At 38.9% G+C, this 72,089-nt stretch overlaps 1 protein-coding gene across 1 annotated transcript; it reads left to right on the forward strand.

Moving 5' to 3' along the window:
- Positions 1-12,367: 12,367 nt before the first annotated feature.
- LOC128869941 (uncharacterized) lies at positions 12,368-38,730 on the forward strand. Its single transcript, XM_054112539.1, has 6 exons — positions 12,368-12,743; positions 13,275-14,144; positions 14,274-14,901; positions 26,504-26,712; positions 26,764-26,796; positions 38,669-38,730. The coding sequence occupies exons 1-6, from the start codon at positions 12,512-12,514 to the stop codon at positions 38,728-38,730; spliced, it is 2,034 nt and encodes a 677-aa protein (XP_053968514.1). The 5' UTR covers positions 12,368-12,511.
- The last annotated feature ends 33,359 nt before the right edge of the window (positions 38,731-72,089 follow it).

Genomic DNA, 72,089 nt, shown 5'->3' on the forward strand with positions numbered 1-72,089 from the left:
CCAAATGATGGACAAAGTTTTTTCTATTAGCGGTTTTTCGAATGAATTTTGCTATGAAAAAGGTTCTTACAAAGGTCCATCAACACCACAATTACTAGGAGGAGCTCCGCAAAAAACCTAACAAAGGGTGTAAGCAGCAATTTTATCTAAAAGAATGTTTATGTTGAAAATTAAACATAGCTTATATATAAATAAGTACATACATTGTGTAAAATAAGTACCCGGAATTTATAATTTAAACTCTCCCGGGAATACCTGACACTTCAAATTTGGGTTTTTCATGTTGGTACACATGTCCTTGAATGCACAAGCCTTATTAGAACGGGATCTATTACTTAGTGTGTTTTATTCTGCAGTCAAAGTGAGTTGATCTTTTGTTTACTTGGCGAATTTTACTATGGATAAACTTGTGGAGCAGAGGGTTTGCATTAAATTTTGCGTTGCGAACAAAATTACGTGTGCCAATACATTAAATATGTTGCGGGAAGCCTATGGTGACTCGTGTTTATCCAAAACACAAACCTACGAGTGGTACAAGACGTTCAAAGAGGGCCGTGAAGTGGTAGAAGATTTGCCTCGCTCCGGATGACCATCGATCGTTACGACCGACGAAAACGTCGAAGAAATTAAGAAAATTATATTTGAAAATCGTCGTTTGAGTACCAGAGAGATCGGTCGTGAGCTTAACATCTCTCACATGACCGCTCAGAACATTTTGACTGGTGTGTTGGGCATGCGCCGCGTCGCCGCTCGGCTTGTTCCGAAAGAGCTCAATTGTTTGCAAAAAGAGCATCGGAAGGAGGTCTCTGAAGACATGGTTTCCCGAGCTAATACGGACCCTACGTTCATGAAACGCATAATAACTGGTGATGAGACATGGGTCTACGAGTACGATATGCAAACCAGTCAGCAATCGTCTTCGGGGAAGGCGTTTTGAGTCGATTGAAGACATTAAAAAAAATTCGCTAAAGGAGCTGAAGGCCATCCCGGCGCCGGCCTACCAGCGGGCCATGGATGACTGGGTTGTTCGTTGGAATATTTGTATCGGCTCAAAAGGAGCCTATTTTGAAGGCGATCCAACAAATAATGATGAATAATATGAAAAAATGTGTTTTTTTTTTAAATTCCGGGTACTTATTTTACACAATGTATGTAGGTATGTGTACCAAGCTTAAATAGCGATCAACAAATTTGCATTTGATGTGTATTGTTCAACAGTAACCCATTACCGTTACAAAAGGTCTACCACACAATCAATTATAAATTTCTTTTTTAAAACTCCATGCATTAAAAGTCAACTGAATAGCAATCTTGTATAGCCTATTATAAAATATCATTTACTTTTGGTTTAATTTTTCTAAATGTAAGTGTTCGATCAAAAAGTTTTGATTTACCAGGTTTGTATCCTCCATAGCGAAAAAGGTAACATTCTTTTGAGGTTTTGACATTTCCCTTCGTGAATTCATTTTCTTAGATATATGTATAATATATAAATATATATGTATACAGATAATTGGCGCGTACACCCTTCTTGGGTGTTTGGCCGAGCTCCTCCTGCTATTTGTGGTGTGCGTCTTGATGTTGTTCCACAAATGGAGGTACCTACAGTTTCAAGCCGACTCCGAGCGGCAGATATTTTTTATGAGCTTTTTTCATGGCAGAAATACACTCGGAGCTTTGCCTTTGCCTGCCGGAGGCGACCTCTATTAGAAAAAACTGTTTCTTAATTTTTTGATCTTTCACCGAGATTCGAACCGACGTTCTCTTTCTGAATTCCGAATGGTAGTCACGTACCAACCCATTCGGCCACGCCGTATGTATGTATATTAATACAAATAGTTTTAATAGAATGTTTCAGAAACAATTAGCGTAAGTCTAATTTTATCTATATATATAAAAATTCAGCCGTTTTTCGTGTTGTGATGAACTTTACGGAGAATGGCATAACCGATTTTAACCAAACTTTGCCACATTGAAGAGACACATGTGGAGAAGGTTTGTGTTTTAAAATTTTAAGAATCGGATACCAGGGTCTTGAGAAATGGGCCAAAACGTGGACCCGGGTAACCCTAGGATGTGTTTGAACAATATGGGTAGCAAATGGAAGCTGCTGATGATTGCTATAGTATATAGTAGTTTTCATACCGTTCCGTAACTAGGGTCTCGAGATATAGACCAAAACGTGGACCTGGATGACCCTACGATGTGTTTGAACCACATGAGTATCCATTGTAAGTTGTTGATAAATGCTAATGAAAAGAGGACTTTTCTTTTCGCTGGGTAACTAAGGACTCCAGATATAGACTAATTGGGAACTCGCCTTCAGGTTAAGAGATTACATTCTTATGTACTACAACCAGTTAAAATGGTCCACGAACAGGTAAATAATATTTTCAGTGTGTTGATCTTTCATCATTTGTAGAAATTTCTTAAGTCACATTTTCCACTTATTTTCAGGTCGACATGTACAAAAAAAAGTTAGTGCCATGAATTTTTATTCTTATCGATTGATGGTTCGTCCACAAGAACAAAATTATATTTTGAGATGTCGTAAACTATATCATCACTACATCGCTTATATGTATGCCAAAATAGAAACAGAACGTCTAATTTTATTCGTTTCAACCAAGCAAAATTAAGATCTGAACAATATATTCATTTGCAATCTATATATATAAAAATACAGCCGTTTTTCGCGTTGTGATGAACTTTACGGAGAATGGCTCTACCGATTTTAACCAAACTTTGCCACATTGAAGAGACACATGTGGAGAAGGTTTGTAACTATGTTTGGTTAGAATCTCCTTTACTTCTTCGTCAACACACAGTAAACACGAGGCAGCGTTCTTTTTACGCATGTGGTTGTTATTGTAAACGGTTGCATGGAGCGTACATTTTACTCACATATGTACAAGTTAACGCAGCAGTATTTATGCCTAAATTTTCATTCCATTACATACATTTCAATGGAATGCAAACATAAATACATATACATATATTTATACAGCAGTGGCTGCACGCCTGCATTCGCATAGAATAGAAACACACAAATTAGCAGGCACAGCTGTAGCTGACCGCCTGCAATAATTAATCGTAACACAATGCTGCTCTGACTAACTTAACACTTTGCTTGAATACTTCTTCTTTACACCTACACTTCGGGATAACCGAAGCAAAACCATTAGCTCAACGAACCTGAACAGGTCGTCGCTAAAAAAGTACTTAAGCAAGGCCGTTGCCTTAGAAGATTACCAAAGGTTATCAGTACTAGTGCATAGTGAAAGTAAGTGTTAAAACTAACAAGAAAGTGTTTTATTTGGTAAAGTGTTCAAGTGAAGCAGTTTCCATTCATCAACCAAAGAGATAAAAAAAAGTGCGTCAGAAATATTTAAGAGAAGAGATTGTGTTCACATTTTCCAACGATATTTTCACGAAAAATTTACAAAATATATATTAATTTTGCAAATGATTGATAACAAGTGAAACAGTGAATAAATGGTGTGAAAAATACACACAACAGAAATCGGCAAAAATAATTAATATTTTACAAGTTTTTACTTAAGATATTTAAGAAAAGAGATTGTTTTCATACTTTCCGTAGATATTTTCAAGAAAAATTTTCAAAAATATATATTATTTTTGCTGATCATTTCCCATTTCTGTTCTGTGTAATATTCATTTCAACGCGTGCTCACAGTTGAATTATATTTTTAAAAGATGGTGCTAACAGTATGTTATTTTAATTCCAGTTTAAAAACAAGAAAAGTAGCATTCAAGAGCTCAGAGTGACATAAAAAAGACCACTTTGATTCGGTAAAAGAAATGCCAAGAGGTAGAAGACATGCTAACATCGGACGTAATACACGTCACAATAGAACTGTGCAAAATCACAGACAAAATGAAAGTGAAGAAAATCATGCTGATAGATTAAGTCAACAAAGAGATCGTACTAGGTCACGTTCTCAAAATCGGCCAATAAATATCAATTCTGTAAATTTGAATGGTGCAGCATTTCAATATAATCCACAACTTGATTATTCATCTCACAAATACGTTGTCATTGGAAGTATGGATAAAATTTGCGGATTTTGTCAAGCATTGAAACTCAAAACTGAAACACCAGGCATGTATTGCGCAGCAGGAAAAGTTCGTTTACCAGACATACAATATCCACCCGAACCATTAGCTACATTATTATCGGGAACATCACCCGATTCCAAACATTTTCTTGAAAAAATTTCCAATTTTCAAATGACATCTTTTGGTGCTGGAAAAATCAAAACCGATAACTTCATGCCAACGTTCAAGGTAATACATACACAAATTATGGCTTTTTTCAGATTCAAGGGCAAGTATATCACTTAATAGGTTCATTACTACCACTACCCGATCAAGAGTCAACATTTTTGCAAATTTATTTCATTAATGACAACGATGATGAACTTGAAGCACGGTGTGCATTTTCTGGAAATATAAACAGAGTCATTTTGAGAGAGTTACAAGATTTATTACACACACACAATGTTTTGGTGCAAAGATTTAAAACAATAATCGAAAGATTGTCATCTGATAATCATAAAATTAAAATTGATGCAAATAAAAAGGCTGCCGACGAACATCGTGGAATATACAATCAACAAACTTCAAGCAACGAGGTTGCAATTGTTATATCTGGAGATGAATTTCAACCAAGAGATATTGTTTTGTAAAGAAGAAATGATACACTACAACGTGTTAATGAAACGCATCGAAAATATGATGCATCACAATATCCTCTTATGTTCTGTCGTGGTGAAGATGGTTATTCGATTGATATAAAACAAATAAATCCAGCAAATGGTCAAGAAACAAATAAAACTGTAAGCGCAATGAATTATTATGCATACAGAATCATGATAAGAGAAAATCAAGAGAATCACATTTTAAAAAGTCGTAAATTATTTCATAAGTATATTGTTGACACGTATGCGAAAATAGAAACAGAACGATTGAATTACATTAGTTTCAACCAAAGAAAATTACGCTGTGACGAATACATACATTTACGAGATGCAATTAACAACGATACCAACGTTAATAACATTGGTCAAATGGTAATATTACCTTCATCGTATACAGGCAGTCCAAGGCATATGCATGAATACGCCCAAGATGCAATGTGTTTTGTCAGAAATTATGGTCGACCCGACTTATTCATAACTTTCACAAGCAGTCCGAAATGGGATGATATTAAGAATCATTTATATACTGGGCAATCAGCTACTGATAGGCATGACATTACTGCAAGAGTGTTTAGACGAAAGCTACAGTCTCTAATGGATTTCATTGTAAAACATAAAGTTTACGGAGATGTACAATGTTTCATGTATTCTGTGGAATGGCAAAAAGAGGCTTGCCTCATGCGCATATTTTGATTTGGTTAAAACAAAAACTAACCACAGATAAAATTGATCATATAATATTATATGTGCTGAAATTCCAGATATAAATGAAGATCCAGAATTACATACTACTGTAACCAAAAACATGATTCATGGACCGTGTGGTACGTTAAATCAAAATTCTCCATGTATGGTCGATGGTAAATGTTCAAAAAACTACCCAAGGCAATTAATTGCTGAAACAATGACTGGAAATGATGGATATCCATTGTACCGTAGAAGATAATGGAAAAGCAGTCACTGTGAAAATAAATAATCAAGATGTGGAGATCGATAACCGTTGGATAGTTCCGTATTCCAAATTATTATCGAAAACATTTAACGCACATATAAATGTTGAATATTGTAACTCCGTAAAATCCATCAAATACATATGCACATATATCAATAAAGGAAGTGACACGGCAGTATTTGGAGTTGTAAATCGAAATGATGAAATTACTAATTACCAAATGGGAAGATACATTAGTAGCAACGAAGCAGTTTGGAGAATATTATCATTTCCGATTCATGATCGCCATCCAGCTGTTATTCATTTGTAAGTCCATTTAGAAAATGAACAAAGGGTTTATTTCACTGAAAATACTGCTCAACAAATGGCCGAACGACCACCAGCAACAACACTAACTGCATTTTACAACTTATGTGAAACAGATTCATTTGCAAGAACATTGCTTCATTCAAATGTTCCTAAATATTATACTTAGAATGCATCATCAAGGTCCTGGGTACGAAGGCAACGGGGAATACCTGTAGATGGATATCCAGGTGTTCTTTTGGGTGATGCAATCGGACAACTTTACACTGTGCATCCAAGTAAAGTGGAATATTTCTATTTACGTTTACTCTTAGTTGATATTCCCGGTCCAAGATCATTCGAAAGTTTGAAACGAGTTAATGGTCATCTTTGTTGTACTTATCAGCAAGCATGCAAATAATTGAATTTGCTTGAAAATGATAATCAGTGGGATGCAACTCTTATGCATGCATGTGCAACAAGTTCTCCACACCAAATAAGAACACTATTTGCCATCATTATTGCTACATGTTTCCCAGCAAACCCAAAAGAATTGTGGAGTACTTACCAAGAATACATGACAGAAGATATCCTACATCAAGTACGTCGCATTACTGCAAATCCATATTTGAATTATACAGATGAATTATATAATGAGGCATTAAATGAAATCGAAGACTTTTGCCTGATGATTGCAAATAAAACTCTGAGTGAGTTAGGTATGATCGCACCAAATCGTCCGATGCATGATGCATACAATGCAGAATTAAGACGTGAAAAAGAATATGATCGAAATGATCTGAACACATTTGTAACAACAAACCTACCAAAATTAAGCACAAAACAAAGGCAGGCATATGACACAATTATAGACAATGTTGCAAATGAAAGAGGAGGAATATTCTTCTAAGATGTACCAGGTGGGACTGGAAAAACGTTTTTGTTGTCGTTAATTTAGGCCACCATTCGATCACAGAATAATATTGCATTGGCTTTGGCATCATCTGGAATAGCGGTAACTTTATTGGACGGCGGTCGCACTGCACATTCTGCATTAAAGTTACCATTAAATATGCAAGTAAATGAAGAACCTACTTGCAACATTTCTAAAAATTCTGGAAGGGGAAAGGTTTTACAAACATGTAAAATTATTGTATGGGATGAATGTACGATGGCTCATAAAAATCACTGGAAGCCTTAAATAGAACACTGAAAGATTTTCGAAATAACACAAACATAGTTGGTGGTGCACTAATTCTATTGGCCGGTGATTTTCGACAAACTTTGCCTGTTATTCCCAAATCAACAGCAGCTGATGAATTGAGAGTGTGCCTTAAATCTTCTAATCTGTGGAGATATGTTCAAAAACTCACATTAACTACTAATATTCGTGTGCAGTTACAGAACGATCCAACAGCTCCTGAATTTTTCGAACATTTGTTGCAAATTGGAGATGGACGAAACCCAATTGATAAGAATACAGGCATGATCACACTTCCAACTAATTTTTGTACCGTAACAGAATCAAGAGTACAATTAGTGCAAAATGTATTCCCAAATATTGCACAAAACTATCGAAATCATGATTGGCTAAGCGAGATAGCTATATTAGCTGCCAAAAATGTCGATGTCAATGCCAGTATTTTGACTCAAATTCCAGGTGAAGTTGTCACCTATAAATCAATTGATTCAATCACTAATCCCGACGATGTAGTGAATTATCCAATTGAAATTTTGAATTCACTTAATTTGCCTGGCTTGCCACCACATCGTTTGCAATTGAAAGTCGGCGCAGAGATCATTATGTTGCGAAATATCAATCAGCCGAAACTATGCAATGGGACAAGATTAGCAGTGAAACGGACAATGAACAATGTAATTGAAGCAACAATTTTGAAAGGCAAATTTAAAGGTGAAGATGTTTTGATTCCACGCATTCCAATGATTTCAACAGATTTGCCTTTTGATTTTACGCGACTTCAATTTCCCATTCGCCTTGCTTTTGCTATTATAATCAATAAGTCTTAAGGTCAAACACTTCAATTATGTGGAATTGACCTAACTTATCCATGCTTTGGACATGGGCAACTGTATGTATAATGTTCTCGAGTAGGGAAACCATCGTTACTTTATATTTATACACCGCATGAAAATAAAACCAAAAATTTTGTGTATCAGAAGGCCTTAGAATAAGTTGTCAGTCATCGACTAACTCTCGCGCCGATGATACGTTTGTTTTTCGCATACGGAGTTTCGCTTGATAATTTTAATATTCTCACTTGGCCTTTCGAGTTTTGTTGTTTTTTCTCTTTCTTCTCGCGTATTCGTATTAAAGCAAAGTTTTAGTTTTCGTAAACGCAAAAGTGAACTATGGCCCCGAGGCCAGTAAACTTCGAGGCTAACCGCTTCGCACTACTCGATACCGGACCCAGAAAGAAAAAGAGACGTAAACCTTCTATAAGTGTGCCGTTAACAGATTTCCCTTTTCTTCCCGAAACCAAAGTGGATAATCCAAAATTTGTGGTTATTGATTCCACAGATTCATCTAAACCCCTTTCTTCCTTTTCATGTTTTACCATACATCGTGCTATTCAGCAAATTAGCAGCCAAGTCCACTCCATATCCTCCTTACGAGATGGAAAATTGCTCCTTCTAGTAAAGAATAGTATAATCGCCGACAAATTCAGAAATGTAAAGCAACTAGGAAATATATATGCCATATCAGCAATTCTACACGAATCACTCACCCACGTGAAAGGCACAATATTCGCTCCATTTCTAAATAACGTCCCGGAAGAGGAAAAAATAGACGGAAATGTTCGGCCCTCCGGAGTTCTATTGCTAACTTTCAATTTATATAATTTGCCCACTAAAATTGACGTTGCTTGGTGCAAACTGTTAGTCCGGCAATATATTCCACTCCCCATGCGCTGTAAATCGTGCCAACTTTTAGCGCACACAACGAAACACTGTAATCGTACTCCCCTTTGCGACAATTGCGCCCTTCCCCCCCATTCACCATCTGATTGTAGTCGCATTTTTTGGTCTAATTGCTCCCAAGAACATCCCTCTTCCTCAAAAGAATGTACTAAATTCTTACAGGCTAAAGAAAACTTCATAAACAACAGCAAACCATTATAAATTCTCCTAACAGCTCATACGCTGCCATAGCTTTCAATTCAAATGAAAGCAATAAAAATACAATATCAACGGTTTCAAATAACGGCAATAATGCTGCCTTCACTCTAACTCAAAATAACAATAACAAAGACACATCTAATAACTTACTAACTACATACAACACATCTAATAACTTCTTGGCGGAGACTTTAATGCATGGAGTCCACTCTGGGGCTCCCCAAAAGCCAACGCTAGGGGAAAAAGTATCGAAGATGCTTTACTATCTTCAAACTTAATATGTTTAAATAATGGTGCCGAAACACACTTCTCAACCCATTCCTCCTTTTCACATATAGACCTCACAATGTGTACTGATTCACTTGCTACAAAATGCGAATGGAATGTACTCAACCTTCAAATCTTCAATGGCAGTGATCATTTTCCAATCATTTTAAAACTGTGTTTAGGTAGAATTTCCGAAAATGTTAAATTTAATATGAAATTCATAACCGATCATGCCGATTGGCAGAAGTTTCAGTCTCTATGCGAAACAAATAATAACTGTAGCGCAATCGCTGATAAGCCAAACCAAGAAAGTTCACGTTTAACAAAAATTATTCGAGCTTCAGCTAACGCGAGCATACCAAAGACAAAGCCAGTAAGAAACACAAAGATTGTTCCCTGGTGGAATAAAGAAATTGCTAAGCTTCGGGAGAGAAAACAATTAGCTTGGTATCAATACAAACGTTCACGGTCACTAGCCAACCTTATCTCCTTCAAAAAAGCAAATGCTCTCTTCCGACGAAGTACAAAACAGTCAAAACGTAAGTGCTTTGAGGATTTCACAAGCAATATCAATCCATCATATAGTCCAAAAATAATTTGGATTGCTTTAAATAAACTTTCTGGAACACCTAGAAACGAAATCATCCGTTGTATGAAGGGGGCAACAGGTTCCATTATCGACCCAAAAGAAATTGCTGAGTTATTCGCAAGATACTACTCTGTAACCAGTTCAGACGATTCCTTTAGTTTACAATTTCAAACTACTAAAACCCAAATCTTGTCAAACCACGACCATCCTTCTCATTATCTTACTTCTTCTGCTAAACAAATAGAATCATGTATATCCTACACTGAACTCGAGTTGGTTACGTCCACTGTTAAAGGAAAATCACCGGGTCTAAACAAAATTTCTTACCCAATGATCAGACATATGCCCAAAAGTCTCAAGCTACGATTGGTTAATCTGTATAACAAAATATTCGATACAGGTGTCTACCCCCAATTTTGGAAAACTTCTTGTGTCATACCTCTTCTTAAACCAAACAAATCATCCGATGAAGTGGCTAACTATAGACCGATTTCTCTTCTTCCATGTATGGGCAAAATATTGGAAAAGATTATTGCCAATCGTCTAATGTGGTACGCTCAGAGAAACAAATACATATCTTTGAACCAAGTTGCCTATAAAAAAGGACAAAGTTCATCAGACGCTTTAATTAATCTCGATGATTTTATATGCAACGCTCTATCGAGCAAAAATCACATATCCGTACTATCCCTTGATTTTCACAGAGCTTTCGACAGAATAGGAGCTCATATTATAGTACGGCAGCTTATGAAATGGAAAATAGGTCCAAAAGTGTTAGGTTTCGTCACAAACTTTCTCACAAATCGCAAACTCAAAGTTATCGTAAACGGCTTTCTTTCACCTACACTTCCACTATATAATGGTACGCCGCAAGGCTCACCTCTCTCCGCCCTTTTGTTTATTATCGCCTTTGATGATATCAGTCGAATAATAGAAATATATAAAGGAATTGAGCACCAGATCTATGCAGATGATGTTTTAATGTACTCGAAAGTTTCCGACCTTCCTTTAGCTCAAACTCTATTTTCAAATATTCTTGCCGATATCGATACATGGTCGCTGGAGTCTGGTGCCTCACTTTCTTTAGAAAAAACCCATGTGCTTCACATTTGCAGGAAACACAAATGCACTGGGATAACTCTAACACATAACAACACTAACATCAAATGTGAAACACAGTTAAAAATACTAGGTTTAATCTTTGACTCTAAGTACAACTTCAACTCACATTGTAAATACATTAGAAGTTCTTTAATGACTAGGCTAAGCAATGTAAAATATATTTCATCTAAGCAATCACATATTCATCCGAATACACTCATCAATGTTGTCAGAGCTCTGCTTCTTTCGAAAATTGATTACGGTCTCCCTATATTTGGAAACTGCTCAAAATCTAATATCAAAATGTTGAATGCACCATACCATTGCGCTATACGACGGAGTCTCAGGGCATTTCCAACCTCACCTACCAACACCATTCTTGCTGTATCAGGACTACCCAGCATTCCAAAGATAATTATTGATCTCACGCGCCAACTTTTTGCGAAAGCGGTAGACAACACTAATCCACTACCAGAGAACGTAAATTCATAGAGAAGGCGCAGTCCCGGCCCGTTCCTCCTAACAAAATACGGGTAGGAAAATGAAATCAGCACAAGTTAACAGTAGGAAATTAATTAATATGGCTGCCGGAGAGAAATGAGAGGGAGAGAGTGATACGCTAATGTAAAAAAATGTAGTTTACATTAGCTTACATTTGCTTGCGTATAGAACAGAGTTGTTCATTTGATATGTCCATATGATTTGTATGCATGTTTACAGATTTGTTCTTTTTGGTTTTTTTATGAAAATTGCGCGCAATTGTATGTATGATTGTTTATATACATATATTAGCAAAGGACATATGTATATTAGCTTTACATATATGAAAATTGCGCCAAATATTGGAAAAAATGTATGATTGCATTAGATTTGATTTTGATTGGATAAATGTATATATGTACATATATGAAAATTGCGCCAAATTAATGAAAAGCTCTCATGATTGCTTGTAACCAATTGAACTTTGGTTTCAATTCTAATTCGAAAAGAAATGCATGTATGCATGCATGTTTATATACATATTATATATTAGCATAGCATATGTATTAGGTTATGAAAATTGCGCGAAATTGTATGTATGCATGTTTATATACTTATATTAGCATAGGACATACCTATGTATGTAATTAAGTTATGAAAATTGCGCGAAATATTATGTATGCATGTTTATATACGTATATTAGCAAAGGACATATGTATATTAGCTTTACATATATGAAAATTGCGCCAAATATCGGAAAAAATGTATGATTGCATTAGATTTGATTTTGATTGGATAAATGTATATATGTACATATATGAAAATTGCGCCAAATTAATGAAAAGCTCTTATGATTGCTTGTAACCAATTGAACTTTGGTTTGAATTTTAATTCGAAAAGAAAGTCAATTGGAAGTGCACGTGCGCGGTGAAGCAAACATTTTTAAATTGTTAATAAGTAATAATTAAAAGAAAAATATGCCTAAAGCTTCGAAATGTCGTGTTCGCGAGTGTTATAGTGAACAAAATGTTCGTTCGTTTGCATTTCCCAAAAATCGGGAATTATTAAATTTGTGGAAGGAGAATTTGAGGATCTCACCCTCAATGCAAATGCCAATGCATAATTCATTTGTATGCATTAAGCATTTTGAGGAGGATGCCGTGGGACCAAAATATCTCAAGAATGGAGCGGTTCCAACTTTAAACTTGGGTAAGTAAATTAATTTATTATTATGTCTCCATATATGTATGTACAGTGAAGAAAAAATAAACGGAGTTACCGTCAATATTATTATTTCTTATAAATCTGTGAATATTTTTTTAAATATTAGTGTCTCAGTTTCTTTTTGGTTCACTGTACATACATAAAGTGATAATCGTATGCTTGGATGTCGTTTTCAATACTTCGTGCCTATTGAAAAGCTTAATATACACATTCATGCATGCATGCATGAAATAGAAAGCAGAGAAGGGATTTATTTATTTAGAATGCGCACTTTCTCATTATTTTATTTACATATTTATAAAAAACTTTTGAATTTAAAAGATCGGGTTTAGGATAATGCCGTATGAGCAATTTTAGGCCAAGTATAATGATTTATTTAATGAAACTTGGTTGAGATGTTAGATGAAAACTATAAATCCCCGGAGGGTGCGGGTTCTAGTTTTATATATGTGTATGATTATACTGAATATACCTAAATTTAAATTTTGTAAAAATTAAAATAAAAATTTTAATTAGGCTATGATGATGTTCCACCGAACAAGTGGACCGAAAAAAAGAAAAAAAGGAGCTGCTGTATCGTGAGCTGCGTGCCTAAGGATAAAGTTATACTTTTTGCGTTTCCTAGGGACGAAGAGACCCGTAAGAATTGGGCCTTGGCTTGCAACGTGCAAGTGTCAAGCACTGACAGGGTTTTTCTTTGTCAACGCCATTTTGAACCCACATTGGTTGCAAAATATAAACTCTTGAAAGGGGCTTTTCCTTGCTTCAATTTAGAGCCAGTAAATAGAAGTCGCTCGCCTAGTGCTGGCTCTGATTGGGTTTGCCCGCCCGTCACTGCAACTTATAGTAAGGTAGTTAAGGAAGTAGAAGAAGATTTAACTCTGGAAGAGTTTGAGAAATATTCGATATTAGAGGAAAACAGGCAGGCTAGTTATAGTAATCAGATCTGCGTGGACTTAGAAACCACAACCACTCGCGAACGGTTTGCTCAGTCTGCTCGCTATTATCAGAGCAACGCGGTCAAATTAAATAAACGTATTGAGGAGCTTGAAAAAGAAAATAATGACCTAAACAATAAATATTCTGAGTTGTTGAAACGTGCAATAATTGCGGAAGAAAGTTGTAGCAGCGATGCTTTAACTTTTGCAAAAATGATCGTCAGTACCAAAAAAGGTTGGTATAATGAGGACGAAAAGGCATTGGCACAAAATTTGAACTATATGTCCACTAAAGCATATTCTTTTATGCGTGACGATCTAGGTTTTTGTTTACCACACAAATCATCTCTTTTGCGTTGGCGCCCCATCAGGTATGTTGTTCCAGGTTTCGAAAAGTTAAACCAAGATTGTCTAGAAAATTTCTTTTATCGGGTCCGAGCTAGTCAGGGTATTAATACTCATCCCACAGCACACGAAGTACAGTATATAGTAGCGCGATTGATATCTATGAAAATTTTACGACAGCGGTTCGAAAACAAAGGCAATAATTGCGAAGATGATGATGATATTAATTTAGACTGGAATTTAGGGACTGAGGATCATCATCTGGAGGAAGAAGTAGGAGAACCGCTAAATGAGCAACTCGTTTTAGAAAATATAGAGGTAGGAGACGAGAATTTTGCCGAAGAACAAAATATAGCTGAGGTACAGGTGCAGCGTTATTACACTGGCTATGGTATTTACCAAAAATTACTGTGTAAGCTAAAATGCGACAAATGCGCCCACATTATGATGAAAACACAAGGAGACTTAAAATTGCATTCCGAAGCCCTGATAAGGTCTAAAAATTTCACGGATGATACCGATTTGAGACTGGTGAATCCTGAAGACAGGGTATTCGAAGTGTGTCGCCTTCAGATGATGTGGTACCGGCAGCTTTTTGCAAAATATGCTCACGTAGGTAATATTCGCAATCTAATGTTGCCGGTTATAAAACAAAAAACCGAAGAAGTATTTCCCCATTGGTTCGCACTATCTGGCGAATGTCAGGATCATCGCATCAAGCTACTCGATTTTTTGATATATGTACTTCTATTCAAAAATGCGAAATGGCTTTTACGGCAAGAAAATACCCAAGTCAGGTGTCAGAAGCGCAACGATAAACTAAAAAAGTTGCCGTACGTTGTAGGTCAGGGTCCAACAAGGTGAGTTGCGCAGGTCCTTAGGGTAAGTAAAACCAGCGTTTATTTATTGTTTATTCTTATATGTATTCATTTATATTTATTTTTCCTATTTTCCAGATTTTTTTATTTTTCAGGGTTTTCTGCATCTTTCAGATTTTTCTCTATCTTTCAGGTTTTCCTTTTATCTTCTTTTTCAGGTAGCACCTGAGCCTAGATTTTTAAATCACTACAATTTTCACTTAATCACGATGGATTGAGAGTAGTGTTTTAAAAATCAGGTAAATCGCATTGACTTAATCGATGTCAATATCGAAGTCGTGTGAGAAATTGTTATAGTATGAGAACAATTTCGTAATTCGTGCTTTCACAATTTTATATAATTTTTGTTTTCATTTCAGGAAATGTAAATACCTATTATTTATAGCATTGTAATATATATACATACATATACATATAAGAGTACTTTAATTACTTGTGAATAAAAATAAAAAATTAAAATTAAAAAAACTAGTATTTCATTTTCTTAAGGATAATAATATTTATTTGGTAAGAAGAACTTAAATGACCATATACCAATAATTTAATTCGACAGGATTTCCTTACAAAATCAATATATTCGTTCAGCTAAATCAAATGAACATCTGCATATGAAAAATCGTTCATATGGACGTGCAAAAGCAAACACGCATACACATAAATACATGCCTACAAACTTCCATAGGCATATGTACATACATATGAGGTTGCGAGCACTTGCGACAGAAATCAAGAAATCCAGCGCGCATTCATAGGCGCAGCGCACATTCATTGGCACAGCATTGTACATATACACATATGTATTTACATACATATATTGATGCATACATATATACGGAGCCGCGGCCACTCGACTTGACAAAAATTCAAGATTTACCAAATATTGGCAAATAATTCAACGCGAAATATTCCAATATTGACTATTTTCGAATGGTCGTGAAAATTGGCATATGGACGGCTCGTTTTATGAATGAAAGTACTTTGCTCGTAGAAATATGAGCTCGAACTTATCAATGAATTTGTTTTTGTTGTGCTTTTTAATATTTGAAACTGTTCAGCGCCGTCGCGGCTAAATAATCATGGCCGCAGCAGCTACTCCTAGGAATGCATTTTGTTCTTGTAGTCGCTAGGCTTAGAATTTTAGTTTTGGAAGCATACACATGTAGAGGCATAAAGTAAGTATGTGCGGTTATATGTAGGTATATACGAATATTCATTGTTTTGCTTAGAATAGAAACCTTTACGTACATATATTATGTACGTTGTCCCAACATATGTATTCATATGTATATGCATACATACATACATATGTATATGTACGCGAATACCGTTTAGATGAGTTTTTTGCATATGTTAGGAATATGTTTGCATACGTTTGTCTATTTGCTTTTAAATTTTTATATGTAGATACATATGAGCTATGTTTTGAGGCAGGTCAAGATTTTTTTCTGCCCACATGAATATGGATGGTAGATGTTATATCTATTTAGTATATGAATATACATATATATGGATATAAAAATTTAAAAAGGACACATATTGTTGAATAATAACCTTTGATGCAAATGAATGGTTTACAAAGCCAATTTTTTATGTGGATATTTTGAAATTATTTTGATAATGCACTTAATATCAATACAATTAAGTTAATTAGATACTTAAAATTTCACATTCATTCATGCATATGCTTAGAATTAATTTATTCATCTCACAAGAAATACATAGACATGCAAAATGCCTACGGGAAATAAGCATGAAAAAGAAATGTGATTTTTGCATACATACATACATACATATGTATATTAGAAATATGTTTGCATACGTTTGTCTATTTGCTTTGAATTCTTTATATGTAGATCTGTATGAGAGGTGTATGAGCTGGGTTTTGAGGCAAGTCATGTTTTTTTCTGCCCACATGAATATGGATGGTAGATGTTATATTAATTCAACACTTTGCTGAATAATAAACCTTGATGTAAATGAATGGTTTACAAAGTTATTTTTTGTGTTATGATATTTGAATAATTTTGATAATAGACCTAAATTCAATACAATTTAGTCAATGAGATACTTAAAATTTCATATTCGTGCATGCATATACTTAGAATTATTATTATTATTATTTATTAGAGAAATATGAAATATAACACTAACTGATAGAGCACTCTAGCTACTTAGGCCTACGGTGCTATTGCGTTACTTAGAATTAATTTATTCATCTCACAAGAAATAATCCATTTGCGCATGCAAAATGCCGACGGCAAATAAGCATGAAAGAAAAATGTACAAGTCTTCTGTTATTTTCTTTTTCCTAACATCAAATCATGGCATTTTACATTTCAATGCAAACGCTATATTTATTTCTGTTGACTACGCTCCGCTATGTTGACTACGCTCCGCTATGTTAACTCTCTTATGTTAATTTCCTACCCTCGTTTTGATGTGTTTTGACATTTAACCTGTCCATTCGTTCCTGCGCCTTCTCTATGAATTTACGTTCTCTGCCACTACTTCACAAAACGTTCACACGTGCCATACGCAAAACGAAAATACCTAGAATACATTCAGCTATTATAAGGTGCTTAGATTTTGCTACAAAACACAATATTTTATCCAACATAAAGTTGAAGTCTATAAAAAGCCATCCACCTTGGAAGATCAATGACATACTTCCTCCCAACAAACTGTTGATGTTATCTAAACAAAACACACCAAACGAAGTTTTTCAACTAACCTTTACTGAACTAAAATCCAAATACCTAAGTAATGGCTGGAAGTTACTGTTCACGGACGGCTCCAAGTCTGCAGAATCTACCTCGTTTGCAGTTGTTACTGACACTGGCGAATTAATCTGTAACTGGCTTTTTCCTACATTTTGTTCTATCTTTACCGCTGAAGCGTCTGCAATTCTAAATGCAATCCACTACGCTAGGAAAACTAAAGGAAAATTTCTAATATGCACGGATAGTAAATCATGTATGTCAGCAATAACGTCTCCGTCCAACCACAATCCAATAATTGAATCAATTAGAGACATGGTCATCGGTGCTCCTCGAAAAATTAAGCTTACTTGGATTCCGGGTCACGCTGGAATAAAAGGAAACTACTATGCAGACGCTGCTGCAAAAAATGTTATAAGGACACCTACTTTAGTCTACGACATTCTAACCAAATCCGACATACTCAACCTAGTCAAACATATAAGGTACCAAGAAGATGCAAGCGATTGGAAGACATACAAACACCATTACACAGAAATTAATGAAGACAAAAAGCGAATTACTTATACATCATCTTTACCCACAAGTGCCATGAGGGCATTTACCAGATTAAGAATTGGACACACTATCATAACACATGCCCACTTACTGTCAGGTGATAGTCCTTCCAAATGTCCTTTTTGTAACCACACCGTCACTATCAAACATTTACTTACTCTCTGCCCGCTCCTGCACAATTCATCAGTCAGCTTTGACAACGTTGATATTATAAAACTGCTTAAAACACCCTCGGAGGAAAATATAATGGCAATATATAACTTCTTGAAAAACAATGACTTGTTAAAATATATTTAAGATACTAACACTTGCACTAACACTAGGCAAATAGTTTTTACTCATATGTAACTTTAATTAAAGTGGCGGCTGAAGGCCTCGTAGCCAGTGCTGCGTTTTGATATTTATGTAATAAAATTAGTTTTGTTATATAAATTTAATAAAATAAAATTATTGTAAAAAAATAAAAAAGAATAAGTTGTTAGTTTACAATCATTAGAGTAAGTCACTAAAATAAATAAAACATTGTTATTAGAATAAGTCAGAAAATAATGGCCGAGCATGAATTAAATGATGAAACGAGAAAAAAACAAAGAACACTTTTCATTTATATTTTTCTTTCACCCAGCGAAGCGGGGTTTGCCATCGTTGGGAATAAGCAATGTGTATTTAGTTTTTCATCGAAGTGTGAAAGTACATTTGCTTAACCCTAGAATCGTAATATACGTAAATTTTACGTGTATGTCGCAAAAAAAAGTCAGTTACACTTTACCGTTCGGCACTATCGCTACGACCTCTTGGCAGTGCTTCCTTTATTTTATTGTTGCATTAACAAGTGAATCATAAATCAGTTGTTACTTCGCGTTTAGCTTTAATCGTTCTTTAAAAAAAAGTGTGCACGTAAATTTTACGTGGTCTTAGCATTAACGTATAAATTTTTGTACGTAAGTTTTACGTGGTCTTGTTATTAGCGTATAAATATTTGTAAATGAAATTTGTGTTCCGTGCGGTTTTCAGCAGAAATAAAAGAAAATAATGGAAAACTCAAGTCGTTGCCTTGCGGATGCAGAAATAGAAGCCCTCCTGGACAGTATTGACAGCGATGTAAGCTTTACTGAGGACAACCTTGAAGAGGAAGTTGATTTTGACAGTGACGATAGTTTGGAGGATCCAGACTACTCTCCTGAATTCCAGGAAAATACTTTTGAACTGATGAAAGCCGTGGAGTCCGCTCAAAATATGGCATCTGAAAAAAAATAAAGGTCCCCCGGCAAAAAAACAAAAGTCAGCACCAACTGTGCAGCTACAACTAAATGACATTGAAGATGTATCCAGTTCTAATCCACTTTTGGGAAGGAATGGTCGAGTTTGGAGTAGCAATCCAGTGCATCGTAGTAGCGGAAGAGCAATGGCTATGAATGTTGTTTATATTCGACCAGGTAAATATTATTAAAAGCGGATGTTTTTTAAACACTGTTATTAAAATAAAACATAAACTAGGTCCATATCCAGGAGCCATGGATGCTATCGAACCCATCGATGCGCTTGGCTTATTTTTTAACGACGAAATACTAAACGAAGTGCTTTTGAGAACGAACGAAAAAATTGCACAACTACGAGAAAAGTATAGAATCAAAGACTGCACTGTTTCAGATACAAACCTCTGTGAACTGAAGGTCTTGCTTGGACTTATATTTCTCTCCGCAACTTTAAAGAATAATCATCTCACCACGGATGTACCGTTTGACCCAAATTACTCTGGCGACAGGTACAAAGCAACCATGAGCCGTAACAGGTTTAACTTTTTGATAAACGCCCTAAGGTTCGATAATCAATTGACAAGAGAAGAACGCATGAAAGAAACGGGTTTTGCTCCAATATCCATGATATGGGACATCTTCATTTACAACTGCACAAAGTCTAACAAGCCAGGATCATATGTTACAATTGATGAACAACTTGTAGGTTTCCGGGGAAGGTGCCCATTCTGCATGTATATGCCAAACAAGCCAAACAATTATGGTATAAAGATTGTAATGCTATGTGATGTAGTGACAAAATATGTAATAAATGCAAGTCCTTATCTTGGTAAATCCACTGAAACCAATGGTGCTCCATTAGCCAATTACTTCGTTGAAAATTTTACCAAACCATTACATGGAAGTCATCGAATCATTACAATGGATAACTGGTTTACCAGTATTCCCTTAGCTCAAAAATTACTGGCTAATCCATACAAATTGACTATCGTGGGAACCTTACGCAAAAATAAAGCAGAAATACCGGCAGAGTTATTGGAAACAAAATCTCGCCCAAATGGATCATCAATGTTTGCGTTTGATAAGGAAATGACAATGGTGTCTTACAAGCCTAAGCAAAACAAGAACGTGATGTTACTATCCACAATGCACATTACTGGCGCTTTGAACGAAGTTACATCAAAGCCAGAAATTATACACTCCTACAATTCCCCTAAAGGTGCCGTAGATACCTTTGACCAAATGGCCCAAAATATTTCATGCAACAGGAAAACCAGGCGTTGGCCACTTTGCATATTTTACAACATGTTAAATATAGCCTCAGTGAACTCTTACGTTATCTACACTCATAACGTAATGGAAAAGGGATTGAAACCATTAAATAGAACAAAGTATATGTTAAAACTACACGAACAATTAACAGGACCGTGGCAACAAGAGAGACTTGATAATATACCAAACCTTCCTAGAGAACTGAAGAACAGTATCCGTAATATACTCAATATAAAGGAAACTGGAACAGTGAGCGAAGCTTCTTCATCAAAAGGCAAACGGACATACTGCAAATTTTGTCACTATTCCAAAAAACGGATGACAACTACCTATTGCTCGATATGCGATGAAGCGACCTTATGCGGTGAGCACCAAATAAAATTATGCCAGGAATGTAAGCAGAATTTCGCATAAATTTTTTTATAATTCACTTTAAGAAACATAAAACTTTGTATTTTCAATAAATAAAACCAAAACAGAAGATATACAAGTTTTTGTTGAACATTTATTTTCAATTTTTGTGTTGTACGTAAAATTTACGTATATTAGCATTAACGTAGGGTAAAACTATCTTACGATTCTAGGGTTAAGAACTTCCGTGAATCTTCGTAAATGTCGAACAATTTGTACATCCAGTGTGGAGTGTGAGCTGTGATTAAAAGCTCAACAGTTATCATTCCTCAAGAATTGGAATGAATGGTGCAGGTTTACTGTAACCTGAACCAATTGCCACGGAATTGCAATACGCTATACCATGTGACCTTTATGGGATGACCACAGCCCCAAAGGTAGAAGTCTTAAGGGGCGGTAAAGCGCCGGAATCGAAGATAAAGGTGAAACCCGAGCGGAACTCTAAGGAAAAATCGTAACAGACTTCCAAAATAAATCTTGAGGTGCAACCATCTGCGATTCCTAGTTAAGTGGTACTAAATGAACTAGACAACACCAGTAAGGGGACCTCCTTTAGTTTCCCAGGGGCTTCGAGGCCATGTGTTCGGGGACTTTCTGTAAGGCCTCAGCGGTAGGCAGGACAAAGTAGGTGATCCTTCTATGACCAATGAGTAGCCACCAAGGCTACGGAAGCTTAAAGAGGTGAGATGCATTCTCGGACGTTTGAGTGGGCCAGGGTGTAGGTTCGAACCCGGATTCGGGCACTCGTCTTCCTCCTGGGAGACGTTTCCCTCGGAAAGATAGGTAGCGGTCTGCACAAGTCGTTCAACAAAGTCGCTAAACAGGCAGATTCCATTAGCCTTGGGGTAATAGACAAAGCCGGCTGATGTAGCCGAATGGGTTGGCTTGCGACTACCATTCGGAAGTGCGTAGTTTCGAATCTCCGTGCATGAAACATGAAGTGATAGAAAACATTTTTTCTAATAGCGGTCGCCCCTCGGCAGGTAATGGCAAACGGCAAACCTGCGAGTGTATTTCTGCCATGAAAAAGCTCCACATAAAAAGTAATTGTCGTTTGGAGCTGGCTTAAAATTATATGTCCCTCCATTTGTGGAACAACACCAATACGCATGTCACAAATTGGAGGAAAGAAAGGGATTAAGCACCAATCACTACATATTATAAAACAAAGTCGCTTAAATCTTTACAACTACGCAACGGATTTTGATGCGGTTTTTTTTTAAAGATAGACTGATTGAAGAGGAAGGTTTATATCTATATAATGTGAAGAAATATATAAAGGGGGCGTGGCAATCGGTCAAAATGTGGCAAAAAAACATAATTTTTTTGTTGTCACGGCCATAAATCGTAAACGAATAAACCAATTAAAATGAAACTTTCTTGAAGTTTAACTTTGAAATATTTACTTTCGTTCTGCATCAAAAAAAAAAAATTGATTTATTTGTTATTTAACCAAAATTGTTTAAACAAAAGCAGCTCTTTTTCCAAAAAAAGCTGTTTGTGTGTGTGTTCGCTGTCAACCGAATGAAGCAACAGGCGTTAAGCGATAATCTCACCACACCTCATTAATGTTGAATTACATCGTATGGTGACGTATGTATGTATGTATTTACGAATCGCTCGCATTATTTCATTTCGGACATATGTACATACATATGTATCTATGTATGTACTGAATTCCATGTAATTATATGTAGATACAATTTTACAGCGAAATAAAACGCTATTTTCAGGTTCTATATTAGTAAATCGCACAAAATTAAAATACAGTTTTTGAATAGTTTTTATTGATTCGGAGCGCGTTTAGTTTGCTATCAATTCCATACAATAACATTTTTTGTCATTTACTTTTTACGACAACTAATAGATTATTTTCGAAGCGATTTCAACAAATGGGTACAACATTAATCCTTATCCAATTAAATACCTTAAATACATTGTTGTTTTCATATAGATCTATGTATATGGCTCTTTACAGCATATAATTAAAAACAATATTTTTCAAGATATTACAACAGTAATTAGTAATTGAGATCTACCGGAAAAATTGCGTTAGCTGTTGCGTCATCCGGCATTGCCGCTACTCTTTTGGAAAGAGGCCGAACCACACACTCTACAATGAAGCACCCGCTGAAAATCGCCACCGATGATGATAACAGCGTCTGTAGTGTTTCTAGACAGAGCAATACAGGAAAATTGATGCGTGACTGCTCATTAATAGTCTGGGACGAAGCTATCATGTCAAACAAGACGTCTGTGGAAGCACTGGATAGGACAATGCGCGATTTGCGCAACAAAAATGCACCTATGGGTGGATGTACAATTCTGTTCTCAGGAGATTTCCGTCAAATCCTACCAGTTGTGACTCGAGGAACACGTGCTGACGAAATAAATGCTTCGCTAAAAAGATCCCACCTTTAGTCGTATGTCAATAAATTAGAGCTTAAAACTAATATGAGGATTTCGTCATCTTCACGTGAGAACAGGCTATTTCCAGAGATGCTGCTAAAAGTTGGCAATGGAGAATTAACACAAAGTGAGGGAAGGATTAACCTAGAAAACCTTTGTGTTTTGATAGACAACATCCAAGAGTTAGTCAACAATGTCTATCCATACATTGATAACATAAGTTATAAGACAATATCTTGGTTTAAAGAAAGAGCTATTCTGTCACCAACTAACGAACAAGTAGATAAAGTAAATAACTTGATTATTTCAAAGATTAATGCGCCGACGAAAATATACTACTCGGTCGATACTGTTCTCGATTTGGAAGAAGCTGTTCAATTTCCTACAGAATTTCTAAATTCTTTGAACCCGTCTGGACTCCCTCCTCACCAAATGGAGCTGAAAATAGGTTGTCCTGTTATTTTATTAAGAAACCTAGGTCCACCTAAACTTTGCAATGGCACGCGTTTGATGGTAAAATCACTGAAAACTTTCATAATAGAGTGCACAATACTCACAGGATGTGGTACCGGAGAAGATGTATTGATTCCCCTAATCCCTCTGATACCATCGGATCTACCATTCCAATTTAAACGCTTACAATTTCCGGTAAAGACATCTTTTGCAATGACCATTAATAAATCTCAGGGTCAAACCTTCAACGTTGCAGGCTTAGATTTGAGTGTTGACTGTTTTTCACATGGCCAACTGTATGTCGCTCTTTCAAGAGTAACCTCTAGAGAAAACATGTTTGTATTGTCTAATGACAAGAAGGCTATGAACGTTGTATATAAAGACATTCTGTAATATATTAATTGTTGTAAAAATAAAATAAATACATATGTAAAAATGCAAAAAGTTAATATGCAAAAATGTAAGGTATGAATTTAGATATCCCAAAGATAGCAGGAAATCTTCATGCTATAAAGAAAGGAGAATTGTTTTACTCCAAATTTAACGCGTGCGGGCCACGGGCAATAATGAATAAGCCAAAACTACTGGATCGATTTTAATCATTTTTTCAGTGAGTGACATAGGGTATATATTTTATACCCGTGCGAAGCTGGGCTGGTTGCTAGTTATATATATTATATAATATATACTTTGTCTTGCCATAAATTTTGTGACAAATTGTACAATGCTTATATCGCGAACAAATTCGCAGACAAAATTTCCGTTATTTTTGCTTCTGTTCGTATAGATTCATTCACTCAGTTTCATAGCAAATTTCGCTTGCAACCAATGGAGTGGGGAGCTAAGGAAAATCGCACTGCAGTGATTACATTATATAAGTATGGTAAAAGTGCAAATAAGATTTACGAATTGCTAAAAAAAACTTAATATTTGGAGAATGTTGGTTTTCCACACAATCAATCGTTTTTCCTAAACGTCTTTAGTGACAGACAGAAAACGAAGTGGTCGTCCTCGCGTGGTTCGAACCAGTGCAGCCATAAAAGGCGTTTGAAAAAGAATTCGTAGAAAACCCCTTAGAAAGTAGAAAATCATGTCCATGGAAATCAATGTATGGACCAGATCCATGCCAAGACTAATTAGAGATGATCTCCACATGAAACCCTTCCGTCGCGCAACTGGTCATCTTTTGACAACGCGTTTGAAGAAAATTATGCTCGACTGATGCAAGCAGCTTCATCGGGGGCGCGCGATCAACCTCTATAAAAATATTCTTTTTACAGACGAGAAAATGCTCACCGTAGAAGCAGTTTTAATAAAGAAAACGATTAAAAATCTATGCTAAAATTTCTAAAGACGCAAAAAAATTTGTTCCAAGGGCCAAATGATATTCAGCGTGGCCACCATCTAGCCTCCGTAATGATTTGGTGGCGAATGTCTTGTAACGGCGTTACAACTCTTCATTTCTGCGGAAAAGGGGTTCAGACCGGTGCAAAAGTGTACCAGAAGGATATCTTAAAAATGGTGGTGAAGCAGTTGACAAGTACTCCCTTCAATGAAGAGCGTTGGATTTGCCAGCAAGATTCCGCTCCAGCCCAAAAGCCAAAAACCACCCAGCAGTGGCTAAAAACAATATTCCTCGGTTCATAGTCGTAGAAGATTGGTCGTTTGGAAGTTCGGATCAGAATCCAATTGTGGTCAGAATTGGAGAATATGGTCTGCCAAAAACCTCACTGACATATAAAGAGCTTCAAACAATTTTTGGTTCGAGCTGCGACGTCAATATCCATCGAAACCGTGTGTGCAGCAATAGCTGAATGGCCTTAACATTTGAAGGCTTGTGTAAACGCATGATTTAATAAGGCTAACCTCATTGCAAACAGTAAACTAATTTTACGTCTATTACGGATTTAACTTGTAACAGAACTTTTGACAGGACTAAGTATATAATATGAGACAACGGCAAGAAGACGGCGCTATTTCCAGGGAGGCATGGAAAAGAGTAGCGCCCATCTCTACAGTTTTCACGACGGTAGTAAAGGAAAATCCTGGGCCTCCGCCGTGCTGTGAGAGGGCCGGATGGCATTATGGAACGTACAAACGGATAGTTTGTGCCAACGAACGATCGGCTTCTGTGTACAGAGCGGCAGTTGCCTTGGTGGAGAAGTGAGGTCCATCATCAGCATTGGAACACTGCTCGACAGGGCGAAGGAGGAAAGGCTTTAGGCCTCAGAGAGCGAGGACACCGTCCACGAAGAGAGTACTATCGAAGATGATTATTCTTTAGATAAATCTTCAGCACTCTAAGGCGGTGTCCAGCAATCTATTAGTCCACCTTAAGCAAGGTGGAACTGAAGTAGTCCTGATCCAGGAGCCGTGCCTGAGCAGTAGCGGTATTTTTGGGCTCAGAGCGAAAATCCATAAAATGATGGCGAATAACGTGACAAGTTAACTAAGATCCTGTATGCTCATCAGGAATGAACTCAATGCATTTATGTTGTCTAATTTCAGCAATGAAGACATAGTTTCCGTGGGCCTGGAGGGCTCTACCACCAAGCTTTGGATAATGCCGGCCTATATGGCGCACGAGGTGGAATCACCTCGAACGATACTTCGCGAAGGTTTGGCTAAAGCGAGACGCGTGAGAACCAGCGTTATTATAAGGACGGACGCAAATTCCCACCAATCATGTTGGGGCAGTTCCCACATAAATACGAGAGGTAAGTCACGTTTTGATTTTACTTAAACGAGAACTTGTTTATTTGTAACAGGGGCAATGACTCCTCTTCAATCACTGCAACCAGGTAAGAGGTAATGGACCTCACGTCTGCCTCTTCCTTATTGTTACACCAAATCTCCGATCGGAGAGTACTTAGTACTCACTCCTTTTCGGATCACAGGTGTATTCAATTCTCCCTTACTGAAACCCTACAGGAATCTGACCTTAATATCTAACTAATAGCGCTAAAATAATTAAATCTCCCTCAGGATGGGAACTGCATAATGTAGGGTTAGGAATCTATAGTTCCGAAATTAGGAAGGCTAAGAGGCACTCCTGTGGTAGCTTCTGTGAAATCATGCCGACGAATCACAAGTCTGGGAAGCGTCTCAATCCCTTCTACTAACCATGGCTGGTTACTGGATAAGCGCCGCCTGGCGTGAGCCATTGAGGATTGTCTCTATACGCAGGACAGGTAGGAGCTCACATGTCTCTCCCAAGGATTTCAGGTCAATCAGTCTTTCCCCTTTCTTACTAAAAGCCCTTGCGGGACTGATTGATCTACAGTCCGACACCAAAATTCCTCGGTGGCGTTTGACGCATACTCAAAAACTTTAAAGGCAGATTAGTAGAATCGTTAAAGATATAAACGATATAAATGAGCCTCTATATCAGAAGAAGTTTGCAGTGAGCACCTTTTCCAACATTGAGGGGGCTTTTAATTATGTCCTCCCGGAGGTAGCCCTTAAATCTTTGGAAAAATTGGGGGTCGGAGCAGACCTCATCAGGTATATCTACAGAGTTCTTAGTGACAGAATGGTCGTGACAGGTATCTCACTATTTCTCTGCGATGCTGTTTTCAATGACTTGCCGAAGAAGCTGGTGAGCAACGTCTGCAGGGTGATTGCGTACGCTTACGACGTGGCACTAATTGTCAGAGGAAAGTTTGTACATACCCTGTACGAACTGATGCATGGATATCAGAACGTAGTTTTCAGATGGGCAGCGGATTGAGGCCTATTGAGGCCTCTTCTCAAGTCGGAGCTCATCCCATTCAAAATAAGGAAATACAAAATACCCAGAGCTCAACTCCCCTCGATAGGGGAGTTGTTGGTGGTGTTGGTGCTTTCTGACAAGGTGAAGTACCTATGTCTAATTCTTGACAGTCAGCTAAGTGGAAGCCGAACATTGAGAGAGGATAAAGATGGCAACAATAGCCTTGTATGGGTGCAAAGACGCAAATAGGGAAACATAGAGCTACTCGCCTAAAGATTTATAATACCATTATAAAGCCAATTCTGTTGTATGGAGGCACTCACTGGAAAGGTTGGCACCGGCGAAGAAGCTGAAGAGTATCCAAAGGTATGCGTGGGGGCGTTTTGAACTACTCCCACTCTAGCGCTTAATTAAATGCTAACTGTGGTACCTCTAGACATTGCAGTCGTAGCAGCGCCTAACCGTGCCGCAATCAGGCTCAGCCTAAAAGCTTGATCTCAATTACGGGCACTCAAGTATAGAAGTAGCTTTGAGTTTATCCCCTTGGTGCCTAATCAATGCGCACCCTTGCTTAGTCCGAGCGAAGCATTATCCACTCGCATTCCTTCAATGCGGAGTGCAGTATTTGGAGGCAGGCACCTAATGAACCTGTTCACGGATAGCTCGAAATTGGATGGACCCTCAGACTGAAGTTTAGTTTACCGAAGCACTGCAGAGGTAGCGGCAATTAAAGTGCACCAGATTCAACTGCAGTTTGTTCACCATCAGCTGTTATGCTATTCGTAAAATGTACAATTGGCTAAGCTGTGTTAGTTAATTCTAATACACTACTTTCGACATGAGCTGTAAAATTTGTATCTCCGAAATGCTGGTTCTGGCGATGTATTAATTTTATTGTATGTTTTGTTATTCATGCGTATATTGGAAAAGTAATTTGTCCAGAATTTTTCGTGTATACAAAAACGCTCTTCTATAATCTTACTAATATTACGCACTAAAGATGTCAAAGTGTTTTCCCTCTGAGGATTAATACATCTTGACGCAATGCGACGTAATCGTTTCTTTTCAGAAATTAAATCTAGTATATCACTAGGTAGGTTTATAAGCCCACGATTGCGCACTTCTACTTGAGGATCAGCTCCTGAGTTAAGAGCTGTATCGACGGCTTTAATTAAATTTATAATGCAGTTATCAATTTCATTTAGTGTTACGCTACGATTGATTGGTAAATAGTTTGCACTAAGATTGCTTAACAGTATATCGTTAAAATGTTTCACATCAGTTTTATCATAATTGAAAAACTCAGTTAACGGGCAACTAAGCACATTATGATTTGATTTTATGATCAATTCTACTCCGGTAAGATCCGATTCGTATTCATGAGTGTATAAGCAATTAATATGTATATCCTTTTACTTCATTAAATTATATTCCAACAAACGGTGACACTAAAAATATATCTTTGTTGGTATCAAGTGTAATGTGGGACAGTGTTGAAACCAATTATTTAGTATACGCCCGTTATTGTTTATGACGGAGTCTCCCCAATTGGTGTGCGTAGCTTTGAAATTTCCACCAATTACTATTTTATTTGAATTAAGAGAGTCTAGAACTAAATTAAGATCATATACGTGTAATAAATCAGATGGGCGATTATAAAGGGTGGTTAAGTTTCAAGGGCCGGTGTTGATTTTGAATAAAATACAATTTTTTTAGAAAAATATTGTAATTTCTCTTTGTTATGATAATATAGGTATGGTTCAATTACGCACGGAACAAAATATCGGCCGAATGGGCCCCGCGGTCTCGGCGGCACACCTCCATCCGATGGTCCAAATTTTCGATGACGTTGAGGCATAATTGAGGTTCTATGCCGTTAATGTGCCAAATTATCTCATCCTTTAGCTCTTGAATTATTGCTGGCGTATCGACGTACACCTTTTCTTTCAAATAACCCGAAAGAAAGAAGTCCAACGCTGTCGTTGACGCTTAGGTGTGGTTCACATTCAACATCGGGCCTTGGAATTTTACCACCCTTTATAATGATACAAAATGACATTCCCATGGCAGCCGGTTCTACGTTACCGGAATGACTCGGGTTTTTCCCGACCAAGCGCTGCCGCCCCAGTATACCAGTCCTGTCTAGTGAACCGTATATCACCTCACCCCTTACGTCACAGGAGCAAATCCTTGCAGCAATCCTGCTCCAAATGCTTCTCCTCAGGGCTGGAATCGAAACCAACCCTGGGCCAGAAGTATTCTATTGCGACGTCTGCCACAAACGGCTTCACCTGAACTCCACCTCGGTTAGGTGTAACAAGTGCAACGGGTAGAGCCACCTTAAGACCTGTTCAAGCCTTAAGACACACAGGGAGTGGTCCACTCGGTGTGTGGCCACGTGTTGCTCCCGCCAGCAGGTGTCTGATGCCTCCACGGCTACTACTCCCCCTGACAGGGCGGCACTACCAACCGCCACCACAACCCTCACCTCCTCGGTGAGGAGCCTATCGGAGCAACACAACTCCCCTGACTCAACCCCTCCCCTTCCTTCCTGCTCCAACCCCAGTGCGGGGACAAACCAGCAGCTCCTGGTCCCCCGCACAGTCTGTTCCGTGTGTCAGACCGTAATACCTCGGAATCTGGTGTCAGTCCAATGCAATTCTTGCAATGGCTGGTGCCATTTTCGGAGATGTTCCGGCCTGCGCACCACCCGTGAGTGGACAACTGCCTACGTTGCCCCCTGCTGCAGAGCTCTGCACCCGCTACCGCCCCCGGAGGCGCGGCCGCCCACCACCATCAGGCCGCAAAAACCACAGCGGATTGCGCAGCAGGTCCAACGTAGACAACCCCACGCGTCCCTCACCCCCCGAGTAACACAGACTTTACCGAGAAGCTTCAAGCTTCTACAATTTAACTACAACGGACTCACGAGTAAGGTCGACGAGATAGTTGACCTTATGAACCGGCACAGTATTAAAATAGCTGCGGTCCAAGAAACCTAGCTGCACGCTAGGTCATCTCTGATCACCAGGGATGGCTATAACGTGAACAGGCACGATCGCGAGCGAGACAATGGTGGTGGCCTGGCGTTTATAGTCCACCACACAATGCAGCATCGTCTCATCGATGAAGGCATCGACCGCAGGGATAGCACCTTTGAATGTCAAGGCATAGCTGTCCGGACAGGCGATTCCAAGCTCGAAATATTTAACGTATATATACCCCCTGTCACCTGCTGCCCGGCAGGATATCACCCCAATAGGTGCGCCCATCAGAGGTGAAAACCGATTGGTTGTAGGTGACTTCAATGCGCATCACGATCTTTGGCATTCAAGCCTGCCAAATTATCGTAGGGGACAGCAACTGGCAGAGCAGATAGACGATTCGACATTCAGCACTGTGAACGACGACGCCCCCACCAGGGTAGTGGGCAATTGCAGCAACTCGCCTGACCTAACAATAGCTAGCGCGGCTCTGATAAATAGCATAACGTGGCGACCTATGCTATCGCTTGCATCAGACCACTTGCCCATTATCATCTCGATTGAGAGACCTGCCGACTTTGTTTCCGCGAATCACCGGTCCTACTTTAACTTTACAAAAGGTAATTGGGTCGGCTTCACGGAATTCACCGAGGACACCTTCGCCGCTCTTCCCATCCCCACTGATGTGCGCGTAGGCGAACGCGCATTCCGCAAGGTGCACACAGCTGCTGCGACTCGCTTCATTCCAGCTGGAAGCTTTAAGGAAATTCGTCCCCATTTCCCAGCCGAAGCAGCCAGCTTAGCAAAAGTGCGTGACCACCTACGCCAGGCCGATCCCGGGGATCCCCGCATAAGGGATCTCAATTCGGAGATCCGGCAACTGGTAAATAAACACAAGCGGACCAAAATGGTTGAGCACCTGAAGACCTGTAACCTCACCTCTGGGCTGAGTAAGCTCTGGTCCACCGTTAGGTCCCTGTGGAACCCGACGAAGCACAACGACAAGGTGGCTATCACCTTCAACGGTTGCACTTCGTCGGACCCGAAGAGATGCGCGAGCTATTTTAGCCGGCTTTTCTTACTGCATCCTCCGGGCGACAGAACCAAACGTCGTGTTACCAGAAGGCTGCACAAACTGACGAACGACAGTGCGGCACCTACTTTCTCCGGTGATGAGGTTCAGGGGGCCATCAACAAGTCGAAATCATCGAAAGCCATTGGCCCTGATGGATTAAACGCGCTGATGCTGAAGCATCTGGGACTGCTGGGAGTAGGATTCCTCACAAGGGTCTTTAATTTATCCCTGGCCACTCTCATCATCCCTGACAAGTGGAAAGCAGGGAGAGTGGTCCCACTACTGAAACCTGCCAACCAAGGGGAATCTTATCGGCCGATAACTCTCCTTTCCCCAGTAGTGAAGACACTCGAAGCCCTCCTACTCCCACTCTTCACGAAACACCTGGCCCCAACCCCACATCAGCACGGATTCCGACGAGTGCACAGCATCACCACTGCACTCACCGCCATAAACGCCCAGATAAGCCGCGGGCTTAACCAAAACCGCCCCTGCGAGAGGACTGTCCTAGTAGCGTTGGACCTGAAGAAGGCTTTCGATACAGTCAGCCATTCCACGCTACTAGATGATATTTATCAGTCGACACTCCCGCCCGGGCTGAAGAGGTGGTCCGCAAACTACCTGAGCGGTCGGCACTCGTCAGTGATTTTTCGTGATCAAGCATCAAAGCAGAGGAAGATTAAGCAAGGTGTACCGCAGGGTGGTGTCCTTTCTCCCTTGCTGTTCAACTTCTACATCTCGAAGCTCCCCCAACCACCAGCGGGAATTTCCCTGATCTCATAGCTGTCGACTGCACGATAATGGTGTCGGGCAATGGCATTGATGGCCTGTGTTTCAAAGTGAACAACTACCTCGCCGACCTTTCTCGCTTTTTCACTGCGAGGAATCTCCAACTTTCCCCCACCAAGTCCACGGCGGCCCTCTTTACCACCTGGACAAAGGAGGTCACGCTGACCCTTAAGGTAAAAGTCGACGACACACCAATTCCGACGGTAAACAACCCCAAAATTTTGGGTGTAACCTTTGACAGCTTGCTCTCCTTTTCTGCGCACACAACCGCAATTGCCACTAAAGTCCAAAATCGCAACAAGGTGCTCAAATCGCTTGCCGGCAGCACTTGGGGCAAAGACAAAGAACTGTTGCTTTCGACATTTAATGCAATTGGTCGGCCGGTTCTGAACTATGCTGCGCCTGTCTGGTCGCCTGGCACTAGTGACACGCAGTGGATAAAGCTACAGACATGTCAAAATACCGCCATTCGGACAGCGACCGGTTGCCTCCTGATGTCCCCATTCAACACCTTCATAACGAGGCACATATGCTCCCAGTAGTGGAGCATAACAAATCGCTCAGCAAGCAGTTCCTGCTTGGATGTTACCGCAGGTTTCACCCCTGCAGACACCTGCTTGAGCCTGAGCCGCCTCCCAGGCACGTCAGGAGACACCTTTTAGACTACGCTGATTAAATCTAGGACAAAACTGACCGCAACCTACTGCACCGGACAGTATTTAGACAGTCAATAAACGACATCCACCAGGAGACCGTCAACACCTTAATGAACCCCCGTCCTGTGAATGCCGTAATCGGAGTCCAACCAGCACCTATTGCAGACGAAAAGCTCCAGATTCCCCGTGAGATTCGTGAACACTTGCACAACTACGTTCTGGATACTGTAGCAGGTTAAACTCCTACATATCCAGAATTGACCCCGACATTCCAAAACACATGTCCGGCATGTGAAGATACCCCGCACGACACTAACCACCTCTTCACATGCCCCCTAAAACTGACTCATCTAACACCCCTCTCCCTCTGGACCCAACCTGTCGAAACAGCATGTTTCCTGGGCCTACCCCTAGATGAGCTAGACGAAGACGACCGATGATATGCCCTGCACTGACAGGGCTACCATTACTGTTAAAACAACAACAACAACATGATACAAACGAGATTTCTTCTCCATTTGTACAGAAAATTTTTAAAGCTACTTTCTCCAAATGAACGGTGTCTGGAACTTTTATCAGTTCATATTTATATTCTTTAAATAGCAGTAGCCGTACCACCCGTGTTTTGCCTATTATGTACCTGTTTAGCGCTCTCGGTCTGTTTAATAAGGTTATAGCCTTTGAAATTAACGTTATGTCTTGGATTGAGGCGATGCTCGGCTATAAGTACTATATCCGATTTGCGTTTTTTCAAAAATAGGTTAAAGTAGTGCCTTTTGTGCTTTGGTATCAAGGAGTTCACGTTTATGAGTATGCATTTGATATTTTTGTTAATCATTATTGACTCTTAATTATGTTAGTAACCCAAACAGGGAAATTGATTTTTCGTCATCATTACGTAACTGTTTATAGGCTTTTGAAAAGCTTACAATTTTTTTTTATGTAGTCAGAAATATTGCCACCAAATAATCTAATACATTCACTATTAACAGTATCAAACGGCTTAGTCTCTTTAAAATTTTTTGATTTAGTTTGCTTTTTTTAGTGTTACCGCTTTTTATGATTCTTTAGGCTCATTTCCATGCATAACCGAAGCGTATGAAGGTGGATTTACTCGTATACCCATGTTAACATTACTTGTTATTGCTGTATTTGTTGGGATTTTATTTGAGCCCTGTGACTTGCGTGCGTTCATTCGTTTTACTATTTCTAAGCGTTTGGGACAATTTTGGCAGTGCGACCTTCCTTATTGCAATTTATACAACTTACTGGGATACCTGTCTTCTTAACTAACTGACCTGTCTCACTATCAGTATAAACGTGTTCCTTGTGGTTAATTTCCTCAAGAGGTATTTTTCATTTTCCAGAGCCATGATTGTCTAGGCATTTAACACACCCAAAGGGTAAATAACAATTAATTGCCACATGTGTATAACGTTGACAGTTTTTAGATTGCGAGGGTATCATTGCTTTTAGTTTTTCAAAATTAACCTTACAATTAAGAATATATCTAATATTATAGAATTCCGAGAGGTTAGACTTATGGCTAAGTTGAATTAGCCAATTTTTTTTTTGAATTTCGATAATTTTACAATTTCAATATCAAGGTTTAAGTCATTAAGATAACTAACTATTTCATCATATTCGTTTGATAGTTTCTTAATAATTTATAAATTTATAATAGGGTTTTCTTCATTGGGGTGGAAATATAAAAATTTCCTTTACTATCTATTAAATAAGTTTTAATATTCTTGTAGTCATTTATGACACATGAACTTATGTGTGTTACATTTTTATTGATAATATTGAACACAAAGTTTTTGTGTTTTAATAACTGCTGTAGGTTATTTGTCATTTCTTTTTGATTGATATTATAGCAAATAAACACAGGCGGGTTTTCTTTCTTTTTTTTAATTTCACGTTTTGGTAGTATGGATTTTGTCGCCTTGAGCGTTGCTTTTGGACAACTTTCCATTGTTTGTAAGCGGCTCTCTACTGTGGGAAGAGAGGGAAAATTTGCTCCCTTTCATTTTGATTGTTTACTTCTTTTGACATAGTAATATCTGCATTTTTGCTTTGATTGACGTTTGCGTATTTTATTAATTGTTCGTTTTCCTCTATGAGAGAGGCTTTCTCAGAGCTAAGATTCACTATTATACTTTTTAGTTCAGCGACCTGTGCAGTAAGTATTTATTTATTTTCTTCCCTTAAGCACACGACCGCTTTGGTCAAGTTCAACCAACGAACTCCGGTAATTTCCATAGATTGCTGGATCACCCTTCTTAGGGATTGCGCAGAATACTCTAAAATTCCTATCAGCAGGCATGGTTTCATCCGACCATATTTTGCTTAAAAGCTGATGCAAGCACTTTACCAGCTCCACGCCGCCATGTTTCAATAGCTCAGCCGGCAGCCCGTCGGCTTTCACGGCTTTGTTGCTCTTTAGCCGCGTTATTGCTATGCTCACCTCTTCATTGTTGGGAAGCGGAACGACGATTCCGTCGTCAGAGATTGGGGTACTGGAATCCTTACATTCTCTGTGACATGCGCTGCTGTCACTATTTAACAAGTTCGAGAAGTGTTCCCCCCATAATTTAAGTACGCTCTGGATTTCAGTCACCATATCGCCGTCTTTGTTCTTACAGGAAAACGATCCGATCTTGAAACCTTCTATAGGCCGCCGAACTTCTGGCTGTTTCGGCTTCTCTTTGTTTTTTTTTCTGATAATACGTCTCTCTTCCTTTCTTAGCTCTCGGTAGCGATCTCACATGGCTTGCGTTGCGCCCGCTCGCTGTGTGGCTTTATAGACATCATTTTATAGGCGGGTCCCAAACTCAGCGCACAACCAGCTATCCTGGGTTGCTTCGTCTTCTCACATTAGCTCGCGAAACTTTTAACTCCTATAATTGAAAAAAATTAACTGTCTAATATGCTAATAAGCTAACGGCAGTTTACATCACTAGTGTATTATTCTGTGCGGACTTGACACACAGAAACTAAAACAAGCACCATTCGCTACCAAGGCCAATTTAATACAGAAAGTCAGGTCTTCCAAAAAAAGTTACTTTATTTTTCTCGATTATGGCAGGTGTGACGTCTTCTTCTTCTTAATTGGCGCGATAACCGCTTACGCGATTTTGGCCGAGTTGTGACGTCAGGCACCTTAATAATACAAAACAAACGAAAAAAGAAAAAATTACATGTTTGTGAAATGTCGGTGAAAGGCTTGGTTATATATTGTAATATTATATTTTATCTAAACTTTTCGAAGGAATTGTTAAAGAAAGGATGTATCATACTTTGCGACTAAGAGCTTAATGTCGCCCAATCAGCATGATTTATCTCGGGTAAGCCTACAGTTTCCAACCTGGCTGCTTTTGGTGAATATTGTTTTTCAATTTTTGCTGAAGGTTTTCAAGTCGATTGTGCTTGTAAGGATTTTTCTAAAGCTTTTGATAGAGTTTCTCATAAAATTCTATTACGCAAATTAGTATCACTTGGTTGTCTTCTGTTTTGTTTCAATTGTTGAAATCTTATTTATCTGATAGACGATGTGTGGTAATGATTGAGAGTGAATGTTCGGAACCTTTGATTTCATCTTCAGTGGTGCCACAAGGTAGTATTTTAGGGTCTCTTCTCTTCGTTCTATTTGTTAATGATATACCTAAGTAAATGCTTTTCATTTGCCAACTCTCTTCTATATGCTGACAATTTGAAAATATTTTCTGGAGTTAGAAAAAATGGGGATGTTCCTATGTTGCAAACTGAAATTAAATTACTCGCTCGCTGGTGCAGTAACTCTGACATCTCGCTAAATATTAAGAAATTTTTTCATGTCACTTTCGCTAAAACTCAAAGTGTTTTCCAGTCATCTTAGGCATTGATAATATTTTACTTCAATCTGTTCTTCAAGTCAAAGATCTAGGTGTGATCTTTGACTCCCATTTTTCATTCAACAGTCACATTAACTTTATTGTATACACCTCTTACTCAATCTTAGTTTTTTTATTTATTTATTGTATTTAAAAGAGTAACAGTTAATAATAATTATTCCACTTACGAAATAAGCACTGGCTGCCAGGGCCTTCGGCTTATGGTATCTTAAGCTAGAATAATAATATAGATAGGTAACTATACAAGAGGATGGGAGAGGGTCGTTGAGGAAGTGTTAGAAGATTAGTGGGTAGTGCGAGTTTGAGTGGAGTATAACTTTATATGTATATAGTTTTCGCAAAGTGTTAAAGTTTAAATTTAGTTTGTTTATCAAATTTACAAATTAAGTTAATGCTATTGTCATTTGTGTTGAAGAGTAAATTCGAAAGTTCAAGATTCGAAAGGGCAGATATCGAGGAGGTGTGTTGTCGAGTAGTCGTTTGAGTTGCAAAAAGGGCAGTCTGGTTTGACAGTGCCGTTTACCATGTGAACATGGATGGCTATAGTGTGACCGATTCGAAGGCGTATAAATATCTTGAGGTTCTGAGAAGGCATGTGTGTAGGATATATGGGCTCGATGCCACTAGGAATGTACTTTTTTTTGTGGTGTTGAGAGAGATTAGTATAATTTGTAGTATTAGTACTATCTTTGATAGTAAAATGTGCACTGAAGTGAAGAGGTTCTTGGGCGGCTTCTTTGGCTCTGGTATCAGCGCACTCGTTGCCTTGTATTCCGGCATGACCCAAATGTAATATCTTATTTCTGCAATGAAGAAGCTTGGGTAGGAGCATTATTGGTTGCGCTTGGCTCTGTGGGATATATCCGGTAATCCGGCTTCTGCAAGAACAGCTTTTGTTGGTGATGTTGGAAACGCGCGGATACTCCTTTTAGCTGCCGTATGGTAATGAGCAATTAATAGCTTGAAATTTTCTTTGGCACAATGTCCGTAAATACAAAGTCTAAAATCGATTTTGGATCACAGTAGGGCCTTTGTTACGTTAACAAGTGTGTGTGGATGATTATGGCAATGTTTAGAAGATAAAAGTTTAATTATGTTATGTCTTAAAAATAAGCTTATTCTAATGGCTTTATAGTTTTCCTTATAGGAAAGTTTTTTGTCAAATGTTAAGACTAAAATCCTTAGTGTGTTAGAATGTGGGATTAGTACATTGGAAAAGGACATAATGGGGAAGCAAAATTTACGTTTTTTACAAATATGAAAAGTAGCGTATAAAATGTTCACGAAAGTATAAATAACTTTGTTAAGGTTTTTTAATTTGGAAAATACTGAAATATCATGAGCATATACAATGGTGACATGTTTCACCTCGGCATTAGAAGCGATAATTGAACTAATTTCGTGAAAAGCTATAGTGAACAATGTCACTGAGAGAGGTGAAACTTGTGGTATACCATTAAAGAGTTTATGAGCCTGTGATTTACAATTATTAACGCTGACTGAAAACTTGCGATTACTTAAAAAGGATTTCACGAATTTATACATTTTGTTTCCGATTTTCCAGCGCTTGAGTTGGTTAAGAACAACATGAATGCCGATTCTATCGAATGCTTTCTCGAAGTCTAAACTTAATACAGAAACGTGATTATCTGACGCTAATGCCGAAGATGCGAAATGTTCAAAGTATATTATAAAAGCGACTCGATCACTTCTATGCCTTTTTGGAAGAGAGTCGGATTCTAAGAATGCTGGGTAGGCTTTTGAGTATTTCATAGGATATTTTATCCAAGCCCAGTGTCTTTCCTATCATATTTGAGATCGTGAAATCAAATTCATACAGAGAAATTTGGGATTCTATGAGCGAAGCTTGAGGGCTATGGGTCAGTGGCGGATTAAGGGGAGCCTCAAAATGGGTGCAAGTCGACAGCAGGTAATACAGGACGTCGGACCAGTCTATTTACGGTCGTTTTGCATCGTGTATCGTATATGATCTTCGCGGGAGTCCCGTCAAAAACGTTAATGTATAAAGCATGTAATCGGAGTTGGAGGACCCGGAGACAGTATAGACAGTAGCCGATCGAAGTGTATTTTTTCAGTTCCGTAGTTCTTATGCGCCTAAATACGTTCAAATTGAGAAATACGCCCTTTTCTTTAAATTAATTTAATTTCGTAATTATATTTAGTCATACAAAGTTACTTTAGTATTAGCTAGTAATACTGTTTTTGGTTTTTGTTGCGGAATATGAACAAAAGAGTTTTAATAGTGATCATATTGTCGTGTATTTGAAGAAACAGTAAGTACTATCCTCATATAAGTAGCTAGCTTCGCGGAGCTTAATTAATAATATTGGGATATTTATTCATATTTTTTTTTAGTGAAAAGAATTCACCCATCTGGATCTCAAACAAGGAAGCTAAGAAAAGGAAAGACTGAACAGGCCAAAGAGCTTGCTGGAACTTTATCTAAATACCTATTAGGTAGTAAAAAAAAGAAAGATGCCGTCGGCGAACAAATTCATCAAACTGTTTAATCAGTCCCCTATACACAAATAAACGATGCTGACATTACTAAAACAGGTGAAACGTTTTGTGATACTAACAAAAACTCTGCCGTAACAGACAATGAAGAACAGGACGATAAAATTGATGGCACCGTTAAAATCAGAAAACAAACTGTGAAAGAGGATACTGCTTCAAATTTCTGATTATCCAGTGATGCTGCAGACTGGCTAATACCACTGCAAGATCATATTAGAAGTTTAATAGTTGAAAGGGGTAGTGAAGTATTTCAAAACAAGGACGGACCTTTTGAATCTATAGAAAGACCTGGTGAAAACACATCTTTGTTTATCTTCGTCTTGGTTTTACTCATGTTTAAACGAAACCAAATAAAGGGGTTTTCAATTGGCGCGGGTCGATTTTGGCGCCCTGTGGCAGCCATTTTGTTTTGGTGACATCTGTCAAATCTTTTGTTTATTATTCAGTTTTTTATGCCAAATCGTCATGGCAAGTTACACGATTGAACAGCACGTTCAAATGATAAAACTTTATTATCAAAATGAGTGTTCATTAACGAAAACGTTGGGCACATTGCGCCTATTTTTCGATAGACGTGGTGGCCCTTCAAAGTCGACTTTTCAACGTTTGGTGGCCAAATTTGAGGCAGTCTATTCCTCGCCGTGCACAAGAACTTGGCCTTTCGCAGACTTCAACCTGGCGAATTTTGAGTCGGGACTTGGGCCTACACCCGTACAAGATCCAACTGACCCAGGAGCCCAAAGTTGATGACCATAGACAACGCCGTTTGTTCGCTGACTGGGCTTCGAATCGTTTGGAAGAGTACTCCAGTTTTGGGCGAAAAATCATTTTTAGTGACGAGGCGCATTTTTGGATGAATGGCTGTGTTAACAAACAAAATTGCCGGATATGGGACGACACCAATCCACTCGAGGTTCATCAGGTGATAATGCATCCTCAAAAAGTTACCGTTTGGTGTGGATTTTGGGCCGGCGGCGTCATTGGTCTTGAACGATATCGTAAAACGATTCTGGGAAATAGAGAATTGCTTCGACTCTGCTCCCCCTCCATCTAAAGAAGGTGACTGGTGCGAGCAGCATTTCAAGAAATATTTCTCTCGGCTTACTTTGGGAGAGTATTCAGTGCGTTTGCCAACAAAAACAGGCTTTAGCGATCTTGGCGACTCATAGAATCGTGTTCTTCGCAGATTTAAAAGCTTAGAGCGAAAATTGGAAAATAGTCATAACTTAAGAGCTCAATATATTCATTTTATGAGTGAGTACATATCGCTGAACCACATGTCACTGGCAACACCTGGGGCAACAACAAAAACATTTTTTCTACCGCACCATTGCGTGCAAAAGTTTGACAGTACAACGACAAAACTTCGCGTCGTATTCGATGGCTCCGCAAAAACAACAGGCTACTCGTTGAATGACCTTTTGCTAGCGGGTCCAACTAGTCAAGCAAAGCTGTTCAAAACTTTTTACAATTTCGTTCTCGTAAATTCGCTCTGTGCGGAGATATATGCAAAATGTACCGATGCGTACGTATGACATCTCCAGACGAATATCTGCAATGTATTTTACAAGTTAGACACTGTAACATACGGAACAAAATCTGCCGCCTTTCTTGCAATACGAGCTATGCATCAACTTTCGTACGATGAAGAAGGGTCATTTCCAATAGGTGCAAAAATCGTGATGAGAGACTTTTATGTTGACGATCTCATTTCAGGCAGAGATACTATAGAAGAAGTGGTTGAGATCAGACGTCAGGTTAAAGGTTTACTTCAGCGTGGAGGATTCAATATTCGTAAGTGGTGCTCAAACGAGGATGTCGCGCTGCAAGGTGTTCTTCACTCAGATTGTTCTTGACCCTTCTTAAATTCCACGATGAAAGTGATGTTGCAAAGACTCTTGGCCTCATCTGGGACCCTAAAACTGATAACTTCTTATTCTCATTTTCGCCTATTGTTAATAACGCACGCACGACAAAACGCACGATACTTTCATATATTGCTAAAATTTATGATCCGCTTGGCTTGGTTTCGCCAGTCATTACGAAAGCAAAAATTTTCCTGCAAATCCTTTGGAAGGAAAAACTGCAGTGGGTGGAAAGCTTGCCTCAGTTGTTGCAAACTACCTGGAACGACATTTGTGTACAGCTTGGTCTAGTAAGCAGCCTTAAATTTTCTCGCTTTGTATTGATGCATAATTCTAGTTGGGAGATTCACGCATTCTGCGACCCAAGCTTGGCGGCGTTTGGTTCATGTGTATACATTCGTTCGCAGTGTGATGGTATTTAAAAATCATGTTTACTTTGTGCAAAGTCGAGAGTCTCGCCTCTGAAGAGTTTACTTATTCCTAAATTAGAACTGTCGGCAGCCTTGCTGCTTGCGGAATTGGTGGCACCCATTTCACTAGATTTTCCACATTCTCACACCGTTCACTGCTGGTCAGACTCAATGGTCACTCTATCATGGCTTCGCGAACAACCATCAAATTTTAACATTTTTGTGTCAAATAGAGTTAGCCAGATACAAACACTAACCAAAGGTATGACTTGGCATCATGTGCCTACTTCTTTGAATCCGGCAGACATTCTTTCGAGGGGGTACACTCCAAAATAATTACTAAATTCTGAACTTTGGAGAAGTGGTCCACAATTTTTGTCAAGAATGCAATCGGATTGACCTAATCTCCTGGATTTGTTAACTGATTTACCCGAACGGCGACGTAAAGTCTTAGCTGCTTCTCAACTACGAGACATAATGCTCGATTGCAAGTACCACAACTCTTTTGAAAGGTTGCAGCGCATCTGTGCCTATATTTACTATTTTTGCGAACCGCACTGTACTCGCGTTTATGGCCAACCGTTGACTCCGCTGAATATTAAAATGGGTACACATTTGCTAATCCGTAACATTCAACAAATTCATTTTGCAGCTGAGCTCAAGGCGCTGAGATTTGACAAGAAACTTAATCCGTCAAGTAAGCTACACTCATTATATCCGTTTATCCACTCATTTGGGCTTCTTCGTGTTGGAGGACGTCTGCAAAATTCTTTATTGGACTTTGAAGCAAAACATCCACCTTTGTTTCCAAAACATCATCCGGTCACAAACGCAATAATTGACCACTTTCATCGCAAATATCTACACGCTGGACCGCAGAGCCTACTGGCTTCAATTCGGCAGAAATATTGGCCAATTGGCGGTCGCAAGACTGTTGCTAGCGTTATAAGTAGGAAAATGCATTCGTTGCTTCCGTTTGAAACCAATCATCTATGAGCATATCATGGGAAGCCTTCCAGCCGACAGGGTTCAGGCTAACAGAACATTTTTCACCACTGGCATCGACTATTGTGGACCATTTAACTACAAGTCGGAAGTTCGCACCAGGCCACCCATTAAATGCTACATATGCGTTTTTGTCTGCTTCAGCACGAAGGCTTGTCATCTGGAGCTTACTCAGGACCTTTCTACATCATCGTTTTTGGCAGCTTTGAAAAGATTTATTTGCACAAGAGGCAAACCGCACACCATTTGGTCAGACAATGCAACGAACTTCGTTGGCACTAAAAACGAGTTGCAAGAGTTAAGTCAATTGTTCTCAAGCAATTCCCATAACACTGAAGTTACTAATCAATGCAACTTGGAAGGCATCTCTTGGAAATTTATTCTTCCTCGTTCACCACATTTTGGTGGATTATGGGAGGCGGCTGTTAAGTCAACAAAATTTCACTTTCTCCGCACTGTTGGCCTCTCAATCCAGACATTCGAAGAGCTTCGTACTCTTGTATGTGAAATCGGAGCAATAGTTAACTCTCGTCCATAGTTAACTCTCATCCACTTTGTCCAGATGATTTCAACGTGCTCACGCCCGCTCATTTTCTCATAGGTGCGCCATTTACATCTGTCGTTGAACCAGACGTAACCGGCCTCAATATCAGTCGCTTAAGCCGATGGCAGCGTGTTCGTCATATGCAGCAGGTATTTTGGAAAAGGTGGAGCAGTTCTTATCTCTCACTGCTGCAAGAATGAGTTAAGTGGCGAAAATCAACTGGGATTGTTCAAGTTGGAAATATGGTCCTTTTGAAAGAAGAAAACCTTCCACCACTAAAATGGCGACTAGGACGCCTGGAGAGTTTAATTCTCGGCGCCGATGGTGTGGCTCGTATCGCCATCATACGCACTGCCAATGGATTAGTCAAGCGAGCTGTGGGAAAAAGTTCTGTGCTCCCTATTGAAACTGAAGCGGTTGGAAACTTACACCTTCCAACGGGGGGAGGATGTTCGCAGCAGCACTAATTGGTATTTTCGATATTCGCATCACTAAATGGCGTGATCATAACTACAACTGTAATTCTCTCAATGAACTAAAATTCTTCGTATTTCATTCTTATATACATATATACGAGTATGTACCAACATACATAAGTGTAGCATAAACTTGTATTGTGACAACTTAAAAACTCACTTCTACCGCGATCCTGAAACAATAAAGTTGTAAATCATTTTAGCTTGCAAATCATTAAATTTTATTATAAAAATGCGTGTTCTGTTAAGAAAGTTTCCCGCGCTCTTTCGATTTTAAGGTCTCATTAATCGACCCACTGAAGCGGCTATTCGAGCTATTGTGAGCAAATTTAGAACCAAATTTACATTATTTGACATCAATGTTGGTGGTACGCTTACGTAGAGTGCGAACTGAAGAAATTATCGCAGCTGTATCGGCCAGTGTTAATGATGACCATCAATTATCGGCTCGTCGCCGTTGGCAGCAATTATGCCTCTGTTACTCAACAACGTGGAAAATTTTGCGAAAGGATTTAGGTGTGAAGCCTTTCAAAATACAGCTGGTGCAAGAATTTAAGCCAAACGACCTACCGCAACGCAGAATTTTTGGTTAATGGGCTCTTGGACGAAGCTCATTTTTGGATCAATGGATACGTAAATAAGCAGAATTGTCGATTTTGGAGTGAAGATCTGCCAGAACAATTGCAAGAGCTACCAATGTATCCAGAAAAGGTCACAGTTTGGTGTGGTTTATGGGCTGGAGGTATCATTGGACCGTATTTCTTCAAAGATGCTGCGAATCGTAACGTAACTGTGAATGGTGAGCGCTACCGTGAAATGATATCCAACTTTTTTTGCCCAAAATGCAAGAGCTTGACTTGCATGACATGTGGTTTCAGCAAGACGGTGCCACATGCCACACAGCACGCGTAACAATATACTTGTTTAGAAGCGAGTTCGGTGAAAATTTTATTTCACGTTCGGAACCTGTCAATTGGCCACCCAGATCGTGCGATATAACGCCTTTGGATTATTTTTGGGGGCTATGTTAAAGCTCATGTCTATTCAGACAAGCCTGCTTCAATTAACGCATTGGAAGACAACATTAAAGCATTTATATGTGAGATACCGGCCGAAACATTGGAAAGAGTTGGACTAAGCGGATGGACCATTTGAAGCGCATCGCGGTCAACGTTTGCATGAAATAATCTTCAAACATTAAATTATATGGACAGTACTATCGATTTAAATAAAAATTTCATGCATTTTTCTGAATTTTACGTGTGTTTTTTTGAAAAACTTTCTTATAAAATAAATAAATAAATAAATAATTGGCGCGTACACTTCTGTTAGGTGTTTGGCCGAGCTCCTCCTCCTATTTGTGGTGTGCGTCTTGATGTTGTTCCACAAATGGAGGGACCTACAGTTTCAAGCCGACTCCGAACGGCAGATATTTTTTTATGAGGAGCTTTTTCATGGCAGAAATACACTCGGAGGTTTGCCATTGCCTGCCGAGGGGCGACCGCTATTAGAAAAATGTTTTTTATTAATTTTGCTTTCACCGAGACTCGAACCAACGACCTCTCTGTGAATTTCGAATGGTAATCACGCACCAACCCATTCGGCTACGACGGCTTTCCTATAGCTCTTAAAAAATCACAATTTATTTACATACTCTGGTAGAATTTTCTAACTCATAAACATAAATGAGTTTTTGTAAACGTTACCGGGCCATATTGCTTGCTTTATTGCGATGAGGCAAATCTAAATTATAGAAAAAATCATATAGCAAAGAAATGGTTTGTATAGAAACTGCTTTTTCTCACCAGCCATTTAATTTTCTTGTGACCACGCTCACGCTTCATTGGCGCTTTCCTTGGTAATGTGGCGTACCCATATGGAAAGAGGTGATAATCCGAAGCCAGTAAGCAGCCTCAATGCAGCAGTATATATATATATATATATATATATAAACCATTACTTTAATAGGGTCTGCTTACTATTCAAAGATTAATTTTAATAAACTTTTTATAGCCCATTATCCTCTGTTTCGCTTTCTTAATTTTCATCCGCTTGTTGAGATTGCGTACGCGGAAGAAAATCCTACATTTGAAAAAAAAAGCCGTTTCACATCTTCTGGTAGATCCAAAAAAGTATAAAAAGCTAACATTATTTATAATATTCTAAACGTATTTACCACATACATATATGCTGTAAAAAATAACAAAGTTCAAAATAAATCTTTAAACATATTAATGATACCTTACCTACAGTGACATTCAAACTCTTCCAAAGCTTGCGATTAGTGAAGCTCATCTCACACACTACAGCTACGACCGGATAGCCTGCATTTTGAAGTGCCAAAATTATGGAAAACAAAATGTCTTTCGTCATTTGACAATCAAAATTATATATATAATAATATACGGGCTGCTTCCACGATTTTCGTAAGCCACGTGCCATCACTACTTGAACGTAGTTTGCATGCTTTCGGACGTGGTCTCCTGCCTGCTCATATTCATATGATTCGACGACTTTCATTTCATCGAAAGCGAGAGCACAAATTTTGCGATACCAGCGCTGTGGTGTAGTCTCGTGAGGAAGGGGAAATCGCTTGTCATACAAATGGTGGTATGCCCGATGTCGTCGCTGCGTGTAAGCATATGGCGCTTGATATGTCTTCCCATGACCACATCACCTTTCGATCTATAATAAATAGATTTGTATAAAATGTTTTTTGGAAATTAAAAATGAGACATACCGGGGAAAACTATTTTCCGAATTTGGCCTTCGGTAAAAATTCTTTTAAAATTATTTACAATTGCATTCGCTTCATCAAAATACCGGAATCAGGTATTTGACACTTCAAACTAGTCCTATACAAATTATTAAAATTGACACTTCTTATAATTTAAAACATCACCACTTACCCTAATTGTTCAAAATCTTCCACTGAAATCGGTGGCATGTAATTTGTCGTACTTTCGCGAAGGGGTGCAGGTTTGGGAATGGCTTTTGGCAACAATCCTACGGCTCGACCCGTGTGGGCAATATCCGCCTGGGCAAAATGGTCTACACATATTACGTCTTTCCATCGTAGATCCATTATACACGAATTGATCCATGGTTGCCGTTTTTCTTCCTCAGCGGGAACTGCAAAAAAAGGTCCTTTGCCCTTTTTAACTACTTTTGCACATAATTTACATTTTTTCATTTTGGTATATATTATTTTAATATTGATTTCAACTCAAATTTAAAACTTTCAACGTACAATCACAAATGTAAACATACGAATGTAAACATACCAATACAAACAAAGCATATCATTTTGACGTAAGCCATACCTACGGCGAAAAATTCAGCTGGGTGATTGCTGTCACCTATAACAAATCCACTTTGGGCAGGAATTTGATCATTAGGATATTTACTCCCTAATTATTGCATGACATATGATAAGGCGATGCTCGTGAGGTAGGTCATGTTGCTTCGGTGCATATACATACATACATATATGCGTGCAACACTATATTTATTAAATATGCAATTGAACTTAGTTGTCCCATATATGCAACTACGTTTATTTGAGGTTTTCTTTTATTTATTTTAAATTTCAAAATTGTATACTATCTAGAAACTGCATATACCTATATATTAGTTGTATATATATATAATAATACATATATAATATACATATAATATATATAATATATACTATATACCTATACTAAGTTGTCCCATATATTCAACTACGTTTATTTGAGGTTTTCTTTTATTTATTTTAAATTTCAAAGTTTTATACAATACTATCTAGAAACTGCATATAGGTATATATTATTCCCTGTAATAAAATGTAAATGGAAAAAAACTACTTTGATTTTAAATATTGGCGCATAATTCAAACATTTTCATCATTTAACCCTGCAGTAGTCGCGCGGTCTACATATGTAATCCACCATTATTAAATTTTAAATTTCTTGAAAATCATGCATCGATTTCATTCGAGATTTTTGCTACTTGTAACTAACAAATAGAGAGTCACTCTCAGTGTTCGGCTGTTAATTGTCGCATGCAGTAGTGTCGCTAGAGGTTCGTGAAATTCATGGTCTACGTATGTATGCCGCGCGACCCATTACGTAAGTATTTTAAATTAGGTTTTATGCTAATAGCTAGTTATACTTTGTAAATAAAAGTGGACTTTTGGCATCATTTTTCATTTTACTATTTTGTGGAACTTTTCTGATAATATTTACATATGTATGCTACTCTGCTGAAATGACTTTGGACGAACAACTCTTGGCCTTCAGAGGGCGTTGTTCTTTTCGGCAGTATATTCCAAATAAACCTGCTAAGTATGGACTGAAAGTTTTTGCACTTGTAGATGTTTATTACCCATACACCTATAACTTAGAAATTTACGCCGGCCAACAACCCGAAGGTCCATTTCGGTTAAGCAACGAGAGATTTGATATCGTGATGAGAATGGTGCAACCAATTTTGAATAGACATATCAATATTACTATGGACAATTGGTTTTCCTCTCTGAAAATAGCAAAGCAATGATTTGATAATGGAATTACAATGGTTGCTACAGTTCGAATTTAGAATAGCTAGAGGCAATCCAATATGCTCCTTAAAATTTGGATTTCACTGTCCTATATACTCTGGTTTCTTATGTACCAAAAGCCAACAAAGTGGTAATAGCCATGTCTACGATGCAGCGATTGATTCTGACACCGGAGATCAACGAAAGCCGGAAATAATAACATACTATATTATAATCGCACTAAAAATGGCGTTGATCTGGTTGACAAGATGTGTTCTCTTTATGACGTATCTAGGAATTCGAGAAGGTGGCCGCTGACTAAGTTCAATAATCTTGTAAACCTCAGTGCTCTCAACGCATTATGCATTTACACTGCAAACAGTAACTATGAATCTGCCAAAAGGCGTGATTTTCTCATAGACTTAGCCTTGTCTTGGATGAAACCACTGGCTCACCAAAGATTAACACTTACCACGCTACCTAGAACACTGACATTTAAAGTAAAAGACTTCTTGGATCTTCCACAAGTTGTAACTCATCAAGGTCCAACGCACAGTAACTACGTCGGTCGTTGCTACGATTGTGGAAGGGCCCGTAATAAAAGCACCCGTAAAGTGTGTAACGCTTGCAATAAATTCATTTGTCCTGATCATTCCAAGACTGTATGTTCGTCATGTTTCGAAAACAATTAAAACATCTCAATTATCTTCTGGTTATTTTATATATATTTTATACTTTTGTGAAGTATCTTAATTTTTTGTTAAAAAATGAAGTTTTGGTTTTTATTTATTTTATGTAAGAACAGAAAGTTTATTTATGTTATTTTTGATTAATATTAATAAATTAAACAATAACAAGAATACTTAAATCAAAAGCAATGGAAGAATTAAATATTTATCTTTTGTATTTTTAATTTTAAAATGGATTACATATGTAGACCGCGCGACCAATTACGTCAGTTTCAGGGGCGCGACTGCTGTAGGGTTAAGTTTGTTTGAAAATATAAATTGAATAAAATTGCCATCGGCATTCGTCAATTTGATTTCATACAGAAACCAAAAGCTGAGCAGAGCCAATGTACTCGTACATAATTCACTGTAATCAGCTCTGTTAAGAAGTTCCCCGCTGTCGAGTTGAACGAGGTGAAAAAGTCTTCGCGGTCAGACTTCATTTTTGACAATTCGCACTATTCGTAGCTCGTGAGACTTCTCTATACATTAACGTTCTCTGCTTGCACTTTATTTCTGTTATGTTATGAGCATCTCTCATTGTTTGCATATATATGTACATACAGTAAGCATAATTACAGTAACATACTTTTTTTTTTGCTATTTTTTACATATTTACTGAATCTAACTGTAATATCAGGCCACTCCGACTAGCTATAAATATGCGTCACTTTGTGTAAATCGGAGTAGTCGGAAAAAATAAGGACAGATATACAAAAAGTTTGAGAACGCTGTTAGAAATTTGTCTTTTAATTTGAAATAATACGACTGCCGCGCTTGAAAAATACGCGCAACAGGCTATCATTAACTATGGGCTTGAAACTTAATAAAACCACTGATAAAGATAACTTGAAAATAATTAACAGAGAAACTCAGAAGTGGAGAGACATTTTACATCGACTTTTAGATGTAACAATATTTTTATCTGGCCATCTTGAAGAGATTTTTTCTGAAAACAGGGAAATTTTCTAGAGTTGGTACGACTGTTATCAAAATATGATCCAGTATTTAAAGAGCATTGCCTTAAACTTGAAGCTACAGCTGGTGGGTCAAAACGAGTTCCCAGTTATTTGTCAAAAGGTATACAGAATGAATTTATTCAATGTTTGAGTGAACAAGTGAGGCGAATAATTATTGCAGATATAAAAAACGCCAAGTATTACCGAATCTTTTATGACAGCAACCATGATGAAAATAAAACAGACCAAATGAGCCAAATCATCAGATACGTTCATATAGAGAATGACATCGTGGAGGTACAAGAATCTTTCTTGGGTTTCATTTTGATGTCTGGAAAAACTGCTGAGGATATGTCGAAAGATATTCAGGAACAGCTAGAAAAAGATGGACTTAATATTTCGTTGTGCAGGGCGCAAGGTTATGACAATGCAGCATCAATGTCAGGTATTCACGGAGGTGTGCAACGGAAAATTTGAGAAGTCAATCCAAAAGCGCTTTTCAGTCCTTGTTCGAATCATTCTTTGAATCTTTGCGGAGTCCCCGCATTTTCATCCGTTCTGTGTCTCGTGTACTGTAGAGAAATTATATAAATTATTTTCGGCATCTACGAAGAGATGTGAGTTGCTTAATGAGGAAACAGAAAAAAAATTAAAACGTTTATCTGATACCCGCTGGAACGCACATTACGAGTCAGTAAAAGTAGTCAAAGAAAACGTAGGTAATAGTAAATGTTCTCGACAATTTAAAACATCCTTCACAAGCAAACTTAGATACAAGATCAGGAGCACGCTTCCTACTGCCGGCTATTTGCGATTTTACCTTTTTGACCTATGTACAATTTTGACTCTCTATACTGGAGGAAGTTAATTTGGTTCAAAAATATTTCTCCTCTTCTTCTTAATTGGCGCGATAACCGCTAACGCGATTTTGGCCGAGTTTAACAAAGCGCGCCAGTCGTTTCTTTCTCGTGCTAACCGGCGCCAATTGGACACACCAAGTGAAGCCAAGTCCTTCTCCACCTGATCTTTCCAACGCAGAGGAGGCCTTCCTCTTCCTCTGCTACCACCAGCTGGTGCCGCATCGAATACTTTCAAAGCCGAAGCGCTTGTATCCATTCGGACGACATGACCCAGCCAACGTACCCACTGGATCTTTATTCGCTGTGCTATGTCTATGTCGTAGTAAAGCTCATACAGCTCATCGTTCCATCCTCTGCGATATTCGCCGTTGCCAACATGCAAAGGTCCAAAAATCTTACGCAGAATCTTTCTCTCAAACGCTCCAAGCGTCGATTCATCGGATGTTGTCATCGTCCAAGCTTCTGCGTCATACGTTCGGACGGGCATGATGAGAGCCTTGTAGAGTGTCAGTTTTGTTCGTCGAGAGAGGACTTTACTACTCAATTGCCTACTTAGTCCAAAGTATCACTTGTTTCTGCGTTGGATTTGAAGGCTAACATTGTTATCGGTGTTAATGCTGGTTCCTAAATAAACGAAGTCTTTTACAACCTCGAAATTATAACTGTCAACAGTGACGTGGGTGCCGATACGCGAGTGCGCCGACCGTTTGTTTGAAGACAGGAGGTTCTTCGTTTTGTCCTCATTCACCACCAGACCCATTCCCTTTGCCTCTTTATCCAGTTTGGAGAAGGCAGAACTAACAGCGCGGTTGTCAAGGCCGATGATGTCAATATCATCGGCATACGCCAACAATTGTACGCTCTCATAAAATATTGTGCCTGAGCGATTAAGTTCTGCGACTCGCACGATGCTCTCCAACATCAGGTTAAAGAAGTCACACGACAGCGAGTCACCTTGTCTGAAACCTCGTTTGGTATCAAACGGCTCGGAGAAGTCCTTCCCAATTCTGACGGCGCTGCTGGTGTTGAGCAACGTCATCTTGCATAGCCGTATTCGTTTTGCGGGGATACCAAATTTAGACATCGCGGCATACAAGTAACTCCTTACCGTACTGTCGAATGCAGCTTTGATATCGACGGAAAGATGGTGTGTGTCGATTCCCCTTTCATGGGTCTTTTCCAAGATTTGGCGTATTGTGTATATTTGGTCGATGGTAGGCTTTCCAGGTTTAAAGCCACACTGATAAGGTTCAATCAGTTGGTTGACGGTGGGCTTCAGCCTTCCACACAATACGCTCGCTAGAACCTTATAGGCGATATTTAGGAGACTAATCCCGCAAAAATTGGCACAAATTGCAGGATCGCCCTTCTTATGGATTGGGCAGAGCACACTTAAATTCCAATCGGCAGGCATGCTTTCATCCGACCATATTTTGCATTGAAGCTGATGCATGCACCTTACCAGCTCCTCGCCGCCATGTTTGAATAGCTCAGCCGGCAGTCTGTCGGCGCCCACGACTTTGTTGTTCTTTAGCCGCATTATCGCTATTCCCACCTCGTCATGATCGGGTAGCGGAACGACAATTCCGTCGTCGACGATTAGGGTATCGGGATCTTCACATTCTCTGTGACATGCGCAGCTATCACTGTTTAACAGGTTCGGGAAGTTTTTTCTCCATAATTTAAGATTGCTCTGGATGTCTGTCACCAGTTCGCAGTATTTGTTCTTACAGGAAAACGCCCCGGCCTTAAAACCTTCTGTAAGCCGCCGAACTTTCTGGTAGAATTTTGGGCGTTGTTCCTGTTGGCCAGCATCTCAAGCTCCTCGCACTTACGTATTTCGGGCTCTCGTTTCTTCTTTCGGATAATACGTCTCTCTTCCTTTTTTAGGTGTCTGTAGCGATCCCACATGGCTCGCGTTGCGCCCGATCGCAGCGTGGCTCTATAGGCGGCATCCTTTCTTTCTGCGGCAGCATGACGTTCCTCGTTGTGCCAACTGTTTTTCCAACTGCTCGCCGGAATCCGAGAATAGAGAACGAGAAATGGTGCTCCATTGTTCGTGCATACGGTTTGTTGGGCAGTACTCTCTGAGAGCAGGAGTGAGAGTCAAGTTGCTGTCTGGCTGTCTGTTGTGATTGCAGCTGAACATTTTTTGCGTAGGTAGAATAGGTAGTAAGGTTTTTGCTGCACATAGGCGTGTGCGTAGCTTCGCTGCAACAAGGTAATGTTCCGAGTCGACGTTGGGTCGTCGGATCGTACGTACATCTAAAACACCAGAAGCGTGTCTTCCATCTATCACAACATGAGCGATCTGGTTTCGCGTTTTTCGATCAGGGGACAGCCAGGTAGCTTGGTGGACCTTTTTATGCGGGAATCTGGTGCTGCAGACTACTATGTTTCGGGCCCCGGCGAAGTCGATCAGCCTCTGTCCGTTACCGGATGTTTCTTTGTGCTGAATTTTCCGACTGTGGGACCAACGAACGGGTGCTCGGAAGCTACCCAGAGGATACGTTGGCTAATCCTGGACGTTGTGAGCTGCTTGAACCATATACAGAAGAATCGTCCTGGTCACTCCCAAGTGAATGGCGGTCAGTAACTTTCCCCACTTGCGTGGACTTCTACACATGGAACCATCCTCCTCATCATCCTCAAAAATTTTTACAGTCCCCAAAAATGACTCTGGATATAGGACCTACCAAAATAGAAGCCCTGGATGAATATTTATTGACCGAACGAAGCCCAATTGTAGAAAATGCTGTAATTTTTGGCACTAAACAATGCAATGATATGAATATTAACATCGAGAGACGAGGAAGAAGGAAGGTATAAAAACTATGGCGGGTGAACTAGCTCGTGATGCTGAATTACCGATTCAAGATTAAATACGGCGGTCAATGTTTGAATGCATAGGCCGATTTATACAGGAATTGTCGCAACGATACAAGGCTATCAAACAAATAAACAATATTTTCCAAATAATTGGAACAAAGTTCATGATGGAAGCTTCAGATGACGCTCTGGCTGTAGCACTGGATAATCTAGAAGAAATTTACAATGAATTTGACAAAGAGCAGGTTTTAGAAGAAATAAAACTATACCGCAGGCACATCCGTGCTACCGATACGAGTGCGGGCGTTGTACCTATATAGATGGACACCCCAAGAAGTCCCACAATTCATAATAACATGGGACTTTACTGAATCCTTGCCCTGCATATCGCTTATACTTCAGTATTTCTTAACCATTTGCATTTCAAATTCATCATGCGAGCGAAGTTTTTCTAAATTGAAACTAATTGAAAATTACCTTCAATCTACAATGAATCAAGAGCGAGTCGTGAATTTGTCTGTGCTTTCGATTGAAAGAAAAGTTTCAAAAGAAATTGATTTCACTGAAGTTATTGAAGAGTTTAGTAAAATGAAGACACGAAAACATAAAATTTAATATAAGTTTAAGGTTCATGTTACCTACATAATCTATATATACAATATAAAAATGAAATGATGTTCGTTTGTACGCATTTTTTTGGGCCGATACGAGGCCAATTTTATTCGTTCTTTTTTCATATTATAGGGATCCACTAGGGGAAGGTTTTTAGCAAAAAAAAATTTTTTTTTAATATTTTCTTCATATAAAAAAAAGAAAAAATCAAAACATTGTACAAATTGTCTTTTTAGTGAAAATTCATTTTCTGTGTACAACTTTTTTGGAATAAATATACGAATTTTTCGTTACTGTGAAACGATTTGTGTCGAGTTGCTAAGTTGCAAATTTTTTTCGACGGAGAGTAAACATAAACACAGAGGATTGTACGCTCTTTATGAAGAGAAATGCTTCAGTACACATACACGAACGCCGAACTACTGATTTGTGTTTTGTGTGCAGTTCATTTGTGAGAGCAACAAGTGTGTTGTACAAGGATAATAGATTGACCAAGGTTTACCAGACAAGAAACAGTTATTCTGCTCTCAGAGAATTTGACAGCAGTTGTTTTTGGGTTTACGTCAAACGAGGCAAGGATGATAGATTTACCAAGGTTTGCCAGACAAGAAAACAGTTATTCGCCTCTCAGAGATTTGACAGAAGTTGTGTTTGGGAAAGGCCTTTTTGATTTCATTGATATTAGCAACAATTCGATCAGATAATAACGTTGCATTGGCACTCGCTTCTTCCGGAATTGCGGCTACATTACTGGAAAGCGGTCGCACAGCACATTCTGCATTAAAGTTGCCTTTGAATATGCAGGTAAATGAAACACCAACATGTAATATTTCGAAAACATCTGGAATGGCAAAAGTTCTTAAAGTATGTAAGCTCATCGTATGGGGCGAGTGTATTATGGCACACAAGAAACCATTGGAAGCACTTGATAGAACTTTGAAAGATCTACGAGGAAGCCAAACAGTCTTTGGAGGTGCCATGATTTTATTGGCTGGGGACTTCAGGCAATCATTGCCTGTGATCCCAAAATCTACGGCTGCAGATGAAATCAATGCATGTTGAAAATCATCGTATTTATGGAGACATGTAAACACGCTTACACTTGCTACAAACGTACGAGTTCAACTACAGAACGATCCGTCAGCAGCTGAATTTTCACACCAATTACTGAAAATCGGAAATGGCCAAATGTCTGTCAATCCAACAGGAATGATTACATTGCCTAACAATTTCTGCACTTTTGCACAGTCTAAAGAGGCATTGATACAGAGTGTATTTCCAAAAATAGTTCAACATTACAAAAACCATGATTGGCTCAGCGAAAGAGCAATTTTAACTGGGAAAAATAAGGACGTCAATGATATAAATGCAGCTATTTTGGATCTAATACCTGGTAACATAGTTGCATATAAGTAAGTCAATGGACACTATTACTGATCAAGATGATGTCGTAAATTATCCAACTGAATTCTTAAACTCACTCGATTTGCCAGGCCTACCACCTCATAATTTACGATTAAAAATTGGAGCACTGATTATTATGCTGCGCAACATTAATGTGCCACGACTTTGCAACGGTACCAGACTCGCTGTGAAGAAGCTAATGGGTAACGTTATCAAAGCAACAATTTTGAAAGGGAAGTACATAGGAGAAGACGTTTTGATACCCAGAATTCCACTGATTCCGACGGATTTACCATTCGATTTCAAACGTTTGCAGTTCCCTATTCGCCTTGCCATCGCTATGACAATTAATAAGGCGCAAGGACAGTCTCTACAAATGTGCGGTATTAATTTAGAATACCCAATTTTTTCTCATGGACAATTGTATGTAGCTTGCTCACGAGTAGGCAAACCATCGTCATTATTCATTTACGCGAAAGATGAAAAAACCAATAACGTTGTCTACCAAAAGGTGTTACAATAAAGTTCGAATGAAATTGTATCAAAGAATTTGCTTTGTTTCGTATTAATTTTATTCTCTTTCAGCAAATCATTGAATTTATCGCCTAGCGAAGCGGGCGAGGGTACGCTAGTATTATATATACATATGTCGTATGCCTTCATTTTTACATTCTTACATACTTGCATATCATAAAATATATGTTAATAATTCTTATTTCTATTGGATGTTTTTTGAAAAATTATACTTACTTTTTTATTATTCCAACTGTTTATTAAAGTCTAATTCAAACTCGAACGTCAATTATAAGATCTGAATCAAATAAATATATTTATGTATGGTAAATATACTTAGGCAGACATATTTGAAATTAATCAAAATCTTTTTGCACTAAGAACTGTGGAGAATCCAGACGGGGTTGTCAACTATCCAACTAAATTCTTGAATCCGCTAGATTTACCAGGCATGCCTCCGCACGTTCTTACATTGCAAATTGGAGTACCTACCATTCTTCTTAGAAACATAAATCCATCACGACTTTGCAACAGAAACAGACTCTCAATCAAGAAAATGATGAACAATGTTATCGAGGCACCAACTGACTGAAAAACTCAAAGGTGAAGACGTACTGTTGCCACGTATCTCAATGATCCCGACAGATATGCCATTCGAACTCAAACGTTAACAGTTCCCGGTGCAACTCGTTTTCGCATAGTCAATGCGAAAAAGCACAAGGACAATCGTTACAAGTGTGCGGATCATATTTGGAGAATCCATGCTTCTCACATGGGCAGCTCTATGTGGCTCGCTCACGTGGCGGAAAACCTTCTGATTTATTCGTGTACGCACCAGATGAAAAAACCGGAAATATTATATATCCCACAGCACTTCAATAAACATCGAATTGAAACTAAACTTTCTAATGTCACAATTTTTTCGAAATAAACAAAATCAATAAACTTGTTTAGTTGTGTACTAATTTATTTATTTTAGTTGTTGGCGTAGCAACGCGCGTTATAAAATAAATGGTATGTTATAAATAAATGGTAATGGAAAACGACGCGAGCTGCCTGTCAGCATTCTAATATTTGATCATATTTGTTTAGGACTTGAAGAAGGATTTATATTTGCTGTGAATGCAAGGAATGCCTTTTAGCTGATTTAAGCTCTTTTCTGAAAACATCGTTCGCATTCTTATAATTAACTAAGTTGATATCCTTCACCACAGTTTTTGCTTGCTATTTCTTGAGATGGTAAGTAGGTTAGACCAGTATGGGGACTTGGCGGAAAATTTTATTGCGTTTGTTTGCGATATTGAGAGGTGGACTGCTGAACGGATTATTGTTTTAATATTAGCAGCCCTTATCATGTCGGTCTCCTTGCCGCGGGGATGAGGCTTAAGTGGCGAGTTAACCCCATTCTATGGAGATTAACTTACCACGAACTAAGAGGGCAGCTGCATATAGGAATTGGGTATCCACTCAACCGCGGAACGGCGGAATTGGTGGCCACCCAAGTACTATGTGGAGAGTACCGTACCGACAACCTGGCAGGAGGTATAAAATGCATTTTCCTACAATGTGGAGGCTCAACAAGGATTTCTCTGCACGAGGTAACCCACTTCTGGGAAATCCTCCCGTCGAGCAATCGACGGCTCGGGCATCGGATGTGCAGGCCCGAACCCCACATTCCCCTATTACCGGAACTGACACCCAGGGTTCCGGAGGAAGCGCACTACTAGTGGTGAAACATGGCACATTGGCTATGCCAATGGAGAGCCGAGTGAGTGCGAGCGATACACCGCCGTCGAAACGATCTGAAGCAACTGAACAAGTTGTGGAGGATGTGGAGATGGCGGACAATCTCTCAGTAGACTCAGACGGATCTCTGGTACCGAGTAAGTCTTTGACAACGGTTAAACCTGGTGTGAATCAGGTAAGTACCGGTAAAAAGACCGAAGTTATTGGAGATTCGAACGCAGGTGTTGGTCTAACCGCAAGGCAGATCAAACGAAGGAGACAGAAGGCGAGGCAAGCCGAAGCACTAGCTAAGGCAAGGACTCAAGCTCCGTCAACTTCGACACCTGTAACGGAAACGGGAAAGCGTGGCAGAACAGAGGATTCCTCTGTAGCGCTGCGCTCTTCCGGAAACGAAACGGGGTCTGTGCCAACGACCGAGAAGAGGAGAAAGGCAAAGAAGAGGAAAGTCGAGAGACGGAATTCGGAAATGCCTGCATCCTCGACCCAATCCAAGGCAGCCAAACCTTTGCCTGACAAGGCAGAGGCTAAGGGACCTCAAATGTCGAATGACACTCTTCCGTCAACGTCTGGCGAATCATTCGCGAGAATGGCAGCAAAGGCAATGACGGTGGAGATACATACCGACAAACAAGATGGTCTACTGTCCAAAGGGCAACAAGACTATCTTGACAGCTATCTTTGGAAAGCTATTGGTGAGTCGAAAGACGCGCCGACGTTCGAGGGGAAAAGCGTGGTGGACGGCATCGTAAAGGTCCACTGTTCCAATGCTTTTTCCCGAGAATGGCTAGAAAAAGCGGTAGCAAAGATTCCAGCCTGCGAAAACAGCAAGTTTATTCTTGTTGAGAGTAGCAAAGAAAGGCTGGTACGAGCGAGTGTCTGGATTCCGGGTCCTTCCTGTAATTCAGCAGAACTCCTCAAACGCATCCGTTTTCAGAATAAGGATCCTGACACGACTCTCTGGAGAGTATACTCGTGCACCAGGCAGAAATCCGCTACCACTTCGGAGGCGGGTTCCCACCTGGTACTGGGTATCGATCTTGGGTCCCTCAAGGTGCTTAAGTCGAAGTACGGGTGCCGTCCTCACCTACATCTGGGGCGGATCCAGTTCCGTGTCCAGGATAAGGTGGAGGACAAAGCGTAAATATACTCAGTCTCATGACTGAAGTAATATTTACACAGATAAATCTGCAGCATAGCAAAGCGTCTACGGCTCTCTTGTGCCGTAGGCATGCAAAATTGCAAACAAACCCACACATAATACTTATACAAGAACCATGGGTATGTCACAAGCGTATCTGTGGTCTAAGTGCTATGTCGTGGGGACAAATACTTCATTGTGAAGGGAATGTGAGACCGCGAGCATGTATTATCATGCCGAGGTTGATCGAACACACGATGTTAAAAGAGCTATGCTCCGGAGATATCGTTGCTGCAAAAATAAAGTACTTGAAAAGTGGGAACAGTGTCGAAGCTATCATAGTTTCGGCCTACCTACCCTACGACTCTTTACAGCCACCTCCTTCGAGGGAGCTAAGAGAAGTGGTCAAGTACGCAGAATCCAATAATCTGGGGCTAATAGTGGGCTGTGACGCAAATTCACACAACATTGTGTGGGGAAGCAGCAAATGCAACCCCAGAGGTCTCAAGTTACTGGATTTTATCCTGTCATCCGATTTGGTCATCCAAAACACTGGTAACAAACCAACTTTTGTGACCAGAAGGAGACAAGAGGTGATTGATTTAACACTTACCAATAGGTCAGTTGGAAATCAAATCAACCGATAGCGAGTTTTGGAAGAGGACTCTCTTTCTGATCATCGTCTTATCGAATTCCGACTGGGAATTGACACAATATCAATACCTTCCGGTAGGAATCCTCGAAATGTGGACTGGGACAGGTATGGTGAGCTTGTAACAGAGCGATTACCAAACCTGAAAAAACTCAAATCAGCAGAAATGATTGAAGATGCGACTAAGAAATTAGAAGGTACTTTAATCAATTGCTTTGAGGAACTGTGTCCACTCAGGCAAAGCAGACAGGGGAAAGCGGTTCCTTGGTGGAACCCTGAACTGTCGAAGCTTCGTGTACGGTCCAGGAAACTTCTTAATAAGGCCTTAAAGACCAAAACAGAAGAGGACTGGGCCAATCATCGACTTACACAGAGAGAATATAAGAAAAAAGTACGGCAAGCCAAACTTGAATCCGGTGGGGGGTCATTTTTCCCAAAATCACTTTCCCAAAAAAATTTTTTCCCAAATTTTTTTTTCCCAAAAAATAATTTTCCCAATATTTTTTTTCCCAAAAATATTTTTTCCCGCTTTATTGTTTTTTCCCGAATGCATGTTTTCCCAAAATAACTTTTTTCCAATAGATAGCTTTCCCGAACAAATACTACTGAAATTAATTTTTATTATTCTACTATTTCACATTTTTCGACGATTCCGACAATATGAGTGTATATAATAATCAAAAATCTTATACTTAAGTAATCGAAAAAGATTCGAAAAAGTTTTTCAATATACATTTTTCAATTCGGATAAAAAGACAAGGTAACGAATGTATCCAACTTCACTCATATAAACAAGTTTTTTCACGTCATTCTTTTCGTGTCAAAATTTCATGAGCCAAAATTTGCTGCCTAAAGTCAAAATTTCTAATTATGGCGGAATTAATTGAATGCAAAAAATCATTTCTTTTCAAATAATAAAAAATGTACTCGCCCATTCATTGCAAATGTATATGCGATATTTTACAGACGAACGATATTTTGGGAAAAATATTTTATGGGAAAATTTATTGGGAAATTTTTAGTTTGGGAAAAATGGCATTGGGAAAATTATTTTTTGGGAAAAAAAAATTTGGGAAAAAATTTTTTTGGGAAAGTGATTTTGGGAAAATTGTACCCCAATCCTTGAATCCTATAGAAATTTCTGCAGTAACGTCGAAGAAATGAGGGAAACAGCGAGACTTTGTAAGGTCCTTCATTTAGACCGCTCAGGAAGGCTGGATTCCATTCGAAAACCTGATGGTTCATACACCATTTCCAAATCGGAAACGTTTAATGCTCTACTCGAAACCCATTTTCCGGGTACTAGAACTCTCTCTGAAGCTGAGAGTGGCATGACCAATGACGGTGGCAACGGTGGAACCTCTAGGTACAGCTGGTATATTGCTAGTCGGATAGTGACAAGGGAATCGATAAGGTTTTCCTTATCTTCCTTTCAGAACTTTAAGTCCCCTGGTTCATGTTGAAAAGTCTGGAACGAGTGGTGGAGAAACATATTCGAGTGGGGGTATTGCCGAGAAGTCCACTTAGTAGAAATCAACACGCTTACCAGAGTGGAAAATCATGTGAATCAGCCTTACACGATCTTGTGAGCAAGATTGAAGCTGGGCTGGAAGCTGACGAATACACAATGGGCGTGTTCGTGGACATTGAGGGGGCTTTTGATAATGCCACTTTCGGCTCGATATGTTCTTCTGCCGAACGACACGGAGTTAATCAAGCCATTATAAAATGGATATAGTCCATGCTCTCTGAGAGGCTGTTAACCGCTGGTGGGAGCGATGACGAGCAAATCACAGTCAGGGCCAAGCAAGTATGTCCCCAAGGGGGTGTTCTTTCTCCGCTGCTGTGGTGCTTCGTCGTAGACTCCCTATTAGTGGAGATGCAGGAACTCGACTTTCACGTCCAAGCATATGCGGACGACGTCTGTGCGCTAACATCGGATAAATCCTTAAGGAGGCCTTGCACGAAAGTGCAGAGGATTCTTGACAAAATCGATGATTGGTGCATGAGACAAGGTCTTTCCGTTAATCCGAACAAAACAACCATAGTCTTGTTTACGAGAAAACGGATATTGGATGGACTCAGTCTTCCAACACTGAAAGGTGTGACACTTGGTCTTTCCAACGAAGTTAAATATCTAGGAGTAATCTTGGATAAGAAGCTGACTTGGGAGACACACGTTTCACTGAAGGTGAATCGTGCATTGAAGATTTTTCAGCAATGCCGTAGAGCCTTTGGCAAAACTTGGGGTCTGAAACCTGCTGTGGTCCTATGGTTATACACGGCACTTATCAGACCAGTCATCACTTACGCTTCTGTGGTCTGGTGGCGACGGAGCATGGTTAAGTCCACAATCCGGGAACTATACAGGCTGCAAAGAAGTGTATGTTTATGCATCACGGGTGCCATGAGTACAACCTCTGGTGATGCCCTAAATGCTATGCTTGACTTGCTCCCCCTGGATCTTAAGATACAACAGGAAGCAATAAAAGCAATGTGTAGACTCCATAAATATGGTTTCTGGCACGAAGATGGAACTTCGGGACACAGAGAAATCTTTAAGTTGCTGTCGGAGCAGTATCCACTGTTTTTGGCACCTAAAGATGACCTGATACCCACAGTTTCATTCGGAAGGAAATTTGATGTCAGATTTCCATTGCGTGAGCAATGGAGCAATCCAGGAGGCATGCAGGGAGGTTTGACGGATATTTTCTTTACCGATGGGTCCAAGACTGAAATAGGGTCTGGAGCCGGATGGTACTTAAACCATAGTAATAAGTATCACTACGCTATGGGGGGAATGGCAACTGTTTTCCAAACAGAAGTTTTTGCCATCCTAAAAGTAGCCGAATGGATAATCGAGAGGATATGGAGCGGGAAACAGATTGGAGTCTTCAGTGACAGTCAGGCTGCATTGAAGGCCCTGGAGAACGCGAAGCAAACCTCAAAGATTGTTCAAGAATGTAAGAAGAAGCTTAATTCTGTCGCAAGACGAAACAGGTTTGTACTTATATGGGTTCCGGGACACTCCGGTGTTCAAGGAAACGAAATTGCCGACGAATTGGCCAACCGTGGATCAGCGGTGCCCCCACAGGGGCCAGAGCCAATAATCGGAATCATCGAAATCTTCAAATTCAATTCAATTCAATATTAGCAGCTTCTACGTCAATGTTTTTTGAAACCGCTTATTGTTTGTTAGAGTAACGGATAAGGAATGAAATTTTTCCCAGTCAGCTTTTCCCGTTAAAAATTTTTATATCGGCTAGACTTCGTACCAATCAGGGATGGAAAAGGATGTTATAAGCGGGAAATTATCGCTGTTGTGGAGTTCGTAAAATGTACGAGACTAAAGGCTGGGAGCTATAGAACTGGATGAAAGGAAGATATCATGATGGGTGAAGACTTGGAGTGTGGAAAAATGTATGGGTAGGCCATTGTTTAAGACAATAAGATTCTGGGTCAAAATTATATCTTCAATAGTATTTCCTCTTCTATTGGAATGCTCGGAGCCCAGAATGGGCTCCAGACATTGAAATCGCCTAGTACTATAATTGGGTTGGGAAATTTGTTAATTATATCGGTGACCTCTTTGTAAGTAATACTTTGGCTAGGCGGAATATAACAATTAATTGAAGTGTTAATTCTTCCAATATCAATCTCAATAGCTAGGCAGGATATATAAGATGAGATAGGAATTATGTTGATGCTTTCCATTTGCTTGCCGGAAATTGTTTTTTCAAGAATTATCGGCAATTTTGCATTTCGACTAAAAATCGATTTTTTTAATTATATAAGAATATTTTTTTTAATTGCTCATAACTGAATGAATGATAAATGAACCGATTTCAATGATTCGGGGTTCAAAATGATCGTAATTACTTGCACGAGCGACTTCGTGTACAAACAATACCAAAAAAATGTTGAAAATTTAATATTTTGCAAAAAGTGCGAAATTTTTTCGAAATTCAATATTTCAAAAAGTATAGTTTTTTTTTGTTTAACTTTTTCCAAATCAAGAGGACATCTCAAGCTTCAATTGAGCTGAATGCATAGTAGCTAAAATCGGTTGTTTTTGAGTAATGAATTTTTGAGTAAAAAACCTGTTTACACTTTTTGTTTTTAGCAAAATATTACATTTTCAACTACTTTTTGCTATTGCTTGTACATGAAATCGCTCGTGCAAGTAATGGTGATAATTTTGAATCCAGAATCTATAGAATCGGTTCATTTTTGACTAAGTCATGAGCAATGAAAAAAAATGTCAGTGTGTTCTGGAGTGTTTGATATCATAAATACGTACGTAATAGAAGTGCTCCAGAAAAACACCAAGAAGACATCTTTAGCGAACGTCAAAAATCGTAAATTGGGGGAAAATCGACTGAACCTGGGACCCTTCTGCGGACTCGTTGCTGACAGTTCGAATTTTACATTTTTGGTAAAGTTATATGCGACTCATTTTATTAGAAAAAACTAAACTACAAAAGGACTTTGACTAGAAAGCTTAATAAAAAAATCACTTAAATTGATCATAGCGGTAAGCAAACAACATCAGCTGTTCTGTTCTGTCAAACTAGTGAGCAAAAGTAGAGTTGTCACATTCTTCAACACGAAGATTAACAAGCTATTGTCCGCTAGATGGCGCAACAAACGCCACCTCCAGGGGGAGACAAACATGCTGAAACCCAAAAATTAATACTTAAATTACAAGAACTAGAAAAATTGTGCTTTTCTTTGCAAAAAGAAAATAAATTGAATATTATAAAAACTACAACTAAAAGGTCAACTACACCAATACTAACAGAAGTAGAATATCATACTGATGGAAAACTGCTTGAAAGAGAAACCAAATGGGTACACAATCTGTCCAAACGAGCAAATAAAAAAAGAAAAATGGAATCATCCCCAGAAATCGATCCACCTACTCAAAAGGAGCAGGTTAAATTGCCAGAGCTACGACCACCGCCAATAATATTGACAAATCCAAAAAAAAACTGAAATGTAACATAAATAATGATTTTATAATTAAGCTGATTGGCAAAGATATATATAAAATCAATGTCCAAAATGGAAGCGAATACAGGAAAATTACAAAAATATTTACTGAACTAATGTTCCCACGGCACTCATACGAAAACAAGCAAACAAGGCAGATAAGGGTAGTGGTTAAAGACCTACTTCACACATCTCAAGCTGAGGATATCATATAAGATCTGCAAAGAGATGCATTAATTTCCCGTTCTGTGTTTGCGTCCTTTGCAGTTACAGGGGTATGCGACGGCGCATTGGGCGCATTTGCAGTATTTTTAACCTCTTGTGACGTTACTCTTACATCTTGAGGCGTCATTTCAGCTCCTTCATTGACCGCCTTTGATTTTCCTATAGTCGGCAATGTTCCACTCGTAAGGGGCAAATTCGCTTTTTGTGGTGGCGAGCGAAGCAATCGAGGTTTCCTTACGAAAGGGTCTGCTCTATATCTCCATCAGTAATGGCCTTCTGCTGTTTTTCTTCCTTTTGTCTTTTTTCCTTCATTGTTTCCATTCTTTTTTATTTAACCAGCGCATCGTGTGCAGGGGGGCGGGCCGAAATAGTCAAGAGTGGGTGTACCCTCGGAGGCAATGCTCCTACCCCAGTTCCCTGAGGCCTGACCTACGCTTTACCGATCCCGGAAAACACGGACGGACCGGCGCTCGCCCGGAGCAACGAAAGCTACTACCCTTTCGCCCAATGAACACTTCCTGGCCAGGGTCCAAGGCGGCTGGTTACTGATATACAACGAAGCTAACAAATCGGCAGAGCGAACTCACATCACCCCTTTGAGGTCGCAGGTGGAAAGCCATAACGACCTATCCAGGGACTCCCAGTGCGCCCCGTTGCAATCCGGTCAAGCTTTTTACATACAGTCGCACCTAACATGGCGAACAGACACTGACCAGCACACCGCCCAATATGGGAACAGACATGTGCTGGATTTTGTCTCCTAACTTTCTAGCTAACTTAAAGTCGCTGAAACGAGGGGCATCTTGACTAGGGTCCGCGGGGTCGTCGTACCCGTCACCTCCTTGTGGGAGATGCCCTTGCGGAAGCCTCCAAAATGTGCATACAAGAGAAACCAGATAAAGAACCACCAAAATGCTGCAACGGCGGGCAAAACCACCCAGCAAGCTACAGAGGATGTCATGTTGCCAAGGAGTTGCAAAAGCTCCGTAACAAAAGCGGAATTAAACACAAAGAAGAAACTGGCGAAAAACCCCCAACAGCAATACGTCAAGCATTAGTTATGCCAAATCATTCTGTAGACCAACAAACGACTAAGAAACCAACACTAATACCGGGTAAACAAACATATGCAGACGTAGCAGCGTAAAAGCAAAATTATCATCATCTTTTGGCTCTACAGCCCTTTGTGAACTTTAGCCTGCTGCACGTGGGACCTCCATACGTCTCGAACGCTTGCGACTTTTTTCCAGTTCGTTATCCTAAGTTTCTTGATGTCGTCCTCTAGTTCGTCAGTCCATCTTGTTCTCGGCCTTCCTCTTGCTCTAGTGTTGAACGCTCTGGCTTCTACGATTTTCTTCTGCCATCTTAACCGCTGCGCTTTCGTTCGTCGCTCGTCGTTCCATCTTATCCGCCACTCGCCGTGATCTTTGATTGCTCCGAAAATTCTTCTAAGTACTTTTCGTTCGAAGGCTTGCAGTTTTGTTTTATCTGCTTCAATTAGCGTCCACGATTCAGCTGCATAGCATAATACTGGTCTAATGATGGCTTTATACAGAGTTAATTTGCATTGCCTGTTTAGTAGTTTTGATTTGAAGAGTTTCGTTAACGACGCATACGATCTGTTCGCTGCTGGAATCCTCTCACCGATGGTGAGGCTCATTGAATTGTCTCTACTCAGTTTGAAGCCTAAATAGGTAAAGGATTCAACGATTTCAAAAGAAAAATCGCCAATTTTCAGCTTGCCTGATGTTGGTTTATTTTGTCTGGACACCATCATATATTTCGTTTTATCTTCGTTGATTTTAAGACCAATTTTACTAGCAGCAATTTCAATTTCAGCGAAGGTTTTAGTTAGGGCGTGGATATTTTTGCTGACAATTGCTATGTCATCTGCGTATGCGAATAATTGGGTCCTTTTTGCGTCACTTACTGCATCGATGGCACAGCATAGCATAAGGTTGAAGATTATTGATGAGAGCGTATCCCCTTGTTTTATCCAGTTTTAATTCTGAAGGGGTCGGATTTTTTATCTTGTATCATTACTTTGGATACAGTTTCTTTCAGAGTCATCATCACTATTCTGGCTAGTTTGTCTGGGATTTTGCATTTATGAAATATTGTGGAGATAGCCCTCCTGTTGATACTATCAAAAGCTTGCTTGAAATCAACAAACGGCATGTGCAGCCCAATGTTATGCTTAAAACATTTCTCCACGGACTGTTTGAGAGAAAAAATTTGGTCTATTGTTGACTTTCTAGGTCAAAATCCGCATTGATATTCTGAAAGTACTCCATCCGAGTGTCCTATAAGTCTTTTGTTAACAATTGTGAAGATTTTATACGTTGTGTTGAGTAGGGAAATCCCGCGATAGTCTTTGGAGTTTAATTTATCGCCTTTCTTGTGAAAAGGAAAATACAACAGATAAAAATATATTGACCCAAATTTTATTTAAATTGAAAAGCAGTTAACCTTAAACCAGGATCTACTGAATCGCGTTGAAAAACTTGAGCAAATTATAAACACAACAAGAAAAAGTTTAAAGATAATGGCATGGAACGCAAATGGAGTCTAAAAGCACAAAAACGAACCTGAGCTTGTACTTAATCAAAAAGGAATTGATATTTGTTTAGTATCTGACACTCACATTTAATATGTATTGCTCAAATCATCCTCTAAACAACGCAAGAGGAGGTAGCGCAATTGTTATTAAGAATTCAATTGAACATTTCGAAGAAGAAAAGATCAGCTCCACTGAGTTTCAAGCGACAACAGTTGCAATCAAGTTTTGCAATTACCAACTGTCGGTAACAGTAGTATATAGCCCCCCGAGATATAACATAAAATCTACAGAATACACAAAACTTTTAAATAAACATAAAAGAAGATTCGTTATAGGCGGCGATTTCAATGCAAAGCACATTAACTGGGGATCTCGCCTAACGACAGCTAAAGGTCGCGAACTGTGGAAAGCAGAACATCAAAGTGGTTGTGAAATATTCTCAACTGGCAATCCAACATACTGGCCAACAGACAGTAATAAGAGTCCAGATTTGAGTGATTTTTTTTTGTCAAACAACTACCCTACAACATCATTACTCTTGAGGATGGTTTAGATCTTAATTCAGATCATTCGCCTATATTCATAATTATTGATGGTGAAACAAAAATCAATGAAATAAACCTGCCCCTTTCAAATAAATATACAGATTGGCAATACTTCAAGACTAAACTAGACACATATGTAAACACGACAAATGAAATCGATAATGTTGACGAAATTGAGAAGGAAACAATAAAGCTGTCAGCACAAATATAAGTGCAAGAATCATTTGAAATTACAAGTTTTACCCCAGATGAGGGAGCAAATGAAATCTCCAAACTAAAACAAAAGAAAAATCCAGGATTTTACTTAATCACAGCCGAAGTGCTAAAGAACTTGTCTCACAAAGCGCTAATCAAACTCACTTTAATAATGAATGCATGCATTGAATTTAAATACATACCAATGCATTGGAAAATTTCAGAAATTAAAATGATCGCAAAGCCAGGGAAAAATCCCAACGAAGTCACATCTTACCGCCCAATGGCATTACTCCCAGTCATCGGAAAGCTATTTGAAAAACTATTTTCCAAACGATTAAAGAATATAATTTCTAATAAACAATTAATACCATCTCACCAATTTGGATTTCGAGAAAAACATTCAACGATAGATCAGATACATCGTATAGTACACATCATAGAAGAGGCCATAGAAAACAATCAAGTGTGCTCAGCAATATTCCTTGACGTCGCACAGGCGTTTGATAAAGTGTGGCACGAAGGTCTAATCCGTAAGCTCAGAGCGATGCTCCCATATCAATATACTGTGCTATTGGAATCATATCTCACAGACAGATATTTTAGAGTGAAACAAAGACAAGCATACTCAAACGTTAAAAAATTTGAAGCTGGTGTACCACAAGGCAGCATTCTTCTGCCAGTACTGTATTTGCTCTATACTGCAGATCTGCCTGTTTCAAATACAAGTAAGATAGCCACTTTTGCTGATGACACGTGTATCTTAACCAATGAAAAAAACGCAAACGAATCAACTAGAAAGTTACAGGCATCGATAGACAAAGTTGTCGCATGGACTGAAAACTGGAGAGTCAAACTAAATGAAAGCAAGTATGTTCACGTAGACTTTACAAACAAAAAAATACCCTATCACCCAGTAAAAATATCATCTGCTACTGTTCCGTATAGTAATACAGCAAAATACTTGGGTATGATTTTGGATGCAAAGCTCAAATGGATAGAGCATGTCAAAATGAAAGCAACTGAAATCAACTTAAAAATTAAAAGATTAATTGGCAGAAAGTCTACATTGTCAATACAGAACAAATTATTAATATACAACCAAGTAGTTACGCCGGTGTGGACATACGGCATTCAATTATGGGGATGTACCACTAAATCAAACATTGAAGCTGTACAACGCCTGCAGAATAAGATTCTCAGAGACATGGTCCACGCACCTTGGTATGTGCGAAATCACGACCTGCACAATGATCTGTCGGTGAAAAAAGTCACTGATATAATCCCAATTCTTGCAAATAAGCATGAAACCAGGCTGAAAGAGCACACAAACCCGGAGGCCACAGAGCTTACCAAAACAGTCTGCACAAGAAGACTTCAAAGAACTAAGCCACGAGATTAAATCGCCAACACTGTATAATTGTTTGTAAAATATTTATAATTGTTTTTCAATTTCAATGTTAAGGATAGAATAATGTTACTTGTTAGCTTAAGCTAGGCGTAATACCATGAAATGTATACACATTTTATAACGTTTCAATAAAAAAAAAAAATTATTTTGACCAGAGAGCAATATATTTGAGTTACATCGAAATCGAAGAACATGTCCCGAATAGCCCGGTTAAATTAATATGGAAAGCATCTTTTATGATTTAAGGATTTTTTTATAAAGAAAGTGATTCCTTGTTTACAAAAGGTATTTTGAGGCAAATTGTCGAAATAGCTATTATATTTATTAGGTGCGTTTGCTGTTTTACTGGATGGAATATGTAATCGACTGAATTATTGTGTGCGTAATCAACAGCGCCATCGATATTCGCGTTATACTCGTATTCATTTGCGATTATGTTTGCTGTGTTAGCATTGTTGCTATTAGAAAATATTTGCTTGGTTTGTGGGTTACTATTGTTATTATTGCTGGTGGAGGATAAAAGAGTGCCAACAGTGGGTGTAGGTGATGCTGACTTGAATGGTGTATGTGCTGTATTTTTGTTACTTCCTTTTGTGGTATTATTTGTTTGGATGATATTTAAATTGTTGGGGTTTCTGGAGGTTTGTTCTGCTTGGTGATTAGTTATATTTGTTATGTTTATATTGTTTTGTGGATTACTGCAGGTATTTTTTGTAACATTAGAGAAAGAAGGTGAAGATTCATTGAGAGTGGCGGGTATTTTTGCATTTTATGTATTCTAATAGCTTCGCGCATGCTGCAATTCTTTTCAGTTTTTATTGTAATGATTAGCTTCAAATGAATGAATTTTGCGCAGGTTTTACTGGAGGCAGCATGATCGTCTGAGCAATTTGCGCAAAAATACGTGAGTCGCATACTGGCGTTTTGTTGCAACGTTTAGTTGTGTGCCCAAAGAATTGACAACTTTTACTCCTCATTGGGTTCGGGAAGTAAGGTCTGACTTTGGTAGTGTATAATGAGACTTCTAGTTTTTTTGGGAGCTGATACAAGTCGAATGTGAGCAACACGATTCCTCTAGCAACAGTTTGGCTATCATAACTTTTAAGAAATTTGTATGCTTTTGTATGCTGAGACAACACCTTGATCACTTAAATTGTCCACTGTTTCTGTTCCTGGTACATCATTTAGACAAAGCGCACAAATAGTGCCCTGAGAGTGATTAAAATGGTTGTGCATTTCGATTTTCACATCGCAAACTCCAATTAGTTTAGTTGTGGCGAGAAATTTTTTTGCAACTAAATAGTTTTTAACAAGCAGCAGAAGGCTGCCGTCTCTGAGACTTGAGATTTCCAATTTTTCCATTGAAATATTCTTTAAACCCTTGTGTACGGCAAAACATGAATATTTATTTAGTTGTTTATTTCAGTTTATTACGCTAGCCACAAGGTATTTTGGGTTGTCCTTTTTTATTGAAGGGAGAATTTCTTTGGTGATTGATTGCGCTTTTTTTCTCTTCTGCTTTTGGGCTTGTTGATAACAGGGCGGACCTGTTGTCTTCAAGAGGAAGCCTCTGGATGGACTTTTAATTTTTCCTACCACAGAAAGCACTTACCTATAATATTATTTTCTTCCCAAATATAAGTTTGATACAAGTATATAGAAAATTCGCTAAAAAAAAAAAAATACTCACGAATACAACCCAAATGAAAAACACCGACACCACTGCTGTACATAACCGTACGAGTTACGTCACCCGGCCATTCCACTCCAAAAATTGAAGCTGACTGGTCGTCGTAACACGACACCCAACCAAATAAGTGTCATTGCACCATGTCATTTCACAAGTGATATGCCAAATAGCTTGCAATGAAAGAAGTGCAACGACGCTTACGCAAATGTAGAAATGTAATATTGGTAATAAGAAATATTTCGTTGATTCACCAATCAAACTATTGTCAAGAGATGTAATATTAGTAATAAGAAATATTTCGTTGACGTAATTAGTTATAAGAACTTATTAAAGAATTGTATTGTATACCGTTGACAAATAAAGACGCAAGTTGGTTTTTTTTAAGCCGCGACTGGCACTTAAACTTATCTGGCGCAGTCAAAAGGGAATCAATTCCGAAGAATTGATTATAGAACGGGACGAGTCTTGAAGGACCATTATAATAATTCAACACGGTACACTTAAAATACCGTCGCGGAAATCAAACTTAAGTTGTACACCGCCGTGAATTAAATTCCAAAAAATTT

This window comes from Anastrepha ludens, chromosome X (genome assembly GCF_028408465.1).
Source record: "Anastrepha ludens isolate Willacy chromosome X, idAnaLude1.1, whole genome shotgun sequence".
Lineage (NCBI taxonomy): Eukaryota > Metazoa > Arthropoda > Insecta > Diptera > Tephritidae > Anastrepha > Anastrepha ludens.

What these genes read in the sequence shown, in the direction of transcription:
- LOC128869941 (XM_054112539.1), top strand. Translation starts at nt 12,512, where the DNA reads ATGCCTAAAGCTTCGAAATGTCGTGTTCGCGAGTGTTATAGTGAACAA. An exon ending in TCGGGTCCGAGCTAGTCAGG is followed by an intron (nt 14,145 to 14,273) that starts GTATTAATACTC and finishes ATATTAATTTAG; the next exon opens with ACTGGAATTTAGGGACTGAG. An exon ending in TCTTCAATCACTGCAACCAG is followed by an intron (nt 26,797 to 38,668) that starts GTAAGAGGTAAT and finishes CCGATTTTCCAG; the next exon opens with CGCTTGAGTTGGTTAAGAAC.